Here is a 62,258-nt window from a genome sequence, read left to right as displayed (position 1 = left end):
GGCTGGTGGTACACTGAATGTGGGTAGTGGGCGGGGGGGGGGAGAGAGACATAGGAGTGAAAGGGGATGAACAGAGAATCTCGGGGATGCGAGGACATCAGCCCTCGTGCACTGCTCCCTTCCGGAGGCAGCTGGGTAGGGTAGCTAATTCCCCCCACCGGGATACTGTTGGGATCAGTAAAGGCAGCCCTCCAGATGTCTTGGATTGCAACTCCCACCATCCCCAGCCCGCCAGAGATGCAGCCCAACACACCTGGGGGGACTCCAGGTTGGGGAAAGGCTGAACCAAGGGTCCCCTTTCGTCCTTTTATTTCCAAACAACCAGTTCGTAGCACAAGAAATGCACCATTGCTTTTTCGTGGCATAGAATCCAAGCGCCGTCCCTCCAGGGAAGGTTTCCAGGGCCAAAGCATCACACACACACACACACACACACACACACACACACACACACACACTGCACCGCAGTACTCAAACCACGATATATTAGCGCCGGGGGATATACAAGTATATTTTCCTTGCCCTTTTATTTTTTGTGTGCAGTGCTTGTAAGGCAGGTGGTTATGCGGCTTCTCCCAGTCTCACCAGTACCTGGCTGGATCACAGCGGTGACATCTGGAACGGTGAACGGTGCAGCCCTGGCGCCCCTCTCCCTGTTCCGCACCTGAGACCATCTGCAAAGTAGTGGCTCACCTGGGAGCAAACGGATTCGTCTCAAAGCAAAGTGCGGAGAAGCTCATTCCCCGTCAAACAGCTGCACGATGGGCAGGAATGAAATGGTAAGGAAAACTTCCCCAGTTCAGTTTCTGCCTGTACCAAAAGGCGCAGGAGCCTTGCCTTGGGAGTAAAAGAAACAACCTTAGCTTTTATGTGCATTTAAAAAAAAACTCTCAAGGTTGTGTGTCCAATACTTATATAGGATGACCATATGAAAACGAGGACAGGGCTCTATTGAAAAGGACATTTCTGCACGCATCATTTGTATATACAGAGAACCTGGTGAAATTTCCTCTTCATTACAATAGTTAAAACTGCAGAAGCCCTGCCCTCTTGAACAGATACAAAAGAAGGCAGGGCTTCTGCAGCTTTAACTGTTATGATGAAGAGGAAATTTCACCAGGTTCAGGTGAAAATTCCCTTTTCAATACAACTGTTAAAGATACAGGAGCCCCGTCCTCCTTTTCATATGGTCACCCTAGCTTATATCTGGGCATGTTTAGCCTGGAGAAGAGAAGATTGAGGGGAGACATGATAGCCCTCTTCAAATACTTAAAAGGTTGTCACCCAGAGGAGGATCAGGATCTCTTCTCGATCCTCCCAGAGTGCAGGACATGGAATAACGGGCTCAAGTTAAAGGAAGCCAGATTCCGGCTGGACATCAGGAAAAACTTCCTGACTGTTAGAGCAGTGCGACAATGGAATCAGTTGCCTGGTGAGGTTGTGGGCTCTCCCACACTCAAGGCCTTCAAGAGGCAGCTGGACAACCATCTGTCAGGGATGCTTTAAGGTAGATTCCTGCATTGAGCAGGGGGTTGGACTTGATGGCCTTTTAGGCCCCTTCCAACTCTGCTATTCTATGATTCTATGATCTGATCATTTTTCAGCACCCAGGTGTTTTTTTTAAATGTAAGTTTCTATTCTTTAGGATTGCAAAGATCTGCTTCAAAATGTCAACGGGCAGACAGTACCTGCTGAAACCTCAGAAGCCAGAGAGAACACTGTGCTGGGGTTTCAGTCATGAGGTAGCCCAGCACAAATTCCCTTTGCCTCTCCCTCTAGCTAGCGAGGAAGCAGAATAAGTTATGTAAAAGCTCGCCAGCTTCAGGCAAATGCCCTTCATTTACATAGTTTATTCAGCTAGCAGGAGGAAGCTTTTCTGCTTGTAGGATCTAAATAACCTTGGCAAAGAATTTTCATGGGTTTTTTAACCAGCCTGAGCCCCTGACAGGTCTCTCTCTGTGTGGGGTGGAGACAATTCTAAATAAAAAGCAAGTTATAAAATGCTACAGGAGCAAACGAAAGCAAAATAGTGGCTTTTGTATCTCTGCCTCTGCAGGAGAAATTGTAAAGGTAAGACAGAGGTGGGGACCTATTTCCTCTGCAGAGAAGAAACAGCCAATAAAGTCAGGCCTGGGTTTAGGGTGCAACCCTATGCATGTTTAGAAAGAAAAAGTCGTAGCTGGCTGGGGCGAGGGTGACCCTATGGAAAGGAGGACGGGGCTCCTGTATCTTTAACAGTTGCATAGAAAAGGGAATGTCAGCAGGTGTCATTTGCATGCATGCAGCACCTGATGAAATTCCCTTTTCATCACAACTGTTAAAGCTGCAGGAGCTATACTAGAGTGACCAGATTTAAAAGAGGGCAGGGCTCCTGCAGCTTTAATTGTTGTGATGAAGAGGGAATTTCACCAGGTGCTGCCTGCATACAAACGACACCTGCTGGAATTCCCTTTTCTATTCAACTGTTAAAGATACAGGAGCCCTGTCCTCCTTTTCATATGGTCACCATGTACTGGTAACAAGGAATAATTTCCTGCAGGACAACTTTAGAAGAGAAAACAACAGAGCACAACAGTTAAAGCTGCAGGAAGCCTGCCCTCTTTAGCTAGAGAGACCAAGGTATCTGTTCACTCTAGCTAAAGAGAGCGGGTCTCTTGCAGCGTTAACCGTTGCGATGAAGAGGGAATTTCACTAGCTGCTGCATGCGTACAAATGACACCTGCTGAAATGCCATTTTCTATGCAACTGTTAAAGATACAGGAGTGCAGTCCTCTTTTTCATAGGGTCACCGTACAGCCTGGGACATGCTGGGAGTTGTAGGACTTTTCACTCTCTCTCTGAACAGGCTTAGGATTGCAGCTTTAACCTCTTTTTCTGTGTCCGGTAGAAAAGCTAAATTGCTCAGCCTCCTCTGGACACCACTGGAAGAATCATAGAATAGCGGAGTTGGAAGGGGCCTACAAGGCCATCGAGTCCAACCCCCTGCTCAGTGCAGGAATCCACCCTAAAGCATCCCTGGCAGATGGTTGTCCAGCTACCTCTTGAAGGCCTCTAGTGTGGGAGAGCCCACAACCTCCCTAGGTATCTGATTCCATTGTCGTACTGTTCTAACAGTCAGGAAGTTTTTCCTGATGTCCAGCTGGAATCTGGCTTCCTTTAACTTGAGCCCGTTATTCTGTGTCCTGCACTCTGGGAGGATTGAGAAGAGATCCTGGCCCTCCTCTGTGTGACAACCTTTTAAGTATTTGAAGAGTGCTATCATGTCTCCGGAGGCATGAGGGCCCGCCCAACCCTATATTGACAGCTCATTAGCAAATGAAGAAATGCTTCCTTGTAACCAAGGAAGACAACATAGTTCCTTCAAAGAAACTAGTTTCAGTTGGTCAGTCGCGAGGAAGGGCAGCATCTTGACTCAAAATTCATTTGGGGGGGGGGCTTAAGAAATTGCCTGCTTCTTCACTAGGCTCCTTGAGTGCTATGGAGGGAGAGCTTTCCCTCAGTTAATTGGAAGAGGAACTAAAACGGTTCCGCACATCATTAACGAGGCAATCCAACCATGCCTTCTGGAAATAGCACTGCCGCATAATTAAAAGCACAAAACAAAGTCATCGTCATAATGAGGAGGCTGAAGATGTGTTACTAAAACCTCCCCCTTTTTGTGGGAACAAGAATGGACTTTAAGGGGCAATTTAAGGGGCAATTAACAGACTATAGATCAGCCACCCTGCTCCTGCAGTGAAGCAATAAAATGGGCAGGAAATGCAGGGAGGAAAGTTTTAATGGAAGGTACAGGGGGGCCTTGAAAAGCCCTCAGTAGCATTAATCAGTCCACGCTGGGCAGGCAGGTGCTGCAGTTGTGTTTGAAATGTTTAAAAACAACGACAAAAACCCTGGATAAAACAGTTCTGGAGAAACATGGGGAAAACAACATAGAAGAGGCTGGAATGCAATGGCTAGGGCGGTAACGTTATCTGGATTTCCTGCAAAAGGTGAGAACGCCGGATGGCAGTTCCAGACTGAACTGCTACCATGGAAACAACCTGGTTCCTTTGCGGATCTGAGATTTTGTCTTCCCTTTGAGGCCTCCACGGGGGACAACGGCAAGGCAGCACTCCCAAGATGCTGCCAGCCAGATATGGCAAAAAAACCTCTTTCGGAAACCCACTGCTTAGTGATTTAGCCTCCGAAAGCTGTTTGTTCTAGGGTGGCACCACTCAGTCAAATACCTTCAGGAATATTGGAAGCGGTCAGACGGCTGGCCCATCTAGGTCAGTATTGTTTACTACAAGGACAGGGAACCTTCAGCCCAAGGACTAGATACAGCCTGCATGAGTGTGAGTGTTCCCATCCAGCCTGCCAGCGTCTCCCACCAGGGAAAAGCTCTTATCTCCAATCGGCAGCTTAGAGATAAGAGCTTTGAAGCTGATTGGAAGAAGCTGCTGAGAGATTTGGTCCTGCTTACTTGTGAGTAGTCATTGCCCTGCTTGTGAGCAAACATGCTGCTCATGCTTACTTCTGAGTAGATGTGCCTTGTCCTGCCTGCTTCTGAGTGCACATGCATTACTTCTGATAAGGCTTAAAAATAGTTAATAATTACATTTTGGCCTGCCCACCCTGCCCTTGGCCCTGTCCACAGATGGAAGGGGGCCCAGAGACTTTCTCAGATTGGAATCCACCCCTGAGGCTAAAAAACAGTGCAGTAACACACACACACACAGCCTCTGGTTTACTGCACTGACTGGCAACAGCTCTTTGGGGGTTCAAGCAGGGGTATTTTCCAGCCCTACCTGGAGATGCTGGAATTTGAACCCAGGACCTTTGGCATCTTGTTCACAGCCACTCAGGCCTGGTGTCATTTTGGAGGTCCTTCACACTGCGGCTTTTGAAAAGCTGAATATAAACCCAGATAAACCGGGCAGTTGCCTCTGCTTGCCTGTGAAGGTGGTGAACTTGCCTCAGGATGAAAACGGTCATCGTCTATAGTCCTAATTAAAAACTAACTCAGCTTAAAGAGTAGAGCCATTTTTTTAAAAAATGAGCAGAAAACAAATTCACAAGAAGTCCTTGGTAGATCTGTAGCTGGCAAAGTCAGCTTTAAATAGTGATGGGATGGATAAACCGCATGCAATGGATGATTGGATGGATAAATAGGAACTCAGGTTAATAACTGCTCTGCTTAACCCTTTAAAGGCACAATCCTATGCATGTTTAGGTAGAAAAACGTCCTACAACTCCCAACATGATGGTTGGGGAATGCTGGGAACTGTAGCGCTTTTGTTTGTGTTTAAACATGCAAAGGATTGCGGCTTAAAAGCTTGCAGCTTTAGTTGAGGCTTAGAACCGAGGCAGAAGGACCCAGGAGTCCTCCTGCCCCACTCCTTCACCCCATATCCCCTTCCTGTTCTCTATTACTGGATGGCGGCCATCTTTTGAGCCCCTGTCCTGATGGTCCAATGGTAGAGTTCTGACTCGCCCTGCAGAGTTAGCGTTGATTCGTGGCCAACGCAAGAGGACACTTATGGGAGAAGGACCGTGGAACAGAAGGAAGCTGAAGCGCTGCACCAGGGCAAACATGACCAGAGTTAGCCAGACCACTGCTGCGCCGTTGCGATGTTCCTTTCCCAGAATTGGGAAGAGATGAACCCAAAGGTCAGGGAAGTCCTCTACTCTGCCGGCCTGGACAACGTTGCAGCCGTCGTGTCCCTTTCCCCCTTTTTTTTACCTGCATGTCACAACCGCGTCGGGGAGGCAGCCGATGCCATGGCTCGTCAGGAACTCCTCCAGTCTGTTTTCGGGGCCGCAGCTTCGTGGCTGCGGAAAGGCCGGGCTCTTCCTCTTCAGGCCCCCCGTTCCGGCTCGTGGGGGAGTGCGCCGCAGCGGGGTCCCAAAAGCGTCGGTGCCGTGAGGCTTGAAGGGATACATGGCAGGGGTGTGCGCCCGCAGTCGGCAGGGAGAGGCAGTCGGGACGGGCGGCTTGAAGGCGAGAGCAGCCAACGGAAGAATGCAGCCGTGGCACAAGGACGCCCCCGTTGTTGATGACAAAGATGCGTGACGCCCGTCTTCTGATGGGTTTGGGGAAGAGGGACAAGCAAAGCCATGTGGAGGCGGGCAACCCACCCACCCCTCCTGAGCTTTCATCACCTCTCACTTGCAGAGATGTGAGGTGTCAGCTGAGTAGGCCGGAGGGGTGAGGGAACAGAGGAGACACTAAGGTGGGTGGGAGCAGACTTTGGCTCACAGCAGTCATTTCAGGTTCTCTCCGGAGTGCCGTGCCAGGGCCCTTCTGCTATCATCCGATCACTGAGGGACGGCACCTTGCGATGGCGCTTCTGGAGAACAGTTCTAGGGTTGTATGAGATTGCGGGGAATCTCCCGAAAGCTGGTGGTTGGTGGAGGAGCCGGAGAAAGATGCAGAAGTCCCCTGGTTCAATCCATGGCACCCAGGTTTTTATTTATTTATTTAATAAATAAATAAATTTCGAGATCACATTACACCAGTGCTTTTAAACTTCATTGGCTGCCAGTCCAGGTCCGGGCCCGATTCAAAGTGCTGGTATTGACATTTAAAGCCCTAAACGGTTTGGGGCCAGGTTATTTGAAGGAACGCCTCCTCCCATATGTACCTTAAGATCATCTACAGGGCCCCTCTCAGTGAGCCCCTGCCAAAGGAAGTGAGGCAGGTGGCTACTAGGAGGAGGGTCTTCTCCGCTGTGGCACCCCGGCTATGGAACGAGCTCCCCAGAGAGGTCCGCCTGGCGCCTACACTGTATTCTTTTTGTCGCCAGCTGAAGACCTTTTTATTTTCTCAGTGTTTTAACACCTAATTTAACTTAAATTTAAATTTTGCTATTTTAACTCTGTATTTTAATTTTATATCAATTTTGCTGCGTGGTTTTTATCCTGGTTGTGCTTTTTATACTGTATTTTTTATTTGTGCTTTTAACCTGTTGGTTGCTTTATTATGGTTTTAATTTTTGTGAATCGCCCAGAGAGCTTCGGCTATTGGGCGGTATAAAAATGTAATAAATAAATAAATAAATAAACAAACAAACAATAAATATATTTTTATACCGCCCAATAGCCAAAGCTCTCTGGGTGGGTCACAAAAATTAAAACCATAATAAAACAACCAACAGGTTAAAAGCACAAATACAAAATTAAATAAAGTAGCAGGCAATGTGGAAGACTCTCTTTGCCCGACACCTTCGAGAACTGCAGGCAGCCAGGGGTGAGGATACTGCACTAGATGGACAGATCGTCTGATCATAAGGCAGCTTTTTCTGTTTCTCAGTCAGGTAGCAAATCTGCTAGAACAACTCAAAAAACTTTGGACTGAGTTTGCCAGCCCACACAGGTGGTCAGAAACAAACAAGGGAACAGCCCCGCGCTGAAGTTGCAACACCTTCTCTCCCTAGTCACCTGCAGTCAGTTTCAACTCACCGTAGGCAACCGGGCAAACTTGACAGTATTGGATTGGCAGTCAGGGCTTTCAGTCCTCTGGCACTGGTTCCTCTCCTGTTAGAAATAAAACCGGACTGGGCACTCTGCAGTCTCTCTTGTTTGTGGAATTGCTACCTGGCCTGTGATATATACCCCCTCGCCCTTTTAACCTGTTTTTATAAATCCGTTTGACATTTTGCATGCACATTTAAATGAGTTAATATATGTAAAATTACAATAGTACATCATTTCCCCCCTGTTTATTAACAGGGACTGGCCAACGAGACCACATCGCGCCAGTCCTTTCCCAACTTCACTTGCTGCCAGTCCAGGTCCGATTCAAAGTGCTGGTATTAACATGTAAAGCCCTAAACGGCTTAGGGTCAGGCCATCTGAAGGAATGCCTCCTCCCATACATACCTGACTGGACCCTAAGGTCATCGTCAGAGGTCCTTCTCCGCGAGCCCCTGCCAAGGGAAGTGAGGCAGGTGGCAACCAGGAGCAGGGCCTTCTCTGCTGTGGCACCCCGGCTGTGGAATGAGCTCCCTAAGGAGGTTCGCCTGGCATCTACACCATATTCTTTCACACGCCAGGTGAAGACCTTTTTATTCTCCCAGCATTTTAGGAAAGGAAAAGGAAAGGAACCTCTCGTGCAAGCACTGAGTCATTACTGACTCTTGGAGGGACGCCAGCTTTTGCTGACGTTTTCTTGGCAGGCCTTATAGCGGGGTGGTTTGCCGTTGCCTTCCCTGGCCATGATTACCTTTCCCCCAGCTAACTGGGTACTCATTTTACCGACCTTGGGAGGATGGAAGGCTGAGTCGACCCGAGCCGGCTGCCTGAAACCAGCTTCCGCTGGGATCGAACTCAGGCCGTGGGGAGAGTTTCAGCTGCAGAAACTTCTGCTTTACCACTCTGCGCCACACGAGGCTCCCCAGCATTTTAACAGTCTATAAATTCAATTTTAACTTGGCTGTTTTAAATTTGTATTTTAAATTTGTATTTCTGCACTGCTGCTGATTTTATCCCGGTTGTGCTTTTATATTGCATTCTATATTATGGTTTTATACTGTTGTTTTATACTTTGGATGGTTTAAATTTTTGTGAACCGCCCAGGGAGCTTCGACTATTGGGCGGTATAGAAATGCAATAAGTAAATAAATAAATAAATAGAAAGGGGTAGGCGTTCTTGCTCGATAGTTGGCAGAGCAACCTTTCCCAACCCGGCCCCTGTGTTGGACTGCAATTCCCATGGCCAGGCTGGCTGGGAATGATGGGAACTGCAGTGTGGAATTGGGATAGAAGGAAGGCAGGGGCGTCTGCAAGGAGTTTTGCTCTTACGGAGGGCAGAGTTGATGCAGCTGGTACCGTGTGGCGTTTCCCTCTGCTCCTAGCTGGCTTGAGCAGATCCTGGGAGACGGGGGATGATCAGAGATGCCTCATCCAAGCTGACACCAAAGCTTGAAGCAGGGGGCGGGTGCTCTGCCTGACATGCTGCCGCCTTCTACTGGCACCAAGAGAAAGACAAAACTCAGGCAATGAGTTGACACATCTACGAAAGGGTAGGTGTGTGTGTGTGAGAGAGAGAGAGAGGGGGGGGGAACCCAACAAAACCTGCATTACAGCTGGCTCACAAGATGATTCCCCCCCCATGCATTTCGCACCGCATACACTGTTTGCAGTTTCGCAGGGCGTTCGCACCAGGGGAAATAAGGCACCCATGCCATCGTCACCCGTCCGACGGACTCTGCACATCGCTTCGCACCTTCTCCGCGTAGGAGAAGCGGAAGGCCACCATGTGGGTGGATGCCGGCGCACGCCGAGCGGCACCGGCCACGCTGATTGTGTGCACGCCGGAATGAGGATATAATGCAACTGTTAAGTTGTGGGTTGCTGCCTGAGCCGCATTGCAGCAATGCCAAAATCACGTACATTTGAAATTTTAAACGGCTGAAACAGGATTCGAGTCCTAGTGGAGGGAGACTGGAAGAAAGCTGTGGGTCGGAGCAGGACCCAAGCTACTGTGTTGGACCCAATCCACCAGAAGGTTCTTCCATTAGCAGACTCCTGCTGGATCAGACCAAGGGTCCATCTAGTCAGGGCCGGTGCTACCATAGAGGCCACTTAGGCGGCCGCCTAGAGCGCCAAGCTAAGAGGGGCGCCGGGCGCAGTGCAGCACTCATGCGTGTTGGCTGTGAGCCGGCCTGGCCCGAGGATTCAGCTGGGCCTGGGCGGGTGAGATGGCGCCCCACGCCCGTCCAGCCATAGTCCACGTTTGGACTTACACCCGGAAGCTGCCCTGGAGGGCACCATGTCGCCCGCCAAAGTGAAGCCAGGGACACTGGGGTGGGGGGGTGGGCGGCTCCACATTTGGACTTCCAGAACATGAATGAGGTGCATGGGGTCTTTGAGTGAATGCATGTGTTCATGTGTGTGTTTGTTTGGAGTGAGTGATGCTGAGTGTGTGTGTGCACGCGTGTGAGTTGGGGGCGTTGATTTTGGAGGTGATATTCCTATTAAATAATGCATTTTAGACATTCCTTTTTGATTTGTTTGCTATAATTGGCATGACGTATTTCTTGCACTTTAAAATAAATTTAGCAGTTTCAAGTTTTGTGCTTATTTTTTCCAGGAAACATCTGTTATTAAAAATCAAAGTCGGCATTTTTGCGGGGTGGGTGGGGTGAAAGTAGCTCGCTTTGCCTAGGGCGCAAACTAGTCTGACACCGGCCCTGCATCTAGTCCAGCGTTCTGTTCACACAGTGGCCAACCACCTGTCTATAGGAAAACCACAAACAGGACAGGAGTACAACAGCACCCTCCCACCCATGTTCCCCAACCACTGGTGTATACAGGCATACTGTAGATCACATAGCCATAAGAACTAGTAGTCACTGATGGCTTTATTTATCCCCCATGAATTTATCTAACCCCTTTTTAAAGCCATCCAGGTTGGTGGCCGTCACTACATCTTGCGGTAGCAAATTCCACAGTTTAATTCTGTGCTGCGTGTCGGACTTCCTTTTCTCTGCCCTGAACCGCCCAGAGCTCAGCTTCACGGCGTGGTGCCGCGTTCTAGTAACATTGATAGAGGAAGAAGAACTTCTCCTTAACCACTTTCTCCACACTGTGCACAATTTTGCACACCTCTCGTCTATTATATTCCCCTTCACTCACCTTTTCTCCTTAAGCTAAAAGGACTCAAATGTCATGTCGTTTTCCAGGGCAACTTTATTAGCATGGTTGAAAAAATCAGAGCGAGTGCGGGCCCCCAAAACGGCAGCTTTCGCCAGCTATTTATATACCGCTCCCCATTCAAAATTTCAGAGCGGTGTTTAAAATACAATACAATAAAAACAGAATGAAACGCCTTAAAATAGATTTTAAAAAGCAAAATGAAAGGTGAACTGTGAACAGTGGCTTGTCATTAAAGAATAATGGAACAATGACGCTTTCAGGACGTGCCAAAAGGAGTACAAAGTCGGTGCCTGCCTGACCTCCAGAGGCAGGGAATTCCATAGGAGGGGGGCCACCACGCTGAAGGCTCTTCCCCTGGTGGACTCCAATCAGACGATGGGTCTATGTGGAACCACCAGGAGCAGGCCCTCGGATGACCTCAGTGACCAGGCAGGTTGGTAGGGGAGAAGGCGCTCTCTCAGGTATCCTGGTCCCACTGACACCAGAGCCACCAGCCTCCACTGAATTTGCCTGTTTGCAGCCACCGCACACAGGGTTGACATTTTCATCAAACTACTCACACAAACATCAGGATCCCTTTTCTTGGTCAGTCGCTGCCGCCTCAAACCCCATCAAGGCATACGTGAAGTTAGGATTTTTTTACCCCAGTGTGCAGCACTTTTGCACTTGCTTACGTTGAATTACATTTGCTCTTTTATCGCTCGTTCACTCAGTCTGGAGAGATAATGTTGGAGCTCTTTGCCGTCCATTTTTTTTACCACCCTGCACAATTTGGGGTGATTTGAAAACTTACGTGAGCCTCACGGCTCGCTCCTAACCATTTATGAACGCATTAAAAAGCACCTGTTCAAGAACAGATCCTTGCGGATCCCACGTTTTACATCCCTCCGTCGTGAGAATTGTCCATTTATGTCCTACTCTGTTTCCTGTCCCTTAACCACTTACTGATCCATAAAAGACCTGTTCTTTTATCCCGTGACTGCTAAGTTTACTTAGGAGTGCTTTGTGAAATAATATCTATTGGATCACTCCGTCCATGTGCTTATTGAAGTCTCAAAGGACTCCCAATAGGTTGAAGCAGATGCTACATTAATTATTTTCAGCAAGACTTGTTCTTATATGCTTGTGCACCTCCTGTTCATTTCATTCGGGCTTGCCCAGGAGAACATCCCAGTGGTTTGGGCCCACAGTTCACACACTCATATAAACAAGGAGAGGGCCGTTATCCGCCTCAGGACTCCAAACACCTTGACCCATATCTGTCCACCATCTCATCCACTACAGTGTCTTTAATGGCTTGCCAATGAAACCGAAAACCCAATCTGAATTCAATTAAAACCACTCAAGAAAATGCCACATTTCCTCTGAGCACATCAAAGTTGGGACGAGAAGCACATGATTTTGGGATTGGTCGTCTCTATTGGTGGGGTGAAGGAACCTTCATTACCAACAAGATGGAAAAATCATGCTCAGACATGAAACTTCCTCAAGGATCCAACAGGATTATGAAAATGTGGGAAAGGACGCTTTTTAAATATTTCCCCCCCCCCTTATGATCTTATTGACGTGGGAAAGGTGTGAACATGTCAAGTGCTTCTGTTGCTCAGATTCTGCAGGCTGATGTAGCTGTTCAGGGAGACGACATTAGGGTAAGAAGTTCAGCCGGAACAAACATAACAGAAGAAGAGCCCTGATGCTGGATCAGACCGAGGGTCCATCTAGTCCAGCACTCTGTCCACACAGCGGCCAACCAGCCATCGGCCAGGGATGAACAAGCAGGACACGGTGCAACAGCAACCCCTCCCACCCATGTTCCCCAGCAACTATGGGGCACACAGGCTTACTGCCTCGAATACTGGAGGCAGCACACAACCGTCAGGGCTAGTAGCCATTCATAGAATCATAGAATAGCAGAGTTGGAAGGGGCCTACAAGGCCATCGAGTCCAACCCCCTGCTCAATGCAGGAATCCGCCCTAAAGCATCCCTGACAGATGGTTGTCCAGCTGCCTCTTGAAGGCCTCTAGTGTGGGAGAGGCCACCACCTCACCAGGCAACTGATTCCATTGTCGTATTCATAGCCTTCTCCTCCAGGAATTGATCCAACCCCTTTTAAAGCCATCCAAATTGGTGGCCATCACTATATCTTGTGGCAGTGAGTTCCATAACAAACGAACAAACCCCAACAAAATATCCAGCAAAATTTAGTGGGGAAAAACCTTTAGACACCCTGCCCAGGAACAGGGTTCGTGTTAGATTTCTGTTGTGTTGAAAGTTCCAGGAACTTTTGTAAAAAGTGACAGAAGTGGACAGAAACCAGGCCGTGATGGGGTGGGATCTTGTTAAATTTCAGCAGCCCTCATATCACTGCTGAGCCCCATGATGTGAAAGGAAAAAATGCACTTGACTTTTTGAAAAAGACATCTATGCAGTGTGTGCTGAAGTTCCACCCCCCACACTCCAGAATGCTAAGGGCTAGAAACTTGCTTCTCAAAAAACAATAAAAGGAAAGAAGAGCCCTGATGCTGGATCAGACCAAGGGTCCATCTAGTCCAGCACTCTGTTCACACAGTGGCCAAGCAGCTGTTGACCAGGAACCCACAAGCAGGACACGGGTGCAATAGCACCCTCCCATCCATGTTCCCCAACAACTAGTGTGTATGGGCTTACTGCCTTGGCTACTAGGGAGGTTGTGGGCTCTCCCACATTAGAGGCCTTCAAGAGGCAGCTGGACAACCATCTGTCAGGGATGCTTTGTGGTGGATTCCTGCATTGAATAGGGGGTTGGACTGGATGGCCTTGTAGGCCCCTTCCAACTCTGCGATTCTATGATTCTATCTGGACTAGTAGCCACTGAGAGCCTTCTCCTGAATTTATCCAACCCCCTCTTAAAGCCGTCCAAATTGAAATTCACTAACACTACATCTTGTGCTGGCAAATTCCATAGTTTAACAAGTACTGTGTGAAGAGGGCCTTCCTTTTTTTTCTGTCCAGAATCACTCAACAATCCGCTTCGTCATAGGATGACCCCAGTGGGTTCTTCTAGTACTATGAGAGAGGGAGAAAAATGTCTCCTTATCTACATTCTCCCTACCATGCACGATTTTGAACACCTCCATCAGGTCTCCCCTTAGCCTCCCCCCACATGCTAAACAGTCCCAGCTGTTGCATCCTTCCCTCATAGGGGTGATGCTCCAACCCCTTGATCACTTTAATTGCCCTTTTCTGCATTTTACAATCTCATTTTTTTGTAGGTACGGTGACCAGAACAGGAGATGAAGACGCCTATGAGCCCTAAAGCACATCCCAACTATATAGGATGATGCAGTTTTCTGAACCATCTGCCTTTGATGCTCAGCTCACTAATGAATCAAGGAGGCGAAGAGAATAAATAAATAAAAACACAGTGCCGTTGCACAGCTTTAACTTGGGGCTGCTGGTTTGTTCAGCTTTTCTGTTAAATGGCCCCATCTAGCAGTTCACCCCCCCAGGACGCACCATGATCAACTTCCCCTCTTGACCTTCTTCTGAAGATGCTAAACACAGGTCATCCTTTATCCCGCCAGGGGCTGATTTTCCCCCTTCTGTAACCTAAAAACAGACTCCTTCTGCTGGGCGTGCTAAAGCCCTTGGTGTAAAGCTGGCAAATCGGAAGTACGCTACACCCTCTAAAAGGTGCTACAAGATGCTCTCTTTTTTTTTAAAGAAGCCCCACTGGATGATCGATCGACAGCGGAAGACCCTGCCGTCCTCAGCAGCACCACACACAAGGACACGAATCTATCCCTGGCTGACCTGCCTCGTGCAAGGGGGAAAAAGCACACTCCTGTGGCGTCCCCGGTGGGAGGCTGTTTCCAAATCGTGTCGCCCAAGATGGATTCCAGGAGTGTCAACTAAGGGGCGACATTGTACAAACCTTTACGGCGGCCTTGCCGAACCCGGGGGCTCCTCCGGAGGGGCTGGGCTACAACTCCCATCATCCCCCGGATGATGGGAGTTGTAGCCCAGCCCCTCCGGAGGAGCCCCCGGGTTCGGCAAGGCTGCTTTACACTCAACCACCGAACCAGAGCCTACCTAAACACGGGCGGAGAGCGGGATTTTGGGGAAAAACATTTGTTTTAAAATGTACAAACAGTCTTATATTGAGGCAGTCGCTTGCTCCTTCTAGGCCAGTATTGCCTCTTGTGACTGGCAGGGGCTCTTCAGTTTCTCAGGCAGAGATTTCCCCTCCTGGTCCTGCAACCCAGAGATGCTGTGAACGGAAACTAGGAGTCTGGGGCCTTGCGCACGTAAAGCAAGGCTCTGTGTGTGTGTGTGAAAATTTGCTACTGAGCTATTTAATGTTCCTTCCTCATCCCCCTCCCACATTGCTCCAGGCTAAATTCCCGTAATTTGCTAAATCAGCCAAACCTATTTCCCCAGGCTTTTCAGATGCAACTGAGAAAACAATTTGGCCGTTGTCCGCACTTAGCAGGTCTTCCTCTGCAAGGGGCCTTGGGGGCAGGGAGACCCCTTACTTGCTCTCGCCCCCCCCCCATGTGCTCCCAAGCTTCTTTCACACAGCGGGTTCGCAAACCATGCTAACCCACACTCAGTGGTTGAGTATGGGTTGTTGTGGAATCAGGGGTTGGCGTATTGCCTGAACGCAGCGTGTTTTCATAGAATAGCAGAGTTGGAAGGGACCTACAAGGCCATCGAGTCCATCCCCCTGCTCAATGCAGGAATCCACCCTAAAGCATCCCTGACAGGTGGTTATCCAGCTGCCTCTTGAAGGCCTCTAGTGTGGGAGAAGAGCCCACAACCTCCCTAGGTAACTGGTTCCATTGTCGTACTGCTCTAACAGCCAGGAAGTTTTTCCTGATGTCCAGCTGGAATCTGGCTTCCTTTAACTTAAGCCCGTTATTCTGTGTCCTGCACTCTGGGAGGATCGAGAAGAGATCCTGGCCCTCGGAATGCAGCACGTTTGCCGTACTGTGGCTTGTTACCCATCCTGCACAACACAACAACAAACCATGGGTTCTCAGGGTGGCTTGTTTGAGAAAAATAAACCACACTGCATGGTTAACAAGCCACCCTGCGGAAAACACCCTGCGTTCAGACCACACAATGACCCATGGTTTCAGCAACAACCCACACTCGACCACTGAGTGTGGAACAGCATGTTGTGTGAACCCAGCCAATGCCTCCAGCAGGACTCTCTGCCCCACAGAACCCCCTTTAAGAGCAGTCCATTTATACCCCACGGTGTCTATCTGCTGCAGTACAGCAGCATCATGGAAACTCAAAAGTCCTGCTGTATCAAACCAAGGTCCATGTAGTTCAGTGTTCTGAACTACAAGCAGGACATGGTGCAACAGCACCCTCCCGCCCATGTTCCCCAGCAACTGGGGCACACAGGCTTACTGCCTCGAATACTGGAGATAGCACACAACCATCAGGGCTAGTAGCCATTGATGGCCTCCTCCAGGAATTTTTCCAACCCCCTTTTAAAGCCACCCAAATTGGTAGCCATCACCACATCTTGTAGTACATCACAACATTTCTGCTCTACTCTTTGACTGATCCATTTGTACACAACACCCGCCCCCCAAATACTCTGGTGTTTTCCGAGAACCCAGTTTCCGAACGGAGAAGAGGCATCGATAGCCGCTTTGCATTGGCTGCAATAATGATTTGCAAGTCTTACATTCATTTAGCTTTTTTTCTTTCTTTCCTTCTCTCAGTATTTGGAGTAAAGCCGAGGTGACTGGAGACGCGGCCCCTGGCTGGGCATTAGCGGCTGAGGGCAAAAGAAACCACCACCACGCAAAGTTTTCCGTTGACCCTTCGAACGCTTCCCTGCAGAACCCTACATGCACATTTTAAAAGCTGTTCTGAGCCACCATGAGGACTAGGAACTTTTTCTTTCCAAAATGAAGAGATTTCTCCAATTACGTGCCAGGCTCCGGGTTTCGCCCGATGAAACACCCGCAGCCGCCGCCTGCCCTCTCATCCTCACTGCCCCTCTGGCCAGCCAGTAGCCCTACGCCCCACATACCTGTATCTCATGCTGGTACGATTCCTCTCCAGCTCGTCCAGTCCTATCCCGGCCTCCAGAAGGTAGCATTCCAGCCGCCGCCTCTCCATCAAGCACCTGGCCGCCTCCAGCACCTGGGCAGCAGACAGCGCCTGCCCATCTCGTGCCCCCGGGCCTGCCTGGCTCCGCCGGCGGATGCTCTCCCCCCTCGAGCCTTTGCTCTTCTTCGGCAGGCCGTAGAGTTCGTCCACGCTGAACTTGCCCCCTCCCACGGCCCCTCGGCCCGGGGGCGCTGAGCCGCCCCGGGAAGAGCTGGCGAACATGGTGCCCGCTGGGGCTTTTTGCAGAGGGCCCAGCAGAGAAGCCTGCAGCACCTGCTGCACCAGAGCCAAGGACAGCAGCTTAGCTGGAGTCACAGCGCTTAATGCCCGGAGATTCCCAACTCGCTCCCCCCTCCCACCCGCAAGGGAGGGAACATGTGGAGGATTTGCGGGCCTGGCAGCTGGTGAAGCCTGGCCTCTGGCCTAGCCTTTTCCATGCACCCCCGGCTCCCCCTCCCTTGTCCTTGCCCTGTGCCCCCTAAATCACCAGATCGTGTGCCAACGCCCCTTCATCCCAGTCGGGTTGGAAGCTCTCCCTTCCTTCTGCACAGATTCCGATCTGATTTGCTACCAAGTCCTTAAGAGGGTGCCATGGCAATTCTTTTGCACCGGGGATGCGTGCCTGTGCTTCCAGTCCGCCAGAGCGCACAGGATGCCTGGTCTTCTGGATACAACGCTCCTGACCTGTGTCCCTCAAAGGACTTTCTCTTTCCTTTCCGGGGTGCAGCTTTGTGGACCCTGACGTCAAGGGCTCACCTAACCCCTCGTCTCCAAAACCAGAAGAATGGGGAACCCACAAAGGGTCTGCCAACGTGATTGGAGGAGTCATTCATGAAGACCGTAAACTCTGCTGGCCGAGGAATTTCAACAAGGCTGAAAGGCTTAACTGCTTTGCAATTCATCAGGGGACAAACCTAAAATGTACAACACTAAAATACACCTTTGCACTTTCTCTTATGCCGTGCGCATGCCATGCGCCAGGCTGGTCAATGTACAATAGAAAAGAAAGAGTGGGGAGAAATACGTCCAATTCATGTTCTCTGTTACGTAGGTTTTATGTCCACATTACAAAGTGATTTAACAGGAAAACAAACAAACAATTTAAGTCTCCTGTGTGTGCAGGACCACAATATTTTCTGTAACAAGAGGAGCCGTGCGGAGCAGCTAGAAGACAAACAATATGTATGAACAGCGTGTTCAGAGGCAGGCAACCAGGATGATCAGGGGTCTGGAAGCAAAGCCCTATGAAGAGAGACTGAAAGAACTGGGCATGTTGAGCCTGGGGAAGAGAAGATTGAGGGGAGACAGGATAGCACTCTTCAAATACTTAAAAGGCTGTCACACAGAGGAGGGCCAGGATCTCTTCTCGATCCTCCCAGAGTGCAGGACACGGAATAACGGGCTCAAGTGACAGGAAGCCAGATTCCAGCTGGACAGCAGGAAAAACTTCCTGACTGTTAGAGCAGTATGACAATGGAATCAGTTTTTTCCTAAAGCTTTTAAAACTTGATGTTGTGCAGACTTCTACTGTTACTTTCTACTGTTAGTTTTTCCCTACCCTGTGCCTGCTTACCCTTCCCTGTACCTGTTGGCATTCTCTTCCCCTCCTTATTGTTTTACTATGATTTTATTAGATTGTAAGCCTATGCGGCAGGGTCTTGCTATTTACTGTTTTACTCTGTACAGCACCATGTACATTGATGGTGCTATATAAATTAATAATAATAATAATAATAATAATAATAATAATAAGTTACCTAGGGAGGTTGTGGGCTCTCCCACACTAGAGGCATTCAAGAGGCAGCTGGACAAGCATCTGTCAGGGATGCTTTAGGGTGGATTCCTGCATTGAGCAGGGGGTTGGACTCGATGGCCTTGTAGGTCCCTTCCAACTCTGCTATTCTATGATGGAAACCCAAGAGATGGGATGGTTGACCAGGGGCAGGTGAGGCTTGCGTAGCTGCGGAATGGAGGCTTCTGCCCTAATCCGCAAGTCCCACCCCCCAAGTACCCTCCCCAGAGACATGACAACCAGATAAGGGGACTGACAAATTTTGGACCTCCAAGGCTCACAGAAGGAAACGCCCCTCTTTTTAACATAGTGGTCCGAAGCTAAGCTCCAAAGACTTTAAATGGTTAATAAAACAAGCCAGTGGGACCGACTTTTGGCAGGGCCCGACGGACGCTGTTCCCGTTTGGGGCTTTGCAGGCATTAAAGCTCGTGAATTGTGCAAAAATTAAAGCTTCTCAACGCACCCAAACCATCCGGAGCGACCGGCCTAACGCCACCTAGTCAGCTTGCTGGGATTAGCAGGAAGCCTGGGTGGCTGGGGAAGGAAGAAGCTAGAAAGGGAACACATCTGTGCGTGGCCTGGCCAGGGCCCAGGAAGAAGCGCAATATGTTGGGTTTCTCCTCCTGGCGAAGAACAGCAGCCAAACCCTAACCCAGCCAGGAATCCCCTGCTACTTGCAAAACACCCCCAGCCTCAACTCTGAGTCATTGTTCAAGTGTGAACAGTGGAAAAACAGGCCAATGATCTCTAAAATCCTCTGGTTGTGTCTGGGATATGGTGGTCCTCTGCAAAGACAGCAGGCAGGTGAGTAAGGAGGGCTCAGAGTCAAAGGGCTCTGTGTTACCTGGAGCTTCAGGAAGCTTAGAGATTCAAAGGGGAAAGGAAATTATGAAACAGGGGGTGCTTCTTCGTCGTTACATGCTTGCTCGGAGAGCCCAAGGCGTCTGGGGAGGGGGGGGGGGGAAGTTTCTTTAAGACAAGGAAATGCTAGTGTTAGCTCAACAGGCACCACTGGGTTTGAGTGGCAAGAATGGAGTCCTGTTGCCCATAAGCTGGCTGTGTATCTTTAAATGTTAGAATGAAACCAAGAACTGCCTGATATCTGGGAACGCTTCGACGGCCAGGGATCATCCTATTCCCTTCTTGGGACTTGAAATCAAACTTCTGGTGGGTGGTGAAGTCCGATCTCCAAGGCAGAGCCTTCTGGGTCCTATAAGCAAGCAGATACTTCAGGCTCTCTTTTCCTGGCAGGATATTTCCTGGCGGGAGGGAAACAGGAGTTTGGGGTCCGGCTCTTCAGGGCGATACTCATCTTAGTAAAAAAAGGGGGGAAAACAGGGCCCCCAGCCCCACACTCCTGGGTTCTCAATACACAGGTTTATCCTCCCCCCGCGCCCCGCCAATGCTTCCTGCACCTATGAGCAGCTACCTGCTTGAACTCAGTGTCCTGGAGGATTAAGTGAAGATAATCCCCATCAGACACTAAAACCCAGCGTGGAGGACAGGCGCGCTGCCTTTTAGCAGTAGCTGCCTGGCAGCTGGCTTGAATGCAAGGCCAAAGCCCTGCTCTCTGTTGTGGGGATGCTTCCGGCACTCAGAGGCCCTTGGGGACCGGTGCAACACCGGGGAAGGCGGAGGACGAGAGCAGTTAGCGCTGCCGGAGTCGTCCCGGTTCCGTACAGGCACCGTGTTGTTCTGGGCCCTGGACCCAATTTGAGTTTTAGTTGGAGAATCATTTGTAAGCCGCTTTGATTGCCTCTTGAAGGACGATATCATAAATACGTGCACCTCCTCTTCGGGTATGAGGGGATGGATGGAGCCCAGGTGCCCATCTTACAGGTAGATCAGCCTTACACAACCTGGTGCCCTCCAGAGGTGTTGGACCGACTCCCAGCTATGCTGGCTGGGGATGTTGGGAGTTGTAGTCCAACTTCTCTAGAGGGGACCCTGTTGGGGGAGGCTGAGTTAGATGATCTGCCTCCTGCCCCCAGCACTGAGGGACACCAAGACCTGGGGGCATCATGCCAGAGGCCAACACTGCAACAGGGAACCAATCCAGCCCAGTACTGTGTGTGCTGATGGGCAGCAGGTCACCATGGCCTATGAGGTTAAGACACCTTCCCCAGCTCAGCCCCTTCTTATATGGAGGTGCCAGAAACTGAATCTGAGATCTCGGGCTCGCATGGCACAATCTCCACCACCAAGTCAGGGGCAATTTAGGGAAACATTTAGGAAATAGAAACCAAAGGCACAGTTACAAGATGGGGGATACTTGGCTCAGCAATACTACAAACGAGAAGGATCTTGGAATTGTTGTAGATCACAAGCTGAATAGGAGCCAACAGTGCGCTATGGCTGCAAGAAAGGCCAATGCTATTTTGGGCTGCATTAATAGAAGTATAGCTTCCAAATCACGTGAGGTCCTGGTTCCTCTCTATTCGGCCCTGGTTAGGCCTCATCTAGAGTATTGCGTCCAGTTCTGGGCTCCACAATTCAAGAAGGACACAGACAAGCTGGAGGGGGTTCAAAGGAGGGCAACGAGGATGCTCAGGGGTCTGGAAACAAAGCCCTGTGAAGAGAGACTGAAATGAGATGGGGCATGTTTAGCCTGGAGAAGAGAAGATTGAGGGGAGACATGATAGCACTCTTCAAATACTTGAATACTAAGGCCATTTAACGGACCGAGATCCACCAGCACCACCTTTCAAACGACGCACAACGTATCGCGACACGAAGAACCAGAGAGACGATACCTTTCCTTTTGGTCAAGTTGTATTTAAGGAGCTGGAAACACGCCTGAATCGTACAGACTTCTCGGAGCTAAAGACGTTTGGAACAACAACAACAACAAAACACATACAAAGGGTTCAACCGGCCGTGCCGACGGCCTCCCAGAGCGGAGAAACGAGGTGGCCGTTAGCCTGGGCACTCCATTCTTGGCCTGGAGGCAGAGCTGCTGAATGCTTCGATTCCCTTTTCGTCCTCTGAACGTCTAAGCCCGAGGAAGTAAAAACCCCTGCGCAATGTGAAAAACGTGCGCCCGGCGTATTAACATGCCTCGCTGGCTTTGGGCGTCTTGTTTGTTAGGACCAATGCGGCGAAGACATCGGTTTACTGTACAGGTTTTAGTGAAAATACTGCAAAACAATGGCAGCTGAAACGACCCGAGGCAGCACCAGCCACCGCAAACAGGCAAGGTCCCGGGGCAGCGACCACAGCTGGCCGGCAAACTGGCCGGCAAAGCTTGGGAAGGAAATGCAGCAACCCTCAACCACCCGGGGAGGCCCGGGGCTGTCGGCCAAATCCCTTTTGAACTTGAGACACACCCAGTGATGTTTCATTCCTGGGAGCCGGATCCAGTGAAAAGGCACGGACCGTGTCTCGACCTTTGGTGCTCACCGCCTCTTCCCGGCAGTGGAAACGAGGAGCCCTATCGCTAAGCCCTCCTCTCGCAAGGCGCGTTTGGGAAGGACACGCTGCTGCCGCTACGGCATCCCGTCCCGTCCAAGCAGCCCCTGGGGGCACTTGATGTCAGGCCCAGGCTGGGAGAGCGCTGAATGAGAAAAGCAGGAGGAGAGACAGGCTATAAATAGGGAGTTTGCGGGGAGGACGGATGAGGCAAAGAAGAGAGGAGGCACTATAAATAGAAAGGAGCAGGTCTGGACTGGCAAAGGGCTGTGGGTGAGGGATGGCCAGAGAGACACACGCTGGCCAGTGGGGTCCCCTCACAAAAGGAAGGACAGAGAGAAATGCCCAATGGCGTCATAGACGGAGGTCCAGCCAGGTGATGGGTTCAAGAGACAAGAGAGGCGGAGAAGTAACGTGAGGCGATTCCTGTCCAAAGCTATCCATGCTCAGCGGCCGGGTTTGGGCAGCAAGTACATGATGAGGGGAGCCATTCTGAAGGGGGCACACCCAGCAGAGAAACGGTCAAGCTCACCGCCTGCCGACAGCCCACGCGCACCGTGGGAAATGTAGTCCTTAAATTAGCCTGCTCGGGCTGAGAAGAAGGGCAGGCCGCGGACGAAGCCGTCCAGCTTGTTCCGAAAGAGCTCACTCTGCACGGTCTCGTCCAAGTTGCACAGGGGGTTTTTGACCACGTAATCCACAAAGATCTAAGGGGGAGATGAAAGGACATGCCATGAGAACCCCTCCAAGCCCTTCTCCAAATGCCCCCCACCCCCGGCAAGAGAGGGAAACTGAACACTGGAGTTCTGCCTCCCCAAGAAATATTTCCATTGCGGCCATACACGGCAACTTCTGCTTTGTTCTTTTTTTGGTGGGGGCGGGGGGGGGAGGCATTTGCACCTCCCGTCACTCAAAGAGCAGTCAGATACTCCAGCAGTAGATAGAGCAGACACGATCCAAACTGCCATCAACTACGTGGGATAAACTATTCCTGTTTACTGCAATGTGATGGCAGCCATTTACGGCTGGAGTAAACTGCCGCTATTTGAGCGTAGATGTGAAGGCATCCCAGGAGATGAATTAAAGCCAAAAGGAAGCATGAATTTGGATCCCTTTCTTAAAAAATCAGCTGCATCTCAATCCTGAACCGGCGGTCTTCCGACATCAGGTAAGTAACTTTTTATACAGAAAGGCCTTTGGCTTGTCAAACCGATGGGTTTTATCTATTGCTCTTCTGCCTTCCTAATACTACTTATAAACACTTTCCAAACACATCGAAAGAGTAGAACAGCACAATCCTAAGTATGTCTACTCAGAAGTATGCCCCACTAAATTGAATGGGGCTCACTCCCAGGGAACTGATGTATAGAGAAGGTTTCACCTTTAAAAGCGGGCCAGAAATAATTTTAGCTAGAGAAAATAAAGTTTATAGCACTAATAATAAACAGCTTCTACTTTTGTATCAGCCTCTACACGCCGCAAGATCAGGTGAAGGGGGGCGGGGCGGGAATCATAGAATAGCAGAGTTGGAAGGGGCCTACAAGGCCATCGAGTCCAACCCCCTGCTCAACGCAGGAATCCTGCATCCCTGACAGATGGTTGTCCAGCTGCCTCTTGAACGCCTCTAGCACAGCTGGTGGAGACAGGGCCTTCTCAGGGGCCACACCTTGTGTTATAAAGCCCACCACTTAGCCCCCAGTTGTTTTCCGTCTGTCAATTCTTCCAGCACCATACAGATGATGCTGGAGCACATTCATTATGCCCATCTTAGCTGTATCTTATTTGCTGTTGTTTTATATTGACATTGTGATTTTTATTCTCGCAAGCTCTCTTGCAGCACGATTATGCGTTAGGTGGGGAATAGTTCCGTCCCCCCGCAGTATGCACTTCAAATCCCTAACCTGGCGCTCTCCAGGTGTGTTGGACTACAGCACCCATAATCCCCAGTCAGACGGCTGGGGGATCATGGGAGCTGCAGTCCCACACACCTGGAGAGTGCCAGTTTGGGGAAAACCCGTTTCTAACCCCTTTCTTTTGAGATGTACATATACATGAGATAATAACGCAACTGGTTATCATGGGATGGGGGGGAAATCAAGGGGGCGCACCGCACCCCCCCACTCACATAGCTGTAGATCTGGTGCAGCACGTCCCGGATGTTTCCTACACCCAAGTCCGTATTCATCACCACTTTGAGCCCTGTGGGTGTCTCATAGTAGTGAAGCTTGTACTTGCTGGTCTGAAAGGAGAGGAAGCCATCCTTCCTGGAGGGAGGGGGCAGAGGTTAAGGAGAACTCAAGGAAGGAGAGAGGTCAGACAGGCAACCTGGCAAGTTCCTGCTCTCTGCCACCCCTGCCCGGCTTCCCAAAGTCCCTTCAGTCTTGAAAGCACTGGTTGCCTTTGAAAACGGTCCGGAAGCTTCAGCTGGTACAAAACAAGGCAGCCCGTTTACTAACAGGGACTGGCCGGCGAGATCACATCACGCCAGTCCTTTTACAACTTCACTGGCTGCCAGTCCAGGTCCGGGCCCGATTCAAAGTGCTGGTATTGACATTCAAAGCCCTAAACGGTTTGGGGCCAGGTTATTTGAAGGAACGCCTCCTCCAATATGTACCTGCCTGGACCTTAAGATCATCCACAGGTGCCCTTCTCCGTGAGCCCCTGCCAAAGGAAGTGAGACAGGTGGCTACTAGGAGGAGGGCCTTCTCCGCTGTGGCACCCCGGTTGTGGAATGAGCTCCCCAGAGAGGTCTGCCTGGCGCCTACACTGTACTCCTTTCGTCGCCAGCTGAAGACCTTTTTATTCTCTCAGTATTTTAACACTTAATTTTAATTTTACTGTTCTAACTCTGTATTTTAATCTTATATCAATTTTGCTGCGTGGTTTTTATCCTGGTTGTGCTTTTCATACTGTATTTTGAAATTGTGCTTTTAACATGTTGGTTTTTTTATTATGGTTTTAATTTTTGTGAACCGCCCAGAGAGCTTCGGCTATTGGGCGGTATAAAAATGTAATAAATAAATAAATAAATAAATAAATGGTTTTTATAGCATGGATGGAAAAGTGTGTGGGGGGGGCTCCCCCCTGCGCCTGTCACGAGACTGACATCTCTGCTTGACCCATTGGGTAGAAGGATACATATCCAGAGGGCTCATCTTGCTGACGAAGGACCGGATGGAGAATAGCATGCCGTACATCAGCTTGAACTCCTGCAGAGGGTGGGGAGGGAGAAGGGAGAGAGATAGAGAGTCTGCGCATGATCGGGGAGAAGGGAGGAAAATCCATGGCAACTACGGTCACACTCACTCGCGATGCTCTAGCGCCACACCGTGGCCAGCTGCACCAGGCCGCGCAATGCAACATCAGTTAGGGCAGGGTGGATAAAAATCAATGATTTTTTTTTAAAAAAATCGGATTTTTCAAATTTAAATCGGATTTTTTTAATAAAGTGCTTTTTGAGGAAGAATCTATCTAAAGATACTTTTCTATTTAGGATACATTATAGTCCAAAGGTTATTCATCATGAAATAAGGATTAGTTTTTAATTACGTAGCATGAGGCTGTATATTCATGCAATGTTTAATTTTTTTGGTAAATGAATTCCATTCATCCATTCATAATATCATGCTCTTCCAGAGGTTTCTGTCAGATTATTGGGCAATTTTTCTGTCTAGAAGATATTATCACAGCTGCTTGGTTCTACGGTTCTCAAAACTGTGAATTTGTGTCTGCAGAGATCACAATCCCTTTGTTCCTTTGCAAATCTATGTACATAGAATCAACCCCTTACCTTTTAAGTGCTAAGTTTTTTAAAAAATGAATAGGGTGCACTTTTTTGAGGGGGGGGGAAGTCACATGATTAAATTGAGTCTTTCTGAGTAGTGATTTAAATCATAATTTAAATCAAATTAATTTAAATCAAATCCACCCTGAGTTAGGGTGACTGTTAACTTTTCCTTCAAACCCCCCCCCCCCATTCAAAGTGCTGGTATTAACATTTAAAGCCCTAAATGTCTTGGGGCCAGGCTATCTGAAGGAACGCCTCCTCCCATATGGACCTGCCCAGACCCTAAGGTCATCCTCAGGGGTCCTTCTTCATGAGCCTCTGTCAAAGGAAGTGAGGCAGGTGGCTACCAGGAGGAGGGCCTGGTATTTAGAATACTTTATAAATTAATGTTCACTTTGCTGATTTAAATCTGTACTTTAAATTTGTAATTCTGCACTGCTGCTGATTTTATCCTAGTTGTGTTTTTATATTGTATTTTAAATCATGTTTTTAGACTGTTGTTTTATATTATGAATGGTTTTAATTTTTGTGAACCGCCCAGAGAGCTTCGGCTATTTAAATAAATATAATAAATATAACAGGCTTTTGAAGTTTGGTCAAAGTCACTCCGCTCCTTCCCTAGTCATGTGTTGTCATTCTGCGGCAGGAAAAGTTCAGATCGCTGCTCATTTGCTTCACTGTGACAGATGTCCTTCACAGGCAGAAAGAGAAGTGGCAAAATGCACCCACTTCTACCCCTTTCCCTCCCTGCGACGACCCTTTTCCTGTTGAAGGTGGGATCGTGGCATTGCACCTGCTCCTTCTCTTTTTGCCCACTAAAGTCCAGAGAAAAGGCAGCCAATGCAGAGGTGGTGCTATTCCCGGCTGGAAGGAGCAGAAGAGAGCGAAACGGGCAGCTTTCACCGGCTTTAAAGAGTCAGGAAAGATGGTCAGGGTGGCATCGCACAACAGCAGCTGCTGAAGAACACATAACTGCACTGATTTTTTTTTTTTAAAAAAAATCTTTTACCCTTCTAAAGCAGCACACTTAATCAGCTTACCATTTTTTAAAAAATCAATTGACAGCTTAGTCATGTTCACTTGGAATGGAACCAAGTTTTGAAAGCTCAGTATCAGACAAGATTAAGACAGATGAAACTAAGCAACTTCCAGCATATCCTAAAGCCAAGCTAAACTAATCAAGGTAACAGTTCGACGTGTTGCAGTTTAAGCCGGCTTTGAGCTTCCAGAAGGGCGACATCACATACTGTAATGCAGCTTTTCCCAGCCCGGCACCCTCCAGATGGGTTGGACTACAACTCCCATCATCCCCAGGCAGCATGACCATCGATGGGAGTTGCAGTCCAATGGGGCTGCTGTAATGCTTCCCCCGATGCTCAGCCTACTTTCGGCACCAAAACGCCAAGCTCCAGAACATGCGAAGCGATAACGCAACTCGATAAACGCACGGAACGATACTGGCAAAGGCCTCTGAGCATGCGCCAAGTGCAATCCCCTCATCACCAAACAGACTCGCCCCACACAATATTTCCAACAAAGAGGTCAGGCCTGAGCCCCTCAACATATCGAAAGCTAGAGCCTCACCTCCTCTTTGGAGATGCCGGCTTGCTTCTTCCGGTTCCACTCGCTGTAGTGCAGGCAGATGCCATTGCGGTCAAAGATGTACAAGTTATGCACCGTCATCTTGAAGAAAAGCAGGGGATCTAGGAGTGCCCGGCCAGGATGTCCGTAAGCGGTTCTCTATACGTCATACACACACACACATTTTTTTAGGGAGGTCCTTTTTAAACTGAATACCAAATAAATATACAGCTGGCGGGGGGAAATATTACCAGTTTTCTATGCATATTGTTCAAAAATAATCCATATATGATCATTATTATTATATTTATTTGTATCCCGCCTTTTGCCCAATGCTGGGCCTCAAGGAGGCCTTACAAAGTTTAAAACATACATTGGGGGGAACATAAACGTTTAAAATACACAACAAAATTATAAGACATTTACACAGATGGAGGGCCAGACTATTCTCCAAAGGCCTGCTGGAACAAACAAGTTTTAGCCTGCTTCCAAAAGCCCATCAAGGAGGGAGCCAGCCTAGCTTCCCCGGGAAGAGAGTTCCAGAGCACTGGAGCAGCCACCGAGAGGGCACCATGTTCCCACCAAGCGCTCCTGTGAAGATGGTGGGACTGAAAGAAGGGCTTCTTCATTAGACCTCAAAGCATGGGCAGGCTCATAAGGGAGAATACGGTCTTTCAAAACAAATCAATATAGTAAAAGCATAATCCATATGCTGCTCAAATACGAAATGAAAATATCTGATATTGAATACAACTCAGGCGCTAGTAAATAACTACTACTAACTAAAATAATAATAATAATAATAATAATGCAGAGGGGATGCATCCCATCTTAATTGCTCATGGAGGGTTTTAGTGGGGCCATGCAAGATTCCTCCCCCCTCCCCCAGTCATGCCCCTCCCCCCACCTTCCTTCAGGGCACCTCAGTCAAAGGCGCGATGCTTGGCAGAGGTACCTCTCCAGGCTTCCTTGGGGAGGCTGCCTGGGCTGGGCTGATGCTCAGGGCTTGCAGCGCCCCCCCCCCCCCCGCCCCTAGTGATCCTGGGCCTGCAGCATGCAGCTTGGCTCGCTGACTTGAGCCACCTGCCACATCCCTGCTCCGGCAGCAGAGGCCTAAGCAGGCTGACCAGGAAGCAAGTCCCATGGAGCCAAGCGGGGCTCCTTCTGAGTAAACCCGCTCCGCCTTGGAAAACAGAAATTTGGGTGTGGGGGGGAGGACACATGACCCTCGGGCCCCTCCCTAAAACCAGCCCTATCCTGGCTTTCCTAGTTGGGGGGAGCCTCACCTTCTCCTCCTTCGTCTCTATGGCAACCGCACCTTGCCCCAGCCGCTTCCTAAAGCCTTGCTACTTCCGGCAGGGAGGGCGAGGTGACGCAACGCACGCGCTCGCCCATTGGTCGGGTCTCCGGCGCGCGCGCGTCTCTCACGCTCTCCCCGCCCCACGCCTGCCTCGACCGCGCGTGCGCTCTTTCTCTCTCTCGCTCTCAGCCCCCGCCCTTTTCAACCCGAACGGAGCGCTTGCCCTCAAGCAAGATGGCGGCGCCGGCCTCAAACCGCCCCCCCTACTGCGGCCCAGGGTGGATGCCAGGAGTTGCGCGGGCCCAAGGGGGAGGAAATGTTTTGGGCGCACTGTGTGAAGGTTGGCGATGCGGCCTAGAGGTGGGCGAGAGGAGGAGGAGGAGGAGGAGGAGGATAAGGGGGCGCGCGGGAGATTCAAACGGCAACCGGTGATTCAAACGGCGGGAAAGAAGAAAGAAGAAGCTGGTCAAGCCTGAGGGGAGAAGTCGGGCCTGAGGGGGAGGGGGGCAGTGAGAAGGGGGGGTCTCCAAAAGTGGGGGAGGGGCTGTGATTTACCTCAAGGACTGGGGGAGGGGCCTGCAGCAGGTGGGTGGGGCTTGGGTGGTTGACAGACAGGGCCAGGGAATTGTGGGTGGGGCTTAAGGAGTGTGCAGGCGGTGGGTGGGGGAGGGGCTGGGGCAAGGTAAATCTACCTGAGGTAGCCACTCAGGTAGATTTTACCTGAGGAGCCTTCTCCTGTATCGACCTGCCCCTTCTCTCAGATCAGCCTTGACGGGTGCTCGCTGGATGTGTTGGACTGCAACTCCCATCATTCTGAGCTGATGGGAGTTGCAGTCCAATGCGTCCAGAGGGCACCTGCTTGGGGCGTGGTGTCAGATCGAGGACTCCTGGTTGCCCTGTTCCTAAGCAGCTACGTCAGTCGGCAGCCAGGGGCAGAGCCGGCGCCAGAGGTAGGCCTGATCGGGCACCGGCTGAGGGCCCACGCTCCACCAGGGGCCCACCGACAGGAATCCCCAGAGTTGCTCCTCCTCTTCCCCACTGCAACCTGCCTCCTGCTCTGGCCTAGATGATGGTGGTGGCCAGGAGGAGAAGCAGGAGCAGCAGATGCTCCTGCCTGCTTGCTCACTGGTTCTCTGCCTGGCAAGCAAGCAAGAGGTCAGAAAGAGGAGAATATTTATTTATTACACTTATATACCGCCCCCATAGCCAGGGAGACTGGCTGGGGTGAGGGGGAGCATTGAGGGCCCTCAGAAACCTGGAGACCGTTCTGAGCAGGGGAAGGGCCTTCTCCGTGGTGGCACCCTGCCTGTGGTATTCCCTCCCTCCTGCAGTGCGACAGGCAGCACCCTTGGGTGGTGTTTTGATGCCTGTTGAAAACGCACCTGCTGATTTTCACACCTAGCACAGTGTGGTTTTGTTTTTCTCTTTGCGTTTCGTTTTTATTGGTCCATCCCCCCCACAACATGAATTTTGTACACAGCCTTGTGGTTTGGTAATGATGGGCTGTATATAAATGTTTTAAATAATAAGTAATCCAGAGGTGGTAAGTGGAGTTGAGGAAATGGATGTTGGGTGGTGTTTCAAGGATCTGCCAGGGCGGACTATGTAAAATGGGGCAAGGGGCTTGGGGAGAGGCAGGGATGGGAATTTAGAATGCTTTTGATGGTTGGAAAGGGGAAGGGGTGGGGCTTGAGGAGCAAGAGGAGGAGTCTAAGGGTATCTGGGTGGGCGGGGCTTAAGCAATGAGAATTAAGCCCTGCACATCTGTCCATAACTGGGACGTGGACAACAGCGTCCTCATATGAGGCAGAACACAAGGTCAAAATTAGGAAAGGGGGCAGTGGGGCCTGGCTTCAGCTGGGCTCCCCCCCTCCCACACCTGATGTTACCTGCATTCTTCCCATTGGTGCGCTGTTAATTTCTGTGCCCCTCGGGGTGCTATTTTCTCTTCTAGGGGCCAGTTAGGAAGCAACACCTGCCCAGCCTTTTCCTGTGGCCTTAAAAAGTGATCTCCTTCCAGCAACCTCCGTCCAGCACTCTGGACAGATCAGCACGTCTGAGTGGGCCTTCCCTTTCAAGGAAACCTGTTGTCACGGGACGCTCCATTATGACAGGGACTCTGGGCTTCTGAACCCAGAACTCCTGCAGCCAAGCTGCTTAAGAGAAACACTTTGGCGTGCCACACCCCTTGCCACTCATGGCGGAGAAGAGCACCCTTCGGACTTTGGCCTCCTCCATCCACAGCGAAGATCTCTTGAGCGACATGGAGTTTCTCCCCGGCTCAGACCCCGCCACCCCAGTGCAGCAGGTCCCTTCTTCTCAGTCAGCCACCCCATATACCTCCAGGGTGACGGAACAGCTCTACACATCCCTGCGTCAGAGCCGGCAGGCCGAGGCTCAGGCCCGCACCCACCTGGAGAACCAGCACAGCTTGGTCTTGGCCAGGGAAGCTGAGGCCGCCGAGGTCGATCTGGATACACTGGCAGAAGAGCTGAACCACCGGCTTTCAACCAGTGTGGAGGCCAGTGCATTCAGGAAGGTGAGGAAGAACAGCCATGCTGACCCAGACCCAGGGTCCATCTCATTCAGCACTCTGTTCACATAGTGGCCAACCAACTGTCAACCAGGGGTCCACAAGCAGGACATGGGTGCAACAGCACCTTCCCATCCATGTTCCCCAGCAACTGGTGTACATAGGTGTACTGCCTCCGATACTGGAGGTGGTACACCTATAGCCATCAGGACTAGTAGCCATTGATAGCCTTCTCCTCCAGGAATTTTCCAACCCCCTCTTAAAGCCATCTTGTGGTAATAACGGAATACCGGGCTCAAGTTAAAGGAAGCCAGATTCCAGCTAGACATCAGGAAAAACTTCCAGACTGTTAGAGCAGTACGACAATGGAATCAGTTGCCTGGTGAGGTTGTGGGCTCTTCTCCCACACTAGAGGCCTTCAAGAGGCAGCTGGACAAGCATCTGTTGGGGATGCTTTAGGGTGGATTCCTGCATTGAGCAAGGGGAATGCAGTAGTTTAACTGCATTTTGTGAGGAAGTCCGTCCTTTAATCTGTTCTGAATCTCCCACCCATCAGCTTCATGGGAGGACCCCATTGGGTTCTAGCAATTTATGAGAGGGAGAAAAATTCCTCCCTATCCACATTCTCTGCACCGGGCATAATTTTGTACATTTCTGTCCTGTCTCTCCTGAGCCTCCTTTTTTCCCAAGCTAAGGAAGGGGAGCTCCTGGGAGACGCAGGGTGAACGTTCAGGTCTCCTTCTCTCTTCCAGGGTGTCGCTGCCGAGTCCCGCCACATCACGGAGATGGAGAATGTGCGCTGTCACCTACAGAGCATGCTCCGGTCAAGGGGTCCGGCTGTTGGTGAGAGTGGGGCAGAGAGGCTGGGCTGGGCTGGGCGCTTGATTGTTTTACTGTAAAGAAGATGGAACAACCAGACATCCCCATGACAGAGGAGGGTCTCCCTCCCTCAAGGCCACGTCTTATATATCAGGGGTGCAGGACCTCAGACCCGCGGGCCAAATCCAGCCCTCCCGGGTTCCCTAAAGGGCAATGCCCTTTTCCCTGACCGCCAATTGTTCGATGGTTTCTTGGTTTTTGACCATTCTAAGGCTTCGTTATTGGCAGTGTGAGTTTTAAGCTAAAATATGCTCATGATTTTGTTATTTTGTCCACGGCCCTTTTGCCTCCAGCCTGCCCACCACTGGAATGCCGCCCCCAAGGGTTTCTCCGAAATGGAATTTGGCCCTTGGGTTGAAGAAGGTTCAACCTCCCTGAGTTATATCCACTGCATGGCATCCTTCCACCACCACCCTTTCCCTGGTGTCTTGCCTCCTTCCTTAGCTCTTTGCCATAGCAAAATCACCCTATTCAGCCTCTCAAGTAATTTTACTTCTGGTTCTGGGTGCGACACCCTGAGTGGCTGATTCTCCAGCTCTTGAGTGCCTGTCGATAACACAGCCTCTCTTCCTTCCCCGGACGTGGCAGTGGATACTCAAACCTAGTTGCAAAAGTAGTCTTAATTTGTTTGATGTTTGTGCAGCATCACGTTTTCTTGACCTTATCGCCATCACGTGGGGGGATACTTGAAAGTCTTTTGAATTAACGTTCAGCTGCCACGTTGTGCTTGTGAACTAGTGAAGATAGGTACATGCATGGGGGCAGAGTGAGATGCATAACCATGAAAGGCAGGGGAGGAGCTCTTAGTTTGCCCTAAAGCAATTTCTACTGCTGAAGAAGCAAGCTGCTTTCCGGTTTACATTTGGGGCTAGCCTCTTCAGCACATGGTGAAAAAAATGCCGATCATTCAGGATTTTCATCTGTGATTTTCGTTGTGGTCCACTGCCTTAGAAATGGGCTTTTTCAGTTGAAGTAACTGTTTGTGTCCATTTTGCTATACCCAGGGGCTGCTGCTGCTGCTGTTCTCTTCCTGCGTATTGTCAACCTTCACAACATCTCTAAGAGATTTGCCAGCTTGTGCTGTTTCATTGGTTTCTTTAATTCATATGGCCAGATATTTTCTCAGTGGCTGACAAGGCCAAAAAACAATTAGCAGCTCAAGACTAAAACCCATGCTAAAATGGCGAGAGCCCAACGTTTATTTAAAACACAAGTTTGTTTAGCATGCCTGAGTGAATAAAAAGGCCTTCACCTGGTTATCCTACATATAGCCTGTAGGGCAGTGCTGCAGCATTGCTAGCTGCGTTTGCAGCCCGTTTCATGAATCTGAGTTCTGGCAGGTCGGGCCCTGCGGCAGGAACAAGGTTTCCTTCTGCTTGACCTTTTCACGGTATTAAACAAGGGAATTTGCGACCTGCGCTAACCAAGTTCTTTCTGCCTCGGGATTGTGGGAAAACAGAGAGTGGTCCTTGAGGCCTTACACCAATTGCTGTATCCTCAGCTAGGCTTCACTTGGAGTGAAGTTCTTCCCAAGGGTGTTTGTTTGGGGCTCCTGGTATGGGGCTTATGGTGGGGGACCCCTTGAGCCCTGCTGGGAAGTCAGTGCTGGATTTTTCACTACCAGCTGTCCTGTTTCAGCCAGTGGGGCAGGGAGGAGCTGGTTCCGTTTCCCTTGCCCCCCCCGCCCCCAAGTTACTCCCGGCCTGCAGATGCAATTTCCTCCTCTCACCCCGCAGGGGACGCCGTGGCAACAGGGACCTTTGAGCGGAAAGATGACGACTCCTTCGAGAGCGACAGCACGGCCGCCCTGCTCAAGTAAGATTATCTCAGGTCTTTAACAGGCTTCCTACACCTGGGATCAGCCCGTGTCGTAGCCAAGTGTTAACGTAGCTGCTCCCGATTCGAGCGGCGGCTGCGTCTTGAGGGGCAGATAAAGGTTTTCCTGCCCATTCCATGGCCTGCCGAGGGATTGCGGCGTCTCCGCGTCACTGTTTTCATTGGGGACCTGTGGACGCCAGTTCCCCCTTCGTCCACACCTTTGAAGGATGAATGGAGGCACCTCCTCTTTGGCCTGGAGAGGTGATCACATAAAACACACACACACACACACACACACACACACACACACATAGCAGGTTTACCTGAGGGGTCAGCATTCCCCAAACTGGTGACCTCCAATTCCCATCTTTCTCATATGTCTGAAGTCACCTAGTTGTGGAAGAGTGTAATAGGGGTTCACAGTTCCATAGAGAAATGCAGGGACCCAGCGAACGAGCAATGCCATAAGGAGAGGGGTTAGGCTTGGAGTGACAGGAGGATCTCTGGACGAAGCGGCAGCCCTTGGGGTGGCCAGGGAGGAGGGTGGTTATTATTATTATTATTATTATTATTATTATTATTATTATTATTATTTATATAGCACCATCAATGTGCATGGTGCTGTACAGAGTAAAACAGTAAATAGCAAGACTCTGCCGCATAGGCTTACAATCTAATAAAATCATAGTAAAACAATAAGGAGGGGAAGAGAAGGCAAACAGGCACAGGGTAGGGTAAGCAGGCACAGGGTAGGGCAAAACTAACAGTATAAGGTCTGCACAACATCAAGTTTTAAAAGCTTTAGGAAAAAGAAAAGTTTTTAGTTGAGCTTTAAAAGCTGCGATTGAACTTGTAGTTCTCAAATGTTCTGGAAGAGCGTTCCAGGCGTAAGGGGCAGCAGAAGAAAATGGACGGAGCCGAGCAAGGGAAGTAGAGGCCCTTGGGCAGGCGAGAAACATGGCATCAGAGGAGCGAAGAGCACGAGCGGGGCAATAGCGTGAGATGAGAGAGGAGAGATAGGAAGGAGCTAGACCGTGAAAAGCTTTGAAGGTCAACAGGAGAAGTTTATATTGGATTCTGAAGTGAATTGGAAGCCAATGAAGAGATTTCAGAAGTGGAGTTACATGGTCAGAGCGGCGAGCCAAGAAGATGATCTTTGCGGCAGAGTGGTGAACAGAAACCAACGGACTGATGTGAGAAGAAGGAAGGCCAGTGAGAAGAAGGTTGCAGTAGTCCAACCGTGAAATAACCAGTGCATGAACAAGAGTCTTGGCGGAAGAGACAAACAGAAATGATCGAATCCTGGCAATATTATACAGGAAAAATCAACAAGATTTAGCTACTGCCTCAATATGAGGAATAAAGGAGAGCGAGGAATCAAATATAAAGCCAAGGCTACGAGCTTCCTTGACCGGAGTAAGCGTAGCATCATTGACAGTAAGAGAGAATGAGAGATGAGAAGGTTTAGGAGGAAAAACGAGCATGGGTTCAGCCAATGTAATGCCGTTCTAGCTGCCTAATTTGGAAGATAGGGATAGACTGGGAGCCAGAACTCCTGGGTCCTCCTCCTGCTTTTCTCGGTATTGCGGAAGAATGGGAGCAGCAGAAGGCGGGAGGAATTGGGTGGCTGCTTTCAGGGGAGCCCCTGCTCCGTTAACGTCCCTTTCATGTCTCTGCCTCAGTGCCCGGCCCCTCCAGGAGGTCTCTCCGCCTGGCTCTTTGACGGGCTTCGAGGAGCTCTTTCCTCGCTACACCAGCCTGCGACTGGGCCAGCTCACCGAACGCTCATCGTACGCCAGCTCCCTCCTGCTGAAGGACTCTTTGGACAAGGAGCAGGCCCGGCGGAAGGTGAGCGGCGCCGGCCGAGTGGTTGTCATCTCAAGGCCCTGCAAAGGATTGTGGGTGAACGAGGGAGCGGGCGGCCACCAGGCCTAGAAATCCCCAGACCGGGGTTTCCTCTCCCCTAGCTCATTTAAATAACGGCCAAAGCTCTTTTGAAGGTGTATTTCTCCTAAACCAGTGGTGTCGAAGCTCTTTCCACCCGAGGGCCGAATTGAGGCCAACTGGGGGACATCTGAAGGCTGGATTGGGACCCCAGTAGGGCTGTATTTAGCCCCCTGGGATGAGATCCTACACAATGAAGCTGGTGGCTCTGATGTCAGTGGGCCGGTGAATCTGCTCTGGGTTTCGGTCTGGACCGAAACCCGGAGCGGATTCACCGCCCCACTGACATCGGAGCCACCACTTTCCCCTGGTCCTACGCCCCTGTTTTAAATCAGATTTCTTCCCTGGGGTGTTGCTCTGCTAGTGCCTAGCTGAAATGGAGCCTAATAAACCAGCCCCTGCAGCCCTGCCCCTCCCTCATTCTCACCTGAGCCCCTCCTAATTGCCAGGATTATTGCTTTGCATTAGGCTGCCAAAGCTTCTTGAAGGACGGCCCAATATGGCTCAGAGGGAGGAGGAGGAGGAGGAGGAGGAGGAGGAGGAGGAGGTCATGTGATCTGCGACTTTAAGCAAAGCTACTCAGCTTAGCCGGTATCATGGCCCGTAATGAGCTTTTCGTCCCCACCCCCCAGCCACGTGCCCCCCTTCACCCTCAGAGTGGGCAGAGTCCCTTCTCTGCCCATCGGGTACAAGGAACATATCCGCGCCCGCCAGACCATACTCTCTGGTAGCGGCTTTTGCATTTGCCTGACGTCTTACATGCCTGATAAGTGGGGAATGAGAGACGTTGTAAAACCTGCTTGAGCCAACTGGTTCTCTGCCTAGCAAGCAAGCAAGCAAGAGGAAAAGGGTTCAGTTGTCAGACTACCAGCTGCTTTTGTCGATTGACCTCAGACACTTCCCAAAAGAACCCAGGGGTCCTGACTTCTCCTCCAAGGGAAAAGGCTAAAATCCAGCTCCTTCGCACCCCCTTCCTCTCACACGCAAAATCAAGACTGTATTTCATGTACCTGCAAACATAGAACTCAGGATCACACCTGGAAGCTGGCATTCAAAAACTGTAACTTTAAGTTTTAAAAAAACAGCCACACGTTTTCAGTCCATAGAAGCTGTAGCGACGCGTTTGGAAACACGCAAGCAGTAAACCTGAGCCAAGTAGAAGCTGAGCAGGACTTCTGGAGATCCCTGGTGTTCTCCGTAACTCCTTTCCTCCCCTCTCACCCAAAAGGCTTGCTGTGTTCGAATATTTTATGCAAAATCCACCACTGTGCGCGAAAATGCACTTGATTAGCGTAATTTAGGTTGCCAAACGTGGCTCTTTGGGGGATGTAGTTTGGATTTTTAGCTCTGCAAATAGTATACAGCCGTGCACCAGATGACACAATGGACTCTGCAATAATTAACCTGGAAAAGGTTTATTCCAGCTTTGACTAGCAGGGGGTTGAGACTCTTCTGTCTTCACAATCAGGTCAGAAAGTTCTCTCCTTTTCTTACTCTTTAAGCCAGAGGTGGGCCAGCTACAGTCTTTCATGGACTACAACTTCTTTGTTTACTCGATTCCTCTGGCTTAAAAGATTAATTTTAAATTTAAGAACGTAAGAAAAACTTAAGAGCCTTGATGCTGGATCAGACCAAGGGTCCATCTCGTCTAGCATTCTGTTCAGACAGTAGCCAACCAGCTGCCCACGGGAAACCCACCAGTAGGGCACCAGTGCAACAGCACCATCCCACCCATGTTCCCCAGCAACTGGTGTACATAGGCATACTGCCTCCGATACTGGAGGTAGCATATGGCCATCACTACTGGTAGCCCCGGATAGCCTTCTCCTCCAGGAATTTATCCAACCTCCTTTTAAAGCCACCCAAACTGGTGGCTATCACTACGTTTTGTATGAGTGAATTTCATAGCTTAACTCTGTGCTGTGTGAAGAAGGACTTCCTTTTGTCTCTCCTGAACCTCCATCTTTGGACTTCATGGAATGACTACACGGGACTCTAGTAGAGGGAGAAAAATGTGCCCCATCCACATTCTCCACACCATGCTTGATTTTGTATACCCCTATCACGTCTTCCTTTTCTCGCCTTTTCTCTAAGCTGAATAGTTGCAGCTGTTATAACCTCTTGTTGGGGAATTGCTATCCGCACCTTGATCGTAGAATCATAGAATAGCAGAGTTGGAAGGGGCCTACAAGGCCATCGAGTCCAACCCCCTGCTCCATGTAGGAATCCGCCCTAAAGCATCCCTGACAGATGCTTGTCCAGCTGCCTCTTGAAGGCCTCTAGTGTGGGAGAGCCCACAACCTCCCTAGGTAACTGATTCCATTGTCGTACTGCTCTAACAGTCAGGAAGTTTTTCCTGATGTCCAGCTGGAATCTGGCTTCCTGTAACTTGAGCCCGTTATTCCGTGTCCTGCGCTCTGGGAGGATCAAGAAGAGATCCCGGCCCTCCTCTGCGTCACAACCTTTCAAGTATTTGAAGAGTGCTCTCACGTCTCCCCTCAATCTTCTCTTCTCCAGGCTAGACATGCCCAGTTCTTTTAATCGCCATCTTCTGCACTTTTTCCAATGTTGTAATCTATTTATTTTATTTTATTTTTTGCAGTGGTTGTGGCGGGCTGTTTACAAAAGCAAACCCCACCTTATCTAGCTGCTAGACTGTCCCAAAAATTGACCAGTGACCACAAACAGTTCACTTGTGCCCGCCTTTAAGTCCATCTGACGGTGAGGGCAGTTAAAAGTGGGGGTTGAGGTGGCAAATTCCCATGAAGTGACCTTGATTAAGACCCACCCACCCCGGCTTGGCTTGGGTTCATTTCCCCCCAAACTCCAGTCTGTCCTCACATCCGTTAGACAGAACCCCTGGCTCCCAGCTCTCTGTCCCCGCTCTCTTTCACGGGGTGGCAGCAGGTGCTTGGTGGCGCGATGCCCAGCAAAGGCTTGAACTTGACCGGGAGGAGGCGCTGGTGGGCCGCAGACTCGACCCACGTGCTCTTTTGAAATAAGCCTGACCTTGTGAGAGCTGCCGCCCAGCTCCTTGCGCCATTTTAAGCAAGCTTTAAGCTGGGGTGGGCGGAGGGCTGGCCAGCCTCCTCCGAGGCTGAATTTAGCCCTCTAAGCCTCTTAGAACACAGCCTGCCCTCCCCAGCCCAGGTGCCGCCGGGAACCCAAAGTCAGCTTTCCTGGTTGCTCTTCTAGGACGTCCTCTTTGCTCCTGGTTGAAATTTTCAGGGGATCTCCTGATGCAAAACTCTGTTCTTTGGGGAGGCAGATGGGCATTGGAAGCCAACTCCTGTTCCATGCCCTACAGCATTCCCCATGAAAAGTGTTATGTGAGTGAAGCAAGGACCAGAACACCAGGGCCTGATGTTTAAAGCAGGGGCGTAGAACCTCAGGGGGACACCATTTGCCTTCTTGGTGTCCCAAGCTGCCTCTCCGGGATTCCCCAAATGGCCACATCCCTTCCCCTCGGCCACCAGCCATTTCCCCCCCCCCCATCTGAAAAAAAAAAAAAGCGCAGAGATGCCTCCCCTGCGGCTTCCTTAGCGGCAGTACAAGCTTGCAGCTAAAATGTGGTGGCATTTTTGGCCCTGCCCCTTTCACCCATGGCCACACCCATCACTGGGATGGGGTCTTCAGGAGCTTCTCCGAGACAGAATTTGGCCCTTTGGGGGTGTGTGAAAGAGTTTCAACGCCCCTGTTTTAAAGACTCCCCTTGATCCTACTTGGAAGCCTTTTCCCTGACATGGGGACGCTTTCCTCCTACCTAGTCCCAGAGAGGCAGGGATAGAATTATTGAACAGTAAGAGGGAACGCAGTGCTCTAGCCTTCCAGGGACATATCTGGGCCTGAGCACCCCCCACAAGTGATTACATTTGGAACACCCATGCCTTGGAGATCCGTGGCTGATTCACACAGGCTGTATTTCACTGGAAGATTCACCAGAAAATGACCTTTCCAGTCCGCTTTCTCAGGGCAACAGGGAAACTGAAAAAGTGGCTGATACCAGGTCAGGCTACTAGTCTATTTAGCCCAGTGTTGCTCAGCGTGACCAACAGAGATCTTTCACCGGACCTGCTACCTGGTCCTTTAAAAACAACTAGAGTGGACCTGGGACCTTCTGTGTGTAAAGCCAGAATTCGACCACTGAGCTTAGAGCAAGTCAAGCAGTGAAGGCTGGTGGCTCCGAGGTCAGTGAGGCGGCGAACCCGCTCCGGGTTTCAATCAGAACTCCAAAGGAGCTCTCCAGGGTGCTGGTGGCTCTGGGATCAGTGAGGCAGTGGATCTGCTCCGGGCTTCAGTCAGAACTCTAAAGGAGCTATCCAAAGATAGCCTCCTTTAGAGTTCTGACTGAAACCCAGAGTGGATTCACTGCCCCACGGACATTGGAGCCACCAGCCTCCACTGAACTCAAGTGTTTTCAAAGGCCGAGTGTGCAGAGGTCTTTGCCGGGTGCTGAAAAGACAAGACAAGCCTCCATTTCACATTCAGGGCTCCACCGTTCCCAAGTCCTAAGCTGTGAAGGGCTTAAAGGTGAACACCAGACCTTTGAATTGCATTTGAAAATGGAGCCAGTGAAACATCCCACCTCATGGCTTCTTTTCCCTAAGATAACGCAGCCAATCTCCTCCACCTTTTTCTTAGGCCAGCCTTCCCCAGGCTGGTGTTCTCCAGATGTACTGGACTGCAATTCCCATCATTCTCAGACAGCTGAGAACAACGGGTGTTGCATTCCATCACATCTGGAGGGTGCCGGCTTGAGGGAGGCTGAATCCGAAGCTAACTCTGAAGTGGGATCGTATCCCAGAGACAAGAGGTTGGATGGAGGTGAACGTCACCGGCACATGAATGGTTTTGTTCATGTGGACCAGCCAGGATGAGGCCTGCTTCTGTCTGCCATAGAGAGGAGGATGACTTCTATCCTAGAGAGATGGAGGATACTTGGCTCAGCAATACTACAAACGAGAAGGATCTTGGAATTGTTGTAGATTGCAAGTTGAATATGAGCCAACAGTGTGATGTTCCTGGTTTCTAAGAGTAGCCAGTAAACAAAACCCCACATAGGTACGGCCTGGGTTGAGACAGGTGGCTCGTGCTGGGTTGAGAACCATTTATATGTCATGGGGTATACGGTATATGCAAATCAACAATCTTTGATTGTTGATTTGCGGACCAAGCAAACTAAGTGACAGTCCTGCAACCAAGAAAGGCATTCACAGCTGTAGGAGGAGTCAAGAATGAGTGAGTTCTGGTGGACAGGAAGTGCCGCCATGTTGGCAGGAAGCCAGTGGAATGTTCAAGCCCGTCTGAGGTGGGAGCCTTCCCTAGCTGAATATGAGCCAACAGTGCGATATGGCTGCAAGAAAGGCAAATGCTATTTTGGGCTGCATTAATAGAAGTATAGCTTCCAAATCACGTGAGGTTCTGGTTCCTCTCTATTCGGCCCTGGTTAGGCCTCATCTAGAGTATTGCGTCCAGTTCTGGGCTCCTCAATTCAAGAAGGACGCAGACAAGCTGGAGCGTGTTCAGAGGAGGGCAGCCAGGATGATCAGGGGTCTGGAAACAAAGCCCTATGAAGAGAGACTGAAAGAACTGGGCATGTTTAGCCTGGAGAAGAGAAGATGGAGGGGAGACATGATATAGCACTCTTCAAATACTTAAAAGGTTGTCACCCAGAGGAGGGCCAGGATCTCTTCTCAATCCTCCCAGAGTGCAGGACACGGAATAATGGGCTCGTTAAAGGAAGCCAGATTCCAGCTGGACATCAGGAAAAACTTCCTGACTGTTAGAGCAGTACGACAATGGAACCCATGACCTAGGGAGGTGGTGGTCTCTCCCACACTAGAGGTCTTCAAGAGGCAGCTCCCTCCCAAGACTCTCTCCTTTTGTGTCGTGTCTTTTAGATCGTAAGCCTCAGGGCAGGGACTGGCTGATTTTTTTACCTTTGTGAACTCCTCTGGGAGCCCTTTTTGGGCTCAAGGGTGGGATAAAAACGCTACAAAGGCTTAAATACCCGATTGCTTTCCTCCCTCAGCACTGTGAACGGCACATCCAGACCTTGCAGCACCGCATCCTGGAGTTGCGGCAGCAGCTGGCCGTGGCCATCTCGGCCGACAAGAAGAAAGACGGGATGATTGAGCAGCTGGATAAGGTGAGCCTGGGGTGAGGGGAGATGCACAGAGGTGGGTGGGTGCGTGTCTACACCTTAGGTGGGGAGAGAGAGAGGGAGGTGGATGGTGAAATGGATGCAAAACAGTGGAGGCTGGTGGTTTGGATGTCAGTGGGGCGGTGAATCCGCTCCGGGTTTCAGCCAGAGCCAGTCAGACCTCTAAAGAGCTCCTTTAGAGGTCTGACTGGCTCTGGCTGAAACCCGGAGCGGATTCGACATCCCACCTTGGATAGCTCCTTTAGAGGTCTGACTGGCTCTGGCTGAAACCCGGAGCGGATTCGACATCCCACCTTGGATAGCTCCTTTAGAGGTCTGACTGGTTCCCATTGAAACCCGGAGCGGATTCACCGCCCCACGGGCATTGGAGCCACGAAGCTTCTCTGATGCAGGATGTGACGTGTAGAGAAGGGAAACTTCGGCCAATATATACATTTTCCCACCCCACCAGCTAGGGCAGGGACGGGGAGCCTTCTCCAGCCTGAGGGCCCAGTACAGCTTGGGGGAGGCTTTGGAGGGCCACGTGCCACAGGTGGGCAGTTCTGACGGCCAAAGGGGCGGGGCCGAGACCACACATATATTCCTAGCGGAGTGTAGCTTAAAGCTTTTGCCGCCACTTGCTCAACCTTTTAAGAATGGGAGAGAAATCCACCCCACGATAAGGGGCTGGGGGATGGCGTCGTGGGCCGGAGGGGACCGCGAGTGGGTCGGCTTTGGCCCCTGGGTTAGGGGTTCCTCCCCTCTGCACAACGGTCCTCTTTCCCTCGGATCCCTGCGTCGGGCCTCCGGCTGAGCCTTCTGTCCTCCCCTCCACAGACCCTGGCCAAAGTGGTGGAGGGCTGGAACCGGCACGAGGCCGAGCGGACGTCGGCGCTTCGTCGGCTGCAGACCGAGAAGGAGTCGGCGGAGCAGGCGCTGGGCAGGCAGAAGGAGGTGGGCCTCGGGCCGGGGGTCTCGGCGGGCAGCAGGACTGGATTCTCCCTTCTCCCCCCAGCCATGACCCTGGGGGCGCTCCGCTCCTTGCAGACAGGCTGGCTCGAACCAGCGAGCCGTCCGCTTCGAGTGCAACCTCTAAATGCCATCCTCTTTCCCCCCCTCCTGCTTTAGAAAACGTCGGAGACAGAAGGGCGCCTCGAACAAGCCCTGTCCGCCCTCAGCCGGGAGCAACAAACAGCCAGCCAGTGCCTCAAGGAGAAGGAGGCGCTGGTAAGAAGCTCGGCCCTCTGGCTCCTGGGGCAGGGAGGGGGCACCTCAAAGCCGGCCCTGCTGGGGTCCCGGTCTGGCCGTCTGAGATTCCCCATGTCGCTTCACCCACTTTCCCATGGCCACACCCCCTTTTCACCTATCATTAGTGGCCTTTTTGTGAGTGTGTGGGGGGGGGCAGTTCTTCCCCTGTTGAAAAGGTCGAAATGCCTTCTCCTGAGTTACTGGCAGGGAAGAGCCTGAAGCTAAAATACGCCTGGTATTTTTGGCTTTGCCCGTTTTGCCTGTGACCTGCTACTGGAATGCAGCCCCTGAGAGCTGCTTTGAAATTCAGCGCAGCCCCTGGGTTGAAAGAGCTGCCCCACCCCTGTCCTCGGTCCGAAGGCTGCAACCCTTTACCTGGGCCTAAACCCCCATTCTGCTGAATGGGCCCTTACGTCTTCGTAAACACTGGAAGCTTCCCAGGATCGGGAGAGGAAGCCCTCCTGGCGGCTCCTCGCCCTGAGAGCGAAACACGGACTCTTCCCGCTCAGGGGCAGGGCTCCTTCTGCCTGCCAGATGCTGAGGGCGAGAGCATCGGGACCAGGCCGTCTCCCACGGTGTCCTGCGTGGGCGCTTCGTGGCGCATGCTCACGGCAGAGCTGACCAGCACGGCCCTGTTCCCTCTCTCTCTCTCTCCCGGCCAGGAGGAGGAGAAGGCCTCGCTGTCGTGCAGCCTGGAGGCAGAGCATCGCCGCGTGCGCAGCCTGGAGGCCGACTGGGACCTGGAGCGCCGCCAGCAGGAGGCGCTGCGGGCCACGCTGGAGGAGCAGCAGAGGGGCTGGGCCCAGCGCGAGAGGCAGCTGGAGCAGCAGCACCAGGCGCTGGAGGAGGAGGGCCGGGCCCAGCTGGACAAGGAGAAGGTGAGCGAGCAGGGCCCTCCCCAGGCCTCCTGGACCAGGCTTCCCCAACTGGGTGCTCTCCAGATGCCTCGGGCGGCCACTCCTATCATCCCCATGCATGGGAGGAGTTGGCTGGGTACGATAGGGGTTGCAGTCCATCACATCTGGAGGGCACCAGGTTGGGGAAGGCTGATCTAGATGCCCAGATTGCAGGGAAGGCCTCAGTCCTCTCCAAGGATACATGAAGGGCATCGTGCGGCTGCAGCCCTAACCTGACTCGCTAGGGAGGAAGCCCCGTCACGTCCCACAGGAGCCTTCTTATTGTGTTATCACTTACGTGGTGCCGTCAGTGCCCTGCCCCGAGGAGCTTGCAGTCTAAAAGTTAGGGCAAGGCAGACAGCCGGGGAAGAGGAGGCAGAGGGAAACAGGGCTGTCAACGCCACCTCTGTGGTTGCAGCTTGGCTGAATCGAAGCCGGTTGTGAGGACATCCTTGGTGGAGGCAGGGCAAAATGAATGGGAGGAATGCAGTGGGCAGCGGTGGGTGGGTGGGTGGGTGGCAGGCAAGGCACATATGAAACACGGCCCTGCCAAGATCCTCTTCTACCTCTGCTCCGGGGCTCCTGGTCCTCTTCATCAGTGGTCTCTCAGCAGACTAATTCTCTGCCCAGCCTCCCAGCCTTTTCACCGGGGCTGGTGGCACATGGATCCAAAGAGGAGAGCAGTGGCCAGGCTCGGTGGCTGTTCGAGGCTGGGTGGAATGAGAAGTACGAGTGGGCGCCGCGCTGGGGATTTTGGCAGGGTTCTTCCTCCATGAACTGATAAGAACAGGGAAGGCCCACAGTCCCTCTGTAACTGGGGTCCCCCAACTCTTTGGGGCTGGTGGGCGCGCTGGGGATTTGGAGAGAGTGTCGTGAGCACTCTCACAAAATGGCTGCCATGGTGGGCCTGGCCAGTCACAAACAAACAAACTAAAAAAAACCCACAACAACTCAGAAGGCAAATTGGTGAAGCTTAAAGGAAAATAACTTCCTCAGGAACCAAAGCACAAGGCAGAGGTTCCAACGCACAAGGACCCCTATTTGGAAGCCACAGTTTTCTGCTCCAGCGCCTGTTTCGCAGAAGGCAAACTGATGAGGCTCAGAGAGAGAAGGACAGAGGGTTTTTTTTGGCTGAAATACCAACCAGTGTGTGTGGGGGGTGAGCCCCCAAACACCCACTCACATATCTGCACCCACAAGGCACAACAAAATACACCTCTCAGAGGAACTAGAGATGCTTAGAGAAATACATGTGCAGGACACCCCTTCACACCCCCAGCTCCCACATACCCAGGTAAAACATGCACAAAGCGCCACCATTCCTGGCAAAATGCACATGCACAACCCCAGGCAGAACACACAACACACACATACTATTTTAAAAGACAGGCAAAACACACACACACACACACACGGCACAGGCGAAATGCCCCCACTGCTTTCCCCAAGCTGTCTTGTACTCCAGGAAACTTCCTGCCAGGCCCCCCCCCCCCCGCCCTTTTTCTCGGTAGCTGGTCACTAGGCTGTAGCCATCCACCATTTTTATTTTCTGATAATGCTTCTGCGGTCCAGAGGCATTCCTGAAAACAAAAAATAAAACCCTGTGGTTTTTTTTAAAATGTCAGCTAGGGCAGGAAGCCTGGCGGGCACTGAGGGTGTTGCCCATGAGCATCACATTGGGGCCCCCCAGCTCTGTTGCACGCACTCCCACATTTCGCAGGGGCGTGGCCTTTCCTGGCAAAGGGGCGGGGCTGACCCTGGCTCCGCCTTGCAGCTGGGGCTTCTTACACTGCAGTGTGGCAGCAGAGAAGGTCTTGTTTGCCATGGAGTCCCAGGTCTGGGAAGAGCTGCAGTTGATCCAGCCCCCCGGTGTGAAGAAAGAGAGGTGGCTCTCCCAATCAGTGAGTTGTGGGGTGGAGATGTCTCGTCCTGGCGCTGAGAGTAGTTTCAGCTGCAGCCGGAAGGAAGGGAGGTCAGGAGGCCAGGCATGAGCCAGCCAACTGACGGTTATCTGTGTGATTCCACTCCGATTTCAGAAAATGAGAATAGGGAAGACCCCTACATCGATCCAGCCCTGGATTAATCACACATCTTGGGGATTTTTTTCTCTCTGTGCTTGTCCCCTTTCCTGTTAAGGTTACCTGGCATTTAAAGTTCTAGTCCTCAGTGATTCAGAGAGGAGCCTAAAGTATCCTTGAGCTTGTCCCTGTTAGAATCGCCTCCTTTTCAGGGGTGGAAATTTGGCAAAGGCACTTCTCTCTCTCTCTCTCCCGTGGCTTGACTGCCCCTCTTCGGTGTAGTTTCAAATGGCTTCCTGATCCTGCGAGGCTTAAGGAGGTGTTTAAAGAGACCTGTGCACTTTTCGCGGCGATTCCTGTGATCTGCACGGGGTGGGGTTTGTGTGAAAGCGACGCCACGGTGTGCTCCCTAGAGAATGGCTGAATTCAGACGGCACGCTAATCGGTGGTGGTGGTGGGAATAGGAGCAAAATGGAAATCAACCGTTGATTATTGTGTCGTCCGAACTTGGCCAATGGCTTCCCCACCATCTTAAGAACATGAGGAGAACCCAGCTGGATCAATATATGTAGGTATGCCGATGTAGGGGGGGGGGAAACCGCACCAATAAGCGTGGATGCTAAAAAGAGAAATCAACTCTGGTGCTTGATAAACGTATTAAAAACTATTTTATTCTTAAAATCCAAAAATGCTCTGCTCAACGTTTCAGACCTATCGTCCTTTGTCCACCTCCTGACGAAGGACGATACGTCCGAAACGTTGAGCAGAACATTCTTGGATTTTAAGAATAAAATAGGTTTTAATACGTTTATCAAGCACCAGAGTTGATTTCTCTTTTTAGCATCCATGGATCTATATATGGCCTTGAAGAGGTTTTGGCCTACAACTCCCATCATCCCCTCACCATTCGCTATGCTGGCAAGGGATGATGGGAGCTGTAGGCTAAAGCAGCTAGAGGGCCATGAGTGTCCACCTCCTGTTGATTTATGCTCCCGTGACTGGTGTTGACAGGCACGCTCCCTCGGATGGAGGTAGTGCATAACTAGGGTGACCATATAGAAAGGAGGACCGGGCTCCTGTCTCTTTCAACAGTTGTATTGAAAAGGGAATTTGAGCCGGTGTTGTTTATACGCATGCAGCACCTGGTGAAATCCCCTCTTCATCACGACAGTGAAAGCTGCAGGAGCTATGCTAGAGTGACCAGATATGAAAGAGGGCAGGGCTCCTGCAGCTTTCACTGCTGTGACGAAGAGGGGATTTCACCAGGTGCTGCATATATACCAACGGCACGTGCTGAAATTCTCCTTTCAATACAACTGTTCATGATACAGGAGCCCTTGTCTTCCTTTCCCTGTGGTCACCCTAACATAACCACCATGACTAGTAGCCATTGAAAGCTCCTCTATCTTCAGGCCTGAAAGGGAGTGGGGGTGTGGTGGAAGAGGCTGGCTTCTCCCCACTCGGGAATGCCGTTTCTCCTCCTCACAAGGCCCCTGTGTGCTTGTAATCCCTGCAACAGGCCACCGATTCCTCCGCTGCCGCATTCGCAATCGCCACGTCAGGGAAAGGGCCGCTTGTTGCGTTTCTGCCTATCAGGTAGGGTGACCCTATGAAAAGGAGGACCGGGCTCCTGTATCTTTAAAGTTGTATAGAAAAGGGAATTTCAGCAAGTGTCATTTGAATGCACGTAGCAGCTGGTGAAATTTTGTCTTCACCATAAGAGTTAAAGCTGCAGGAGTCCTGCCCTTTGACCAGATACAAAAGAGAGGAGGGCTCCTGCACCTTTAACTCTTGCTATGAAAAGGGAATTTCACCAGATGCTGTCTGCATACAAATGACACCTGCTGAAAATCCTTTTTCTCTACCACTGTTAAAGCTACAGGAGCCCTGTCCTCCTTTTCATAGGGTCACCCTATATTAGGCAGCAGCGAAACACCCCCTCCCACCCCCCTACCCCGGGAGTCCCTGCCAGAAAAGAAAATGGAGGGAGCAAACGTAGATCTTTAAATAGAAAATAATGGCATAGCAACCTGTTGGTTTTTTTAAAAAAACAAACTACAAATCCAGTCTTCGGCCCGCTGCCGTCCGCATCGCTTTCCTGCTGTCCTTGCAAACCTAGCCATCCGTGTTACTTGGATTTGCGATTTTTCGCTGCGATTGTAGTCTAAACGTTCTGTGTACGAAGCGCCGAAGCCACGGCAGAAGCTGCCACAAGGCGCCTGACCTCACCCTCTTTGGATAGCCTAATCCCCAGTTCCTGCTGCTGCTGAGCCTTGGCCTGGATCCCCGTCAGCGGAGGCCCCTCCAGCCAGGTGGCCACCAGTCCCGGGGGGGGGGGGGAAACGGATTGAAAAACAAAACCTCCTTTCCCCCCCCTCCCTTCTCCCCGCGCCCCTTTGGGGATTAGTAGCAAATCGATCCCGTTGGCTTCGTTTTCCGTTCCTATTCTGCGTGCTGTAATTGAGTGGGTTGTCATGACACCTTTGCTTTTGGAGAGGGGGTGGCAGTGGCAGAAGGAAAAGGTATCTCCTCTCCCTCTCCTCGCAGCCAGAAACGCTTTTCCTCCCGTCTTGATCAAAGGCAGAGGAGCCCCTGAAAATTTGGGATGGTTCGGACGCAGCTCTCGGTGGTGTCTGTAGCTTGTTCGCGCCGGCCGATGCAGGGAACGTCTGCCTCCTCTCCTTACTAAGGCTCCTGTGTCTTGGGAAACAGTTCAACTGGTGCAGCGGGTGAGGGGACAGCTGCGTCGGTTCAGTTTCCGGCCGTTGTGCCGCTGTGAAAGGCACAGGCCGCTCTGTTCGGAAAGGAGCTGTAAAGATGTTCGTGGCCATGCTGGCCGGGGATGATGGGGTTTGCACTCCAACACGTCTGGAGTGCACCAGGATGGGGGAAGGCTGGAATTTACCATACTGAAAGCATCTGAGTGCTCTGAAGTGGTTCACTGAACTCTGCCCAGGGCCCAATGGAATTATCCTGGAGCGAGTTAATTCTGGGTTCTCATTAAGCTCATCCTGGTGTGGATGGGGGCGGGTTGAGAATGGCCCATTTGTGAAGCCGTTAGTCTCTGGGAGGGAAAAGACTTATGCGTGGCCTGTTCGGGGTGGGCTTTTGCCTTTGCCAGTGAACCCCCTTCAAAAATCCAAATCCTTTCGGTGGTGCTTAATGCCAAGTTGGTAAACGCACGACAACCCTCAGACGTTTTGGGCCCTGCCTAGGGACAGTTTCACCTTCTTTGACTCGGGTCAGAGGTTTTAATCCTGTTTGGTTGTGCTCTTTTATTTGTATTAATGGGTGCTGTGTCGTCATTCACTTTCCATGCCCCCCTCCTCCACTTTAGCCTTGGCAAAGGAAAGGAAGATGTAAACGGAGCAGACAAAAATACGCCCAGCATGTTCTGGCTGGCCTGGTTTAGTGCTGGAGCTGTGAGCCAAGAGCCGGGCAGGCCCCTTCCTACATCTGGAAGGAGAAGCTGGCGTGGCCTCGAAGGAGCCCTTTTGGGGTGCCCTCTATGAGTCTGGGTGCCCAGCGTCTTCTCACCAAGTGTCCTCTGCTCCTTCCCACCCCTTTCCAGGCAGGGACGCAGCGAGAAGCCCAGAAGGCTGCAGATGCCCAGCGCGTCCTAGCCTCCGTGCAGTCAGAAGTGCAAAGCCTCGAGGGCCAACTGGAGGCCGTGCGCCGAGAGAGGGACAACCTGAAGATGGAGATGAGCTTGGTTCAGGTAACGCGGTTGGGGGCCTTTCTCCGTTGGATGCTGGTTTTGGGGTGAGGGAAGGGTAGTGCGGATGATCGGGGGGTCTGGAAACAAAGCCCTATGCGGAGCGACAGAAAGCACTGGGCCTGTTTAGCCTGGAGAAGAGAAGATTGAGGGGACACATGAGAGCACTCTTCAAGTACGTGAAAGGTCGTCACACAGAGGAAGGCCAGGATCCCTTCTCGATCCTCCCAGAGTGCAGGACACGGACTAATGGGCTCAAGTGACAGGAAGCCAGATTCCAGCTGGATATCAGGAAAAACTTCCTGACTGTTAGAGCAGTATGACAGTGGAACCCATGACCTAGGGAGGTTGTGGGCTCTCCCACACTAGAGGCCTTCAAGAGGCAGCTGGACAACCATCTCTCAGGGATGCTTTAAGGTGGATTCCTGCATTGAGCAAGGGGGGTTGGACTTGATGGCCTTGGAGGCCCCTTCTAACTCTTTTGTGATTCTAATAAAAGTTGTGATTGTTTCACCATCCCCAGTGTACGGTAAGGAAGAAGGCATTCGGATTGCGCAACTTCTCCCTATGCTGCAGACCCATGGTTGGGGGGCAGGGGAGGGGAAGACCCTCACCAGAAACACTGTTTTCCACTGTAATTGTTAAAGGCACCGTCGTCCCGTCCTGAATGGAGCCCAGTGACCTGGGGTGGAGCATCTTCCTCTTTAATTCAAGGACCTAAAGCTTTGAACTTGGCATGTGTGAACACCTTGAGGGCTAGGAGCATGCTGGGTCCTAAATACACCGCTAGAAGCTTGAAGTGAGCGTACTTTTCTCCCCACCCCCACCCCCACCCCGCTCCCCTTCTCTTCCTAGGCCCGTTACGAAGCGCAGAAGGTAAAGCTGGAGTCGGAATTGAAGGTGGCATTAGAGCAGCGGGTGACGGAGCGCCTGGCTGAGGTTCACGAGGACAGCTTGCGCCAGATGAGTGCCATGAGGGAGCAGCACAGGTGCGAGAGGTTCTGCCTCTGGCCGTGGGGCGGCCCTCATCTTGAGATGCCACCCCTCAGTAGTGAGCCGTGCTTCCTGGCGCTGCCCACTTTATTCTGTGGTTCCCCACTCACCCACTTCTCTGTTTCCGCTTAGCTGCTTTGACCGTGATCCCTGCCTGTCTTTTTTGTTTTTATTGGGTAAGGCATCCTTTTCCTCCCACTCTGGCTTCTGAGTTTTTATTAGGAATTTATAGCACATATGTGGGGGCTTTCCTGCCATCGTAAGCACCAGAAACCTGCTTATTCCTTTTTGAAAAGCCCGGGTTCTCTCAGTAGCACGGTTTCTCTCTCGTGCGTGCATGCTGAAACATGAAATACACATAGCCACGAGCGTGTATTTTCTGCACTTTTGTTTCCAGTCTTCTTCCCTTACCGTCATTCCTGTGGCTTATATTGGATGCAGCTGCAAGATAGCAGAAACAAACGGTACGGCAAAATTGAGGGCGAGGTAGGGTCTCCGGGGATAAAAGGCTTCCCCTCGTATGGTTTTCTTCTAGTACGTATGATTAGAACATGAGAATGTCAGAAGAGCCCTGATGCTGGATCAGGCCAAGGGTCCATCTAGTCCATTGGATCATGACGATTCGCTTCGGACTGATTCGGACCTGTTTTGATTCACTTCGGATCTGTTTCAAAGCCCTCCGAATCACCCTGATTCGCTTCGGATTCAGGATCCAGATCCGAAGCGGCCCACAGCCCTAAATTAAACTATCTTAAATATTTGCCAGTCGCTTGGGTTGGACGTTCTGTTTTTAGGTTCCCTTTTCTAGATACTTGAGGGGAAAACCCAAACAGATTTTGAAGGTTCAAGCCACCCTCGTCTTTCTAAACCTTGAGCGGCCACTTTTCTATTGCCAAATTGGCACACTTTTTAGTTGACACCTGACAGGAAAATTGAGCGCTAGATCCAAGATGGCTCCTCTCACGGTAATTCCTCCCTTCCTACTTAAACCTGGTGAAAACGTCTGGTGAACCATATTGGGATACACAAGAGCAGCCTTGTTCAACCTGGGGCCCTCCAGTCATTTTGGACTTCAGCTCCCATCAGCCTCAGCCGGCACAGCCAATTGTCAGCAGTCCTGGGAATTGTGGTTCAGAACCTCCGAAGGGCACTACGTTAGCCAAAGACTAAACTGGATCTTTGCTTTTGGACAATCTGTGGGTTTTTTTTCCTCTTTTGCCAGGAAGCAGCTGCTGGAGCTTAGCAGCCACCACGAGAAAGAGCTGGCCGGCCAGCTAGCCCAGTTCAAATCTGACTTGGCCGAGAGGGAGGAGAGACAGCGGCACCTCACTGAGGACTGTGAGCGCAGGTACCAACCTTGAAGGGGCAGCGGCTCCTGGTGTGGATTGAGTCAGAGGCGGCGGAGAGACAGCCGGAGGGGAAAGGAAGGCTCTGTATTTATGGGCTGATTATATTTGATACCACCCAATAGTAGGGTGACCATAGGGAAAGGAGGACCGGGCTCCTGTATCTTTAACAGTTGTTTTGAAAAGGGAATTTCAGCAGGTGTCATTAGTACATGTTTAGCCTGGAGAAGAGAAGATTGAGGGGAGACATGATAACACTCTTCAAATACTTCAAAGGTTGTCACACAGAGGAGGGCCAGGATCTCTTCTCAATCCTCCCCGAGTGCAGGACACGGAATAACGGGCTCAAGTTAAAGGAAGCCAGATTCCAGCTGGACATCAGGAAAAACTTCCTGACTGTTAGAGCAGTACGACAATGGAACCCATGACCTAGGGAGTTGTGGGCTCTCCCACACTAGAGGCCTTCAAGGGGCAGCTGGACAACCATCTGTCAGGGATGCTTTAGGGTGGATTCCTGCATTGAGCAGGGGGTTGGACTTGATGGCCTTGTAGGCCCCTTCCAACTCTGCTATTCTATGATTCTATGCATGCAGCACCTGGTGAAATTCCCTCTTCCTCACACCAGTTAAAGCTGCACGTGCCCTGCCCTCTTTTAAATCTGGTCACTCTAGTATAGCTCCTGCAGCGTTAATTGTTGTGATGAAGAGGGAATTTCACCAGGTGCGACATGCATACCAATGACACCTGCTGAAATTCCCTTTTCTATGCAACTGTTAAAGACACAGGAGCCCAGTCCTCCTTTCCATAGGGTCAGCCTACCCAATAGCCGAAGCTCTCTGGGCGGTCCACAGAAATCGAAACCGCAAAACGCAGCGTGAAATACAACAGTAAACCGCCCAGAGAGCTTCGGCTATTGGGCGGTATAGAAATGCAACAAATAAATAAAAGTGTAAAACGGCAGTATAAAATGAAAACAAAAGCCAAAATAAAGCCAAGCAGGGATGCAGAGATCTAAAATAACAGCGAGCTGCTTGAAGTCGTTGAAAGGGAAGGATCTTTTCTAAAAAACAAAATGGTGGTGTGGGAAGGAAATAAACGTTTGATTTTACTTGGGTGTTTTTAGTGATTCTGGACAGTTTTACGTGTACCTTGGTGTTTTGCGTCAGCCGCTTTCGGGGGACCCTTCTGGATCAAAATTTCTTTCTGGACCAGGGGTCGGCGGGCGTGTGTGTGTGATGCATCAGAGAGCACCTCTCCCTCTGCTGCCGCGCCCCCTCGCACTGCCCCTCCCCCTCCACTAGCCGGCTGCTTGTCCTCCTTTTCCATTGCTTCCGTGCTGGGGCTGGCAGGGGAGCGGCGCGTATTTATGTCTCCGTGTGGGGCCATCCCAGGCTTCCTGGCTCCTGCCACCCCTCCTGTCTGACGTCCACGGTGCCTTTTTTCTTAACCCCGATCCAGGATCGCCAAGCAGCAGGAAGAAATGCAAGAGCTGCAGGCCAGGTATCGGCGGCTGGAGGCCCAGCGAGCCGAGATGGTGATCCAGTTCCAGGCCATGATGCAGGCGCACTGGAACGAGGCCCTCCGCCTCTTCGCCGGCAGCAGCGCCTCCCCCCAGCTCAGCACCAAGGCTCAGGAGCAAGTGAGTGCCTGGTGCCCTTGCCGCCTGGTCTTCCTCTCCCGGTGCTCCTCTAAACCTGACAAGGGGCTGGAGTGCTTTGGGGATTGCTGGTGCAGCATAATAGCTTGAGAGCTATTAAACGTTCTGGGTTTAAATCTTTCCTGTTTCTTCAGATCGCTACGTGCTCTCCCGCCCATCTGGAATATGGACGGCCTAGTACCCAAGATCAATGTTGTAAACTCTTAAGTATTATCTTACCTTCCAGGAGATCCATTGTAAAACTCAGTGGACTGTAAAACTGTGCAGAACCGCCTTCCCCAACCTGGTATCTTCCAGATACGTAGGACTTCTTGAATCATGGGTTGCTGTTGAATTGTGGGTCGTCGTAACGTGTGAACCCTGCGCTGTCATTTAATTCTGGGCTGTTAAGCATGGACAACCCAGAATTCACAACCCACCAACAAATTAAGAGTTCTCTTCCTGGGTTGTTCATGGTTAACAAACCATAGTTAAACCACAGCACAAGGTTCGCACATATCGACAACCTGTGATTCGACGACTACCCATGATTCGACAAGTCCAACACATCTGTAAGTGCAGAGTTTGCACATAATAACAACAACCCACAATTCAATGGCAACGTATATTCAACCCGTACTCTGGGCTGTTGTCACCTGCAAACCAGGTCTATGTGTTGCTTATAGAGCCGGGGTCGGGGGGCTTCCTTTGTCCCACTCCCCTAGGATGCTCCCTCTGACCCGGACCCCGCCTCCGACCCGGAGTCTCTGCAGCCCTCGGAATCTCTGAAGAAGGCTCAGAAGGTGGAATCTCTTGGGAGCGTCCAGGGTGCCGGAGACTACGAGGGACCTGCATGGACCCAGGCCGCGGCCTTCCGGCCTCTTGCTCAGCGCAACACCTTGCAGGGGCCGTGCAAAGGGTTTGAAAAGCCTCTGCAGGACCCTTACCGGCACTTCCTTCCCCTGCTGCCTGACATGGGGCGCGTGTCCTCCGAATTCAGCCGTGTTCTCAACTACAGCCTCCTCAGCCAGCAGGGTTTCCAGCAGCTGGAGCCTCAAGCGGACACCACTGCGGCTGGTTCAGGTGTGTGCGCGTGTGTCTGCCTGCCATGTGGGTTCCCTCCTCTCCTCTCCTCTCCTCTCCTAGAAAACACAGGAAACGGTTAACAGCATTTCGGAACGAAAACGGTTCATTATATTTCAGGGAGGGGAGGGAGAAGCCGCAGTCTTATAAACGCAGGCGAAGGGCTGGCACGCTCGTCAGCTGGCCGGCCAGGTATTGCCAGTTGACCTATCGCTAGCTGGCCATCAAGTGTTTCATAGCTCAAGTGGCAACCTCGCGTGTTAACGTCATTATGGCCAAGGCGCAGGGCTCCTTTCATTCCGAGGGCCGGATTCCATTTGGAAGCAGCTCTCCGGGGTCGTCGTCCCCCCCCCCCCCGGCATTCCAGGGGTGGGCGGAGCCAAAAGCAAAAGGGGGCGGGGCCAAAAACACCAGCTCATTTTAGCTTGAAGTTCTTCTCGCCAGGAACAAAAGCTTTAGAAGAGTCATATTAATCTTTTAGAAAGCTGGGGTGGTGGAAACTGCACCACCAAAGGATCAGATATTTAAACCTGGTCCTCCTCCATTTCTCTCCGCCCCCCCCCATCTCTCCCCCTGCCCCCTTTTTAGGCCTGACTTTCCACCCCGACAACCTTGCAGAGCACCCGTTCACGGACGAGGCAGATGAGGCCGCCGCTGAGGGGGCGGGCAATGAGGGGGAGACCCTCCCACGTTACACCTTGGAGAGCGAAGCGCAGCAGCCCCAGGCGGACTTAAATTACTACATGCGCCTGGTATGTGTCGTCATGCGCCGCCCCTTTTCCTAGCCTGCAGGCGGGTCTCTGTGTGTGCATTTGTGTGTGCGAGGGGTGGGTGCGCGTTACCTTCCTCACAGAGGCTACGGAATGGGATGGAAACAGCGATGGGATGGGAAGTCGTCGCTTTGCCCGTTGAACGGATTGTAGTGCTCACGTAGGTGTTTTTTTTTTTATCCAGCTCTTTAGCCCAACAAAGGTCAGTAAAAAGAGAGTTCCTGCCAAGGGCCTTGCAGCCTAAATGACATGGCACGCAAGGGAAGAGGGATGGGGAGGGAGGAGGAAAAAAATGCAACCTCAGTCCTTATGAGGACCAGCTGGGGTGCAAACAGCTCAGCTAGCCAGACGGACTGGCTGCTGCTAAGTGACAGCCTGGGAGAGCCAAAGGAAGCTGGTCTCCCAACACGGGCGATGGAGTAGCCCTGGTTTTTTTCTCTCCTTTTGCTCTGACATTGATGGGCTCTGTGGATGATCCTGGTGATAGAACAGCCTTCCTCAACCTGGGGCGCGCCAGATGTGTTGGACCACATCTCCCAGAATGCCCCAGCCAGCTGGGGCATTCTGGGAGTTGTGGTCCAACACATCTGGAGCGCCCCAGGTTGAGGAAGGCTGTGATAGAGGGTAGCGTCCCTATGGGTGCTAGTATCCTGGTGACTTGGTAGTCTGTGGGGCCCAGGAGCAAGCCCACAGTAAATGCAATGCATGGCTTAGGGTGCAATCCAATGCATGTTTAGACAGAAAAATGGCCTCCAGCTCCCAGCAGTATGCTGGGAGCTGGAACACTTTTTTTTCTGTCTAAACATGCATAGGATTGTAGGACCTTTTCTGTCTAAACATGCATAAGATCGTAGGACTTTCTAAATACACATTTTAAAAAAAAAATGCTTCGGAATCCACATATTCTTCCCTCATCATCTGTGGTTCTTTATAGTATAGCAGCCTTTTAAAGTATTTCACAGATAATTCAAAAGAATGTAAGTATAGGTTTTGACATGTTTGTGTTAAATTCTGATTTTGTATTAAACCAGGTTCCTTTCCAAAAAGAAACACTTAGTATATAATTGGTTTTTTAAAAATTTTTACAACCCCACACCCCACTTTATAAACTGGAACCCTTCAGCGTTTATTCACCCTGGATTCTCGGCTGTTTGTTATATCTTCCGCCCAATCCTCTTAGGAGAGAAACCCCAGAATCTCTGCTGTTCCTCTTTATTGATGTGGGTAGTACAGGAACTGCTGCCAGATATTGAAGTCTGGGGGTAAGAGGGATGCTTGCAGGCTGTACATCTAACTCCTGTCCGCCTGTGGCTCGTAGCTTTGGGACCGCTCTGACAGCTGTGTTCAGGAGCAGGAAAAGGTTTCCACGGACAGCCCGCCGCACGCCACCAACCAGACGCAGCTTGGTAAGAAGCATCCTGACCCCCTTCTCTTGCCTGTCCTCTCATAGTGGCTCCTGGCTGCCCCCCACCCTCCACCCCCACTTGCTATGCAGGGTGGTGGTGGGTCTAGGGCAGCCTTCCTCAACCTGGGGCGCTCCAGATGTGTTGGACTGCATCTCCCAGAATGCCCCAGCCAGCTGGCTGGGGCATTCTGGGAGTTGTAGTCCAACACATCTGGAGCGCCCCAGGTTGAGGAAGGCTGGTCTAGGGCCTTGTATGTGCCTTTCTGTATAGATTTAGTTCTGGACATGTTTAGAACTGTGCAGATGTGCAGTTAGGCCATTTTAGACCCTGGATTTAATGGTCTTTGGTGGTCATTGATGGGAGGGAGCAGGTACCTTTTGATAGCCCAGCGTATTACTTCTTCTTCTTCATCATCTTCACCATATATTTATTTCTTATCTGACTCTCCCTTTGGATCAAAGCAGGGAACAACATTAGTATAATACAGTATGAATCAGGTACGTAAAATTAATTAAAAGAGCATATACAATCAGGCCGCCCACAACGGTGCTGGTTTTAACCTATAAAGCCCTACATGGCTTGGGACCGCAATACCTGACGGAACGCCTCTCCCGACATGGACCTACCCGTACCCTGCGCTCAGCATTTAAGGTCCTCCTTTGAGTGCCTACTCCGAGGGAAGCTCGGAGGATGGCAACAAGAGAGAGGGCCTTCTCAGTGGTGGCCCCCCGACTGTGGAATGATCTCCCTGATGAGGCTCGCCTGGCACCAACACTGTTCTCTTTCAGGTGCCAGGTCAAGACTTTCCTCTTCTCCCAGGCATTTAACAGCATTTAACAACGCTAAGTTTGTTTTCTAACGGACCCCAGAATTGTTGTTGTTTAAATGGATGCTGCTGTTTTTATACTGTTGTTTTTATGTCTCGGATGGTTTTTAAATTTTGTATACTTTTTAATGTTTACTGTTTTTAGCTTTTGCGAACTGCCCAGAAAGCTTCGGCTGTGGGGCGGTATAGAAATGTAATAAATAAATAAATAAAATAAACGTTCCGCATTTCCTGCCTTCCTTCCCAGGCACGTCCTACCACGAACGGTCCACCGCGCTCTGGGATCCGGTGCAGCCGCCCATCAACACCATTCGCATCCAACCGCCCAGCAACTCCGCCGTCCACAAAACCAAAGTCCCCTTGCCCAGAGTTGGGTCGGCCTACTCGAACCCGGAAGCCACAAGCCCCCCCCGGCAGAACCCCGGTGTGTGGCGACCCCACGAGCGGCAGCTCAAGGCCTCTAGCGCAAGCTGTGTCGGCTCGGTTTGAGTCCCGCCTCACCCGTTTCTCTGTCTTTTCCTCCACAGCCCACGAGGGGGGAATCCTGTCCCCCAAGCAGGTGGCTGAAGTTTCGCGCCTCCTGAAGCAATACCAGGCCAGAGGGAGGCCTGTGCCTTCAACTGAGGAACTGTACACATATTTACGTGGCATAGGCCAGAACGGGTAAAGCGGACGTGTGGGGATTCCCCGGGTGACATGTTGCCGTGGGGCAAGAGAAAGAGACAGATCTGGGCTTTTTGAAGGGGAGCAGTGCCTAGAGATAAGGGAGCAGGGTTTTTTGGGTATGTGTGTGTGGCGCAGAGCGTTAAAGCAGCAGTTTCTGCAGCCGAAACTCTCCCCACGGCCTGAGTTCGATGCCAGCGGAAGCTGGTTTCAGGCAGCCGGCTCGGGTCGACTCAGCCTTCCATCCTCCCGAGGTTGGTAAAATGGGTACCCAGTTAGCTGGGGGAAAGGCAATAACGGCCGGGGAAGGCAACGGCAAACCACCCCGCTATAAGGCCTGCCAAGAAAACGTCAGTGAAAGCTGGCGTCCCTGCAAGAGTCAGTAATGACTCAGTGCTTGCACGAGAGGAGGTGTGTGTCAGGACTCCTGGCTTCCATCCGACAGCGGCATTCCCATCTTCCTTTTGGGACTTTTACCTTCAGGCTAGAAACAAAAGGCGACGGAAATCCGCAAGCCCGCCGGAACCTCGACCCCCGATTGACGGAAGCAACGAGGAAAGAGGTGGGTGGTGGGTCATCCTGCTGGGTGGGGGGAGAAACGCTGGAGAGGACGGGTCTCGTCCTTTCTGGGGCAAAATGCTGGGAGCTGGAAGACTTTTTTTCTGTCTAAACATGCATAGGATTGTAGGACCTTTTCTGTCTAAACATGCATAGGATTGTAGGACTTTCTCTCTAAATACGCATTTTTTTAAAAAATGCTTAATCGGAATCCAGATATTCTTCCCCCATCATCTGTGGCTCTTTATAGTATAGCAGCCTTTTAAAGTGTTCGACAGATAATTCAAAAGACTGTTAGCATAGGTAACAAGACCATAACCTGCAGGTGGGGCCTTTATGGGGTTAGGATTTGGGAAATGGGGGCCAGTCAAAAATGACTGTCCTTCGTTTGCCCCTTCTCTGACTCCCTCCTCAGGTGGCCCCGACCCGCCGCATGGGCACTTCGGGGTTTGGACGTGAGAAGCCCCATGCCCCAGCCAAAGCCGGGAAGAAACCAACGGGCGTGCCGGCCTCTAACCCTCGCAGCAGCCGAGGAGGAGGTGTGTGGAGATGATGACCTCTTTGGAGCTGGGACCCTTCCCTCCTTCCCTCCTTCCCCCCTTCCCCCAATTAGCTTCTTCTGAGCAGCGGTTTCCTCTGGCCTTCTGGCTGCCGGCCCGTGAGCCGCTCACAGGGATGGAAGCACCTCCTTCACCTCCAGTTCCGCCTCAACCGTTTCCTTCAATGCGGAGTTCCAAAATGTCGCCTTTTCCAGAAAGGAAGGACTGAGAATGTGCAGGCAGGGCGTTTTTGCTTTTGCTTTGACACTTGGCTTAAATCCTGCAGTGTCAAAACTTGGCGTGACAAGAACCGCGGCTTTTCTTTAAAAAATCCTAACGAAAAGAGGGTCAGCGAAGACCCCGGCTGGACCCAGCGCTCTGAGACGTCCATGGCGTCGCCCCCCCCTTCTGCGTTTGGCCGTTCCATTCAGTGGACAAAGCCTTGAATCTAGGACAGCCTCTTTGCCTGTCAAATAGCTCGGCTGCGAGTGACATGTGCCAGAGTATTTTCGACGGAGGGGGGGCCGTGGGACACCTCCCGTTCTCTTGCCAAAACCTGCTGTGCCTCCCCCCGCCCCCAAAATCCTCTGCATCCTGGTGTTTGTGAGTGCTTCATTCCGGGTGTGCTGTTTTAGACACACCGAGATTTGCTGTACAAGTTTGCTCTTCTTTGCACAGTTACTTATATTTTTGTATCATCACCATTATTATTATTACTATTTTCTAAATAAATGAATGTTGAGTTATTTTTAAGCGGCGGTTTTGCCCTGCCTCTGCTCGATGGACCTCTCTCTTCCCTTTGCTCTCTGCTTTGTTCGCTGCCATCCTTGAAACATGTAAAAGTCTCTCCCCCTCCCTCTGTTCTTCCGTTGTGTTGATGCCCCTCTGCAATACCTCTTGAGGGAAACTGACCTGTCAAAGGTGTGGTCTTAAAGTAAAGGACCACCACCCCCTCCCTTCCCATGGGCACAGTTCCAGTTGAGATCCTGCAAGTTTCTTCCCCCAAGTAATGGGGTATGAATCCTGGGAGACCTAAAGATGAAGATGCATCTTGTTTGCTCAGTTCATAGAATCATAGAATAGCAGAGTTGGAAGGGGCCTACAAGGCCATCGAGTCCACCCCCCTGCTCAATGCAGAAATCCACCCTAAAGCATCCCTGACAGAGGGTTGTCCAGCTGCCTCTTGAAAGCCTGTAGTGTGGGAGAGCCCACCACCTCCCTAGGTCACTGATTCCATTGTTGTACTGCTCTAACGGTCAGGAAGTTTTTCCGGATGTCCAGGTGGAATCTGGCTTCCTTTAACTTGAGCCCGTTATTCTGTGTCCTGCACTCTGGGAGGATAGAGAAGAGATCCTGGCCCTCCTCTGTGTGACAACCTTTCAAGTATTTGAAGTGTGCTATCATGTCTCCCCTCCATCCTCTTCTCCAGGCTAAATGTGCCCAGTTGTTTCAGTCTCTCCTCATAGGACTTTGTTTCCAGACCCCTGATCATCCTGGTTGCCCTCCTCTGAACATGCTCCAGCTTGTCTGCGTCCTTGAATTGTGGAGCCCAGAACTGGACACAATACTCTAGATGAGGCCTAACCAGGGCCGAATAGAGAGGAACCAGGACCTCACGTGATTTGGAAGCGATACTTCTATTAATGCAGCCCAAAATAGCATTGGCCTTTCTTGCAGCCATATCGCACTGTTGGCTCATATTCAGCTTGCGATCTACAACAATTCCAAGATCCTTCTCGTTTGTAGTATTGCTGAGCCAAGTATTTGAGCCAAGCTCTTTGAGAAATTCAGGCCTCAGTCGTTGTGGAATATACACACACATACACGCACGCGCACACACACACACACACTCCAGCAGGTTACTTATTTTCCACACTTGTGCTTCGTTCCTCACACCCTTCACCTTGGTAAAAGATTGCCCCCACCAGTACACTGAGAGTATGCTGCTGTCATGGTCCTGCATGCCCCCTCCAAATAAAAGCCTCCCCCCTCACCCAGTCTCCCTATGAACAAGCGTGCACAACTCTTAGAAGGGTGTCCAATTTTGCCAGGGTAAAATACGCACTTTCCTCCAGACAGGGCACTTGAAGTGGAAGAAGTCTTTATTGCAACAATCCGCATTTCCTTGAACAACACGCCTGGCCCTCCCTAGAAGATGTGTGCCAGGTGCCTGGCGATGGGTTTCCCGGAGGTCTCTTCTCGGCTGTACAGCCAGCTGCTCTCCAGCTCTTTTCCAGCCCCAGTTCGCCTGTAATGCCAGCAAACGGAGCGGTTGATTAAGCCACGAGTTGCCACAACGTGTGTGCTGGGCGCATTCCCCAGCATGCGTTGAATATTCAATCCCCGATTGCGGGCTGCTGTGTGATGCCTGAACTCAAGACACTATAACTGAATTATGGTTTAAACAACCCACAGTTAAACTGCTATTAGTAGTTAACTGGGTTGTTTAACCCACGATTAACCTATGATGTCCGAGTTTGGACGTCATGTAGCACCCACCCCATTGGCAAAACCCCGATTTGCCACCGCTACACGGGAACAGCCCCTCGGTGTCTTTCCTCCCATTTCCGTATAAGCTGCCTTAGCCTTTTTGGAGCTCTGAGAGTTAAACTCTGCTCGGACA

The 62,258-nt window shown here is 51.2% G+C and overlaps 2 protein-coding genes across 4 annotated transcripts; one reads left to right on the top strand and one right to left on the bottom strand.

Annotated features, from left to right (window-relative positions):
• Window positions 1–21,300: 21,300 nt before the first annotated feature.
• Window positions 21,301–29,201, bottom strand: TRAPPC1 (trafficking protein particle complex subunit 1). Of its 3 annotated transcripts, none has more exons than XM_063137397.1 (6): window positions 29,178–29,201; window positions 27,326–27,424; window positions 25,093–25,163; window positions 24,080–24,218; window positions 21,812–22,661; window positions 21,301–21,776 (listed from the first exon to the last, which is right to left on the bottom strand). In XM_063137397.1, exons 2-5 carry the CDS (start codon window positions 27,422–27,424, stop codon window positions 22,533–22,535), a joined length of 438 nt encoding a protein of 145 aa, XP_062993467.1. In that variant the 5' UTR covers window positions 29,178–29,201; the 3' UTR covers window positions 21,301–21,776; window positions 21,812–22,532. The 3 variants fall into 3 exon arrangements, with proteins under 3 accessions (XP_062993467.1, XP_062993465.1, XP_062993466.1); XM_063137395.1 differs by lacking the exon at window positions 29,178–29,201 and adding an exon at window positions 28,609–28,678; XM_063137396.1 differs by lacking the exon at window positions 29,178–29,201 and adding an exon at window positions 28,609–28,677 and having other exon boundaries at window positions 21,301–22,661; window positions 27,326–27,481.
• On the top strand, window positions 28,901–60,330 carry CNTROB (centrobin, centriole duplication and spindle assembly protein). Its single transcript, XM_063137389.1, has 20 exons — window positions 28,901–28,982; window positions 30,577–31,161; window positions 31,908–31,998; window positions 33,771–33,849; window positions 35,535–35,700; window positions 41,828–41,944; window positions 42,776–42,892; window positions 43,067–43,165; window positions 43,849–44,064; window positions 49,672–49,818; window positions 50,671–50,804; window positions 52,031–52,156; window positions 53,613–53,793; window positions 54,516–54,873; window positions 55,462–55,625; window positions 56,962–57,049; window positions 58,123–58,299; window positions 58,403–58,538; window positions 59,022–59,100; window positions 59,512–60,330. The coding sequence occupies exons 2-20, from the start codon at window positions 30,820–30,822 to the stop codon at window positions 59,647–59,649; spliced, it is 2,955 nt and encodes a 984-aa protein (XP_062993459.1). The 5' UTR covers window positions 28,901–28,982; window positions 30,577–30,819; the 3' UTR covers window positions 59,650–60,330.
• Window positions 60,331–62,258: the final 1,928 nt, after the last annotated feature.

This window comes from Elgaria multicarinata, chromosome 11 (genome assembly GCF_023053635.1).
Source record: "Elgaria multicarinata webbii isolate HBS135686 ecotype San Diego chromosome 11, rElgMul1.1.pri, whole genome shotgun sequence".
In the NCBI taxonomy this organism is placed as follows: domain Eukaryota; kingdom Metazoa; phylum Chordata; class Lepidosauria; order Squamata; family Anguidae; genus Elgaria; species Elgaria multicarinata.
Note: the sequence above shows the minus strand (reverse complement) of the source record. Positions and strands in the feature narration are given on the sequence as shown.

Coding starts and splice junctions, on each gene's coding strand:
- TRAPPC1 (XM_063137397.1), bottom strand. CDS start 27,424: ATGACGGTGCATAACTTGTACATCTTTGACCGCAATGGCATCTGCCTG. Junction 25,164..27,325: donor CCGGCATCTCCAAAGAGGAG/GTGAGGCTCTAG, acceptor CACCCTCTGCAG/GAGTTCAAGCTGATGTACGG. Junction 22,662..24,079: donor TGCACCAGATCTACAGCTAT/GTGAGTGGGGGG, acceptor TCTCCCCCTTAG/ATCTTTGTGGATTACGTGGT.
- CNTROB (XM_063137389.1), top strand. CDS start 30,820: ATGGCGGAGAAGAGCACCCTTCGGACTTTGGCCTCCTCCATCCACAGC. Junction 31,162..31,907: donor AGGCCAGTGCATTCAGGAAG/GTGAGGAAGAAC, acceptor TCTCTCTTCCAG/GGTGTCGCTGCCGAGTCCCG. Junction 58,539..59,021: donor CGTGGCATAGGCCAGAACGG/GTAAAGCGGACG, acceptor TTTTACCTTCAG/GCTAGAAACAAAAGGCGACG.